Source organism: Ylistrum balloti, unplaced genomic scaffold, assembly GCF_031769215.1.
Source record: "Ylistrum balloti isolate Yb309-2 unplaced genomic scaffold, AGI_CSIRO_Ybal_v1 Utg369954, whole genome shotgun sequence".
NCBI classification, from domain to species: domain Eukaryota; kingdom Metazoa; phylum Mollusca; class Bivalvia; order Pectinida; family Pectinidae; genus Ylistrum; species Ylistrum balloti.
Genome location: NW_026782055.1, coordinates 997,565 through 1,051,375, shown reverse-complemented (window position 1 = coordinate 1,051,375; position 53,811 = coordinate 997,565). Strand labels below are relative to the sequence as shown.

General features: G+C 40.5%; 2 protein-coding genes across 2 annotated transcripts; both read left to right on the top strand.

Annotated features, from left to right (window-relative positions):
- The first annotated feature begins 3,943 nt into the window (after nucleotides 1-3,943).
- Nucleotides 3,944-13,230, top strand: LOC132547422 (sulfotransferase 1B1-like). Its single transcript, XM_060211178.1, has 6 exons — nucleotides 3,944-3,971; nucleotides 5,330-5,542; nucleotides 6,219-6,518; nucleotides 6,887-6,978; nucleotides 10,842-11,022; nucleotides 13,121-13,230. The coding sequence occupies exons 1-6, from the start codon at nucleotides 3,944-3,946 to the stop codon at nucleotides 13,228-13,230; spliced, it is 924 nt and encodes a 307-aa protein (XP_060067161.1).
- A 12,064-nt stretch (nucleotides 13,231-25,294) lies between these two features.
- LOC132547446 (caspase-3-like) lies at nucleotides 25,295-50,221 on the top strand. Its single transcript, XM_060211201.1, has 5 exons — nucleotides 25,295-25,497; nucleotides 44,878-45,125; nucleotides 47,044-47,219; nucleotides 48,084-48,237; nucleotides 49,971-50,221. Exons 1-5 carry the CDS (start codon nucleotides 25,295-25,297, stop codon nucleotides 50,219-50,221), a joined length of 1,032 nt encoding a protein of 343 aa, XP_060067184.1.
- Nucleotides 50,222-53,811: the final 3,590 nt, after the last annotated feature.

The following is a 53,811-nucleotide window of genomic DNA, read 5'->3' as shown; positions in this document are numbered from 1 at the left end:
AATAAATTGTAATAAAACAACAGGTACATATCTAGGTAGTTGGAAAAATAAAGAACCAATTTTTAGGAATATCAGTTGGTCGCGTACATTTGTAAAAAAAACTTTGGGAGTCCATCACGGATATTTAGTAGCCGATGACGTCATATGGAAGAGTAAAATCAACAAAATAACTCCATGTATGGAAAAGTAGAAATCTTACACTTTATGGTAAACGGATATTAATCAAGTCTTTATCAATGTCACTTATAGGTAACGAAATAGAGACTCGTGGTATTCCAGAAAAGTATTTGATTCTTTAATTTGGAAATTTGTGTGGAATGATAAGAAAGATCTGGTTAAACGTGCGTCTATGTCGTTTAATTTGAGTGAAGGAGGGATGGATATTATTGATATAAGATAATATGTATTAAGCCAAAAAATTAAACTTATTTATACGATAATGAAAAGCGAAAACGCTACATGGAACGCAATAGGTAAGCATACAGAGTACCATACTATTTATGCAAACTGTCAGATGTAAGGAATCTAAATCTGTCACATATCTCTGATTTTTATAAGTCTATTATATCTGCATGGTCAGAACTACAAAGATCGAATTGGCCAACGTGTAAAACCGAAGCTCTTCAACAGTTCCTATTTGGAAACCATTCATTTCAGTTTAATAAAAATCCAATATTCTTTTGTTCCTTTACGAAAAGGGCACTTTGTACTGTCAACGATATTTGGGACAACGAAAAAAAACGACTTTAAGGAAGATATGATAATTTACAAATTACTTACAAATAAGCGCAATTGTATAGCTGAACTTTCCAGAATATAGCGATCATTTCTTAAATTATTGAGAAGTAATAAAAATCAAATGGAGCAATGTGCATATCCTAAAATTGATGTTGACTGTGATTTAATTGATAAGAGCCATCGAAAAATCCCGTTTAAAAAAGTTAAATTGAAAACCTTGATGATGAAGTTAAACCAAACTGTCAAGTTAAATGGGAATTTGGATTTGGAATAATATTGGTTTATCGATTACTACCAAAAATGAAAGAATTTCAATGGAAATGCATTCATAATATAATATATACAGATTCTAAAATAAGCAAGTTTGGGAACTCTAATGGGAAATGTCATTTTTGTAAAGTTTGCTATTTACCATCTGTTTTATGGATGTGCACATGTGAAAAACATTATTAATATGTGTTGTCAGCTAGTAGATTTTGCTATTCCAGAATACAGAGACCAAATCTCTGGTGAAGTCATAATGCTTGGTTGTAATGGAAATAAGGATTGGATTAAATTTAATACGATAATTATAACTATAACGTGGATAATCTGGAAGACAGGGAACGAATTGAAATACCAAAATCAGGTTTATACAATAGCAGAAACAGGTAAAAAAATTGTAATTCATTAATAGATAATCTATACTTAGATATTAACTCAAAGCAAAATAAAACATTTCTACTACATAAAGCACAAAATGTCATTAATTAATTAACAGAATAAAGTATGTTTTGAAAAATATAGTGATGAGATGGTGTTTATACGCATTAATAGTGTGTGAAGGTGCAGAAATACAGAATGGATGTTAAAAAAAAAGAAGTTTAGATGGAAAATAATGGATGATGCACATAAACATTGCCGATAACTGGAGACTGTCCTCTTAACGGGGCACAAAAGTGTCATTGAACATTATGGTGTTTTAACCTGTGTACATTGATACTGGATCAATGCGGGGTTACTGTGATGCTTTTAATGACATAGCTGACCAGTATTGTTAAATCATTTTTGAACATGAAAGGCTTAAAAATCGGTTGCTGATATTTCAGTTTGACATTTTAAGAACAACATTTGAAGACTTTACAGATAGTACTCAGATCTACCTTCGTTTTGTGATTGGTAACTGTTGTTTAGTAAAAGTTAACAAAACCATTAACGGATTCAAAGGGAAAATGCAGTTTTCTTTATAATCAGGCTCTGCTACAACTAATTTTAAATTTTTACTGGGAAATTAAATATTTAATATACCTAAAAAAAATTAATAAAGACAACTAGTTCGAAATAAAACTGGTATTTTTGGACATATTTAAGTCTGTGATCCCTATCATACCTTTGTGTAGGTGTATGTAATACGAGTCTTTGCCCTCTAACATTCTACACTTGTTGGTGAAGTCATAAACACGTCATAGATATTTGATCAAGCTCATCCTCTGCTTCATATTATAGTAACAAAATATGGTTATATTATTCCTAGTTATTTACGCCCTGTCACTTGTTTTACGTGACCCAACCAGAGCAGGTTTTATTTTTGGCCGGGTTGCACATATTGCAAATCCCGATTATAGTATGGTGAATGTCAGGCGGGCGGGGGAAAAGGGGTACCAGTTTTGTAGAATCAACTCCTCCCAGAGTTTTTGACGTAGAAGCTTGAAACTTTGTAGGATGTTTATATATATATGTTGAAAATTTGCAACTTTCATTATGGAATCATTCCGGACATTTTTCTGGATTTTCCGGGCTTTGGAAATTAGTCATTTTCTGAAACTTTTCTTGTCATCAGATTTTCTAAGAAACTACTACAAGAATTTTTCCGAAATTCCATATATAAATCACCTTGGGGCCCTAGATGTCCATTGTCTATTTTTTAACATCTCCGGATCAAAAATGGCTGCAACTTCTTTCTTCAAATGCCCTTCTTTTGCACCAATTCATAAAATACAACCAAACTTTCTCTCTTATAACAAATATCCTACATACTCAACAAATGAAACACCCTTAATTGTCTTATAAATACCATATAACATTGCACTCATCCCGCAACTCGGCCAATTGTGACTTTGCCCCATTTTCATGTCTATTCATGTAGAGAGCATTTCATTATGTTGTATGACTGACAACTTCTGACAACAATCTTTGTGAAGTCTTTGTACAAGTTAGTATTTGTTTACATTTCGTTTACTAAATTTTAGGTTAGATTAAATCCGTTAAAATGTTTTAAAAAATATATATATATATAAAAAAAAAACAAAAAACAAAACAAAAAAAACCCCAAAAAATTCCGCTACAACCTGGTGATGAATTCCGCTAGAACCTGGTGATGAATTCCGCTAAAATCTGGAGATGAATTCCGCTAAAACCTGGAGATGAATTCCACTAGAACCTTGTGATGAATTCCGCTAGAACGTGGTGATGAATTCCACTGTCTTTATTGATACGAATAGCTACATGACTAAGTACATTATTACGAATCCAAGTATTTCGTCAATATTTGAGTTCTAAACAATCTAACATTCTTTTGAAAATAAATGTTTTTTTATTTTAATTTTGGTTGAAGACAATTCATCGTACGCAGTTCCTTAACTCATTTACATAACATTACTACCCAACTTATCACGTTTATTTCTTTTGTATGTTCTCATGCTACAGATGTAGATGTTGAGAGCTTACTAGCACTGACTGGTGGGAATTTCCCTTTGGTAGAGTGTCCAGCTTGGGCCGATAAATCGCTAGTTCGTACCCTGGCGGAGGTAGAGTGCTTTTTATCACTCCTTTCCATTACACGTAATTTCATGTGCTTGAGTATACCAAATAAAATCTTGAGATCTTGGTTATAGTTAGGACAGTCGTACTCTGGCCTGTAAGCTGTAGTATTAGACTAAGCTTACCTATAACTGTTATTTTGCTGGTGATACTCTATGGAGATGCTGTGTTCACTGAATTCTGTTTACATTGATTGTGTAATTGTATAAGACGTATTCTGATGATGAAGCAGGTTCGCAAAGACAGTCGGTTTTCTTCTTTCTTTAAGTATGTATTGACACAAAACGCAGTAGCTACCGGGGCAGTTATCTCACAGTGACGATTCTGACACTATACACATAGTGTCCTTATTTACATAGATAAGTCTCTTCTTACATGTACGTCACGGTGAACTAGCAAGGGAAACATGGAAAAGCGAGGCAAATACACTGTTTGTAAGTACTGTATACGCCGTGTATTGTCGGTATTGTAATAAATTTTCTCAAGGAACAGGAGGAAGGCATCGGCTAGGATGTCCTGAAATTCATTGAGGAATTTTCACACAAGATATTTTCGATGAGATATTAGCTGAGGTAAATCTGGGCTTGAGGAAATCTTAAGTTGAGATGTTTTATACAAGTGGGGCCTGGTGTAGCCACTGTGATTGTCACGACGGAAACACAGGGTCAGAAAATCCCTACTATTGTCTGTTCTTGACAGAGGAACTTATTTATATATACATTGTGCAGTGGTTTCTGAAAGGTCCACATACACGATGGAATACTACGAGTGTTGATGTGGTAGACGATCTTAATGTGAAACAAGAATTACGACATCTTTTTGTTGGCAATCTTTCATTTTATTAGACCTCGGAATATGACCCTAAAGTACAAAGTACCTGTAATATCACAACTCATCTAATCTTATCGGTATAAGGTAGATAACTCTAATCAAAATCAATCCGCATGTTTTGGTCACTTTACCCTTTTTTCCGGCGTCGCGCGTCGTAGACTTTGAACATTGACCTAAGGCGCACCAAAATTGTAGATTAAATGGTCCCCAACTCCTAATGGGGACAAAAAACGTCAAATTGATTGAAAATTCAAAAATCTTTTTCTCGAATCCCGAATATGGTAGAATCAAGTACTCTTCATGGATGGAAGGCCTTCAGATGCTACACCAGAAAAAATTGTAAATTTCATGACCCCAGGGTCTCACGGTAAACCTGGGGAGGGGGTAAAATTTACTATACTTTATATAGGAAAATGTCATTTTTTAGCATATTTTGTTTCAGAAACAGTTCAAACTTGGTTGGAATTTATTTTTATAAGTATAAGCTAACTACTTAATGAGATACACATGTCCAAAAGTGGCTAATGTATACACAGTTAGCATTTTTATTATGTGTACAATATACGTAAAGTTTTATCATTTTTTTAACAAAAGACGTATTGTCGTTACAATGATCTACGAGGGATACGCTATGTTTTTTTGTACGATATGAAGTTGTTCGTTAGTGTGCCTAGTGGTTTTCTCGTTTACGTTGTCCTTGTTGTTATCGTTTTTGGACTGACAAAGATTTTCATTACGAGTGTCGTTTATAAAGCCAAAGAGGCTGACCTTTTCCGATACCCATACTTGTATTATGTTTCAGTCAGTATTGTTGGGAAATGGACGTGACGAGAAACACCTAACCTCGTTAGAGATTCTCGGTTGTCTAATCAATGTAAAGTAACCTAGTAATCCACTGTTCACGACTACCTGTTTAACACAATATCTAGGAAATACAATGATAGCTTTCCTTGTTTAACAGTGGAAGTTCCGGAGTGTGATTTAACCCATTACACTGGTCCGGACGGAGGACAATTCAGTCGCTGGAAGGTCAGCGGTCAAGACGACCTCACTCAACCCTATGGAAAACTCTTCAAAGGCGGATTTTTTCCTGATCTACGTTTAAATCTACCGAAGATCAAGGACATGAAATGTCGAAATGACGACATTTTTCTGTGTGCCTATCCAAAGTCAGGTATGGAGGCAGTTTGACGGGACTAAAATGGATTTTTTGTAGATTTGGAAACTTTAAGCTATTTTGTCGTCATTAGTGTAACATTTCCATCATTTATTTTTTGTTTTGAGTCAGGAGCCATCTTAAATGTCACACGTCATTCGTTCAAGGTCACGTGTCAGAGGCTACCACGCAAAGGTCACGCATCAGAAGTTATTTGAACAAGGTCAATGTCAGCGACTACCATGTAAAGGTCAAACGTCAGTATTTATTGGTACTAGGTCACGTGTCAGAGACTACTACATCAAGGTCATATGTCAGAAGTCATCCGTTCTAGGTCACGTGTCAGAGACTACCACATAAAGGTCATATGTCAGAAGTCATCCGTTCTAGGTCACGTGTCAGAGACTACCAAGCTGCTATTACCGTACAGAAAGCAACACTATGATGGTTACAGGTGGATCACGATGATATATAGTGTTGACATCGTGGGTAAGGAAGCATACTGAAGATCTGAGAATGGGTTATCTAGTCAGGTTAATTACACACGTTTAAACGATTATATATGTATTACACATTTGGTCTTTTACTGTTCAAACGAGGATATCTGTAGAATTTATATCTGCTGTCATCACACAAGACACATGCATGGCAATATCAGACCCTACTAGTGGTATTAACCTTGTTTTTATCACAGGTACGCACTGGGTATGGGAGATAGCCAACATGCTGGTGACGGGAGAGCTTAAGTACCTCACCCAAATAAAGGAGGACGCCATGATGGAGCTGCATTACCCAGAGGAATTCGACAACGTGGCATCACCTAGGATACTTAATACTCACCTACCTTTCCGGGTGTTGCCCTCTGACGTCACGAAGAAACATCTTAAGATTATTTTTGTCCAAAGAAATCCGAAAGATGTGATTGTATCAGCTTACAATCATATGAACAAAATGAAACCAGAAAATGAAAGACCAACGTTTAGAGATTTCGTCAGCAATGTATTAGAACATCCCGGTAAACTAATCTACTAGAATTATCATACGAATATTGAAAAAAAACACACAAAAAACAGAAGTTTTTTTTTCCTATCTCCGATTGAATGATGCCTGTTTCAGACTGGTTCCAATATACTCTGACTGAATGTTGTGTGTTTCAGACTGGTTCCAATATACTCTGACTGAATGTTGTGTGTTTCAGACTGGTTCCAATATACTCTGACTGAATGATGTGTGTTTCAGACTGGTTCCAATATACTCTGACTGAATGATCTGTGTTGCAGATTGGTTCCAATATACTCTGACTGAATGATCTGTGTTGCAGATTGGTTCCAATATACTCTGACTGAATGATCTGTGTTGCAGATTGGTTCCAATATACTCTTAAATGGGAGAAAGTCATGGCAGAAAACCCTGAATACCCTATACATATGGTCTACTACGAATCACTCAAAAAGGTAAGACAATCCAGACAGGCGAACACAAATCACTCAAAAAGGTCAGACACCCCAGACAGGCGAACACGAATCACTCAAAAAGGTAAGACAGTCTAGACAGGCGAACACAAATCACTCAAAAAGGTCAGACAACCCAGACAGGCGAACACGAATCATTCAAAAAGGTCAGACAACCCAGACAGGCGAACACGAATCTCTCAAAAAGGTAAGAAAACCCAGACAGGCGAACACGAATCACTCAAAAAGGTCAGAAACCCCAGACAGGCGAACACGAATCACTCAAAAAGGTCAGACAACCCAGACAGGCGAACACGAATCACTCAAAAAGGTCAGACAACCCAGACAGGCGAACACGAATCACTCAAAAAGGTCAGAAACCCCAGACAGGCGAACACAAATCACTCAAAAAGGTCAGACAACCCAGACAGGCGAACACGAATCACTCAAAAAGGTAAGACACCCCAGATAGGAATCACTCAAAAAGGTGTTTCAGACTTTCACGAATCACTCAAAAAGGTCAGACAACCCAGACATGCGAACACGAATCTCTCAAAAAGGTCAGAAAACCCAGACAGGCGAACACGAATCACTCAAAAAGGTCAGAAACCCCAGACAGGCGAACACGAATCACTCAAAAAGGTAAGACAACCCAGACAGGCGAACACGAATCACTCAAAAAGGTAAGACAACCCAGACAGGCGAACACGAATCACTCAAAAAGGTCAGACACCCCAGACAGGCGAACACGAATCACTCAAAAAGGTCAGACAACCCAGACAGGCGAACACGAATCACTCAAAAAGGTAAGACAACCCAGACAGGCGAACACGAATCACTCAAAAAGGTCAGACAACCCAGACAGGCGAACACGAATCACTCAAAAAGGTCAGACAACCCAGACATGCGAACACGAATCTCTCAAAAAGGTCAGAAAACCCAGACAGGCGAACACGAATCACTCAAAAAGGTAAGACAACCCAGACAGGCGAACACGAATCACTCAAAAAGGTAAGACAACCCAGACAGGCGAACACGAATCACTCAAAAAGGTAAGACAACCCAGACAGGCGAACACGAATCACTCAAAAAGGTAAGACAACCCAGACAGGCGAACACGAATCACTCAAAAAGGTCAGACAACCCAGACAGGCGAACACGAATCACTCAAAAAGGTAAGACAACCCAGATAGGCGAACACGAATCACTCAAAAAGGTCAGACAACCCAGACATGCGAACACGAATCTCTCAAAAAGGTCAGACAACCCAGACAGGCGAACACGAATCGCTCAAAAAGGTCAGACAACCCAGACAGGCGAACACGAATCACTCAAAAAGGTAAGACAGTCTAGACAGGCGAACACGAATCACTCAAAAAGGCGAACACGAATCACTCAAAAAGGTCAGACACCACAAATAGGCGAACACGAATCTCTCAAAAATGTAAGACAACCCAGACAGGCGAACACGAATCACTCAAAAAGGTCAGATTACCCAGACAGGCGAACACGAATCACTCAAAAAGGTCAGACAACCCAGACAGGCGAACACGAATCACTCAAAAAGGTCAGACAACCCAGACAGGCGAACACGAATCACTCAAAACGGTCAGACAACCCAGACAGGCGAACACGAATCACTCAAAAAGGTCAGACAACCCAGACAGGCGAACACGAATCACTCAAAACGGTCAGACAACCCAGACAGGCGAACACGAATCACTCAAAAAGGTCAGACAACCCAGACAGGCGAACACGAATCACTCAAAAAGGTCAGACAACCCAGACAGGCGAACACGAATCACTCAAAAAGGTCAGACAACCCAGACAGGCGAACACGAATCACTCAAAAAGGTCAGACAACCCAGACAGGCGAACACGAATCATTCAAAAAGGTCAGACAACCCAGACAGGCGAACACGAATCACTCAAAAAGGTAAGACAACCCAGACAGGCGAACACGAATCACTCAAAAAGGTAAGACAACCCAGACAGGCGAACACGAATCACTCAAAAAGGTAAGACAGTCTAGACAGGCGAACACGAATCACTCAAAAAGGTCAGACAACCCAGACATGCGAACACGAATCACTCAAAAAGGTAAGACAACCCAGACAGGCGAACACGAATCACTCAAAAAGGTAAGACAGTCTAGACAGGCGAACACGAATCACTCAGAAAGGTAAGACAACCCAGACAGGCGAACACGAATCACTCAAAAAGGTCAGACAACCCAGACAGGCGAACACGAATCACTCAAAAAGGTCAGACAACCCAGATAGTTGAACACGAATCTCTCAAAAAGGTCAGACAACCCAGACAGGCGAACACGAATCACTCAAAAAGGTAAGACAACCCAGACAGGCGAACACGAATCACTCAAAAAGGTCAGACACCACAAATAGGCGAACACGAATCTCTCAAAAATGTAAGACAACCCAGACAGGCGAACACGAATCACTCAAAAAGGTCAGATTACCCAGATAGTTGAACACGAATCTCTCAAAAAGGTCAGACAACCCAGACAGGCGAACACAATCACTCAAAACGGTCAGACAACCCAGACAGGCGAACACAAATCACTCAAAAAGGTCAGACAAAGACAGGCGAACACAAATCAGACAACCCAGACAGGCGAACACAAATCACTCAAAAAGGTCAGACAACCCAGACAGGCGAACACAAATCACTCAAAAAGGTCAGACAGTCTAGACAGGCGAACACAAATCACTCAAAAAGGTCAGAAACCCCAGACAGGCGAACACAAATCATTCAAAAAGGTCAGACAACCCAGACAGGCGAACACAAATCACTCAAAAAGGTCAGACAACCCAGACAGGCGAACACAAATCACTCAAACACCCCAGGCGATCAGGCGACAACCCAGACAGAATCACTCAAAAAGGTAAGACAACCCAGACAGGCGAACACGAATCACTCAAAAAGGTCAGAAAACCCAGACAGGCGAACACGAATCACTCTAAAAGGTCAGACAGCCAAGGTAAGTGACCAGTATTTGACCAGAAAGGTAGGTGACTACGAATCGTTCGGAAAGGTTCTTATTAGCAACCACAAATGTCCACAAAAGACTGTCTAAAGAGGAAGTCACCGCGGTTCTTTAGAAAAGATAAACGCAAAGAAAAACCAAGTTCGCCATTACGGTCCTTTTGAAAAAAACAAGGGAACAAACAGTCTCTTAAAAAAGGTCAGGCAATCCAAATAAAGTCTCGGAATTTTACACGCGAACGAGATAAAAAAAAAAAAAAAAAACTCAATGTAAAGAAGAGACACTTTTGGTATCATTTGGTATATAAATGTATCATGTTGATTTCTGAAGTAATTTTGGAAATATCGGAAATTGAACGAAATGATTCCATCTGACGATAGCGGGAGATCAGGTCCTTTTCCCATATACAATTATATTGACGCGCGTCAGAGACCGGCAAGACAGAACGATGCTATAATAACGGAATCCTATTAGTGTACTGAATGGACAGAACCCTGAAAGCCGTAAAACTAATACTATTCAGGATTTTGTATTCCTTTCCGGGGAAAGAATGAAACTGCGTAAAATATACATTATAAAAGGTAATTTTAGGTAGAAATAGTGATGTCTATATGTTGTCACTCATTAGAATAACCATGGTTTATTGACAGAACTTCAAATCTAACAATTGATAACATCATACTTGGCGCAAGTAGGGTTAGTGTTAATGAGCATAACCACGTACACTGATTATTTCGAAATATTTTTAAACGATATTGTGTATATTGATCGTGGTATGAACTTTCAAAACCAGGACCGTTATTTGTATTTTGTTACTTGTTTATCGAAGGATGTCTCCTTGTCTTTTTTCCCTTAATAGAACCCTGAGGAGGAGATTGCCCGTCTGGCTAGGTTTTTAGGGAAGGACAGGGATGAGACATTTATAGCAGAAGTGGCCAAAATGTGCAGATTCTCCAACATGAAAAAGGCCAACGACCAGGTGAAAGACCACTCGGAATACCCCATGTTTGATAAGTTGATGAAGGGAATGTACAGGAAAGGTAAGTATTCTTAAGTACAGCAATGGGATGAAATGTAAATGGGATGAAATGTAAAAATTGTTAATCGACAGTATTCAAATCACCCTTCGTCCATGCTCTGGCATCCTTGATCATCCGTCTGTCCTGAAACAATCTTTATTTTTATATTTCATGTATAGGGTCCCAGTGACCCCTAATTTTGCATTGTCTCATTTTGGAACTGATCGAAAAAACAAAAATGGCCAACAAGCGTCCATTTTTGAGTTTGACAGTAATGCTTTGTTATCGCTAATTGTTAAGAAGTGCTTGATGGATCTTTCTCAAATTTCACATGTAGATTCAGCTTGGTTCCTAGTTTTGAGGACTTTATTTTGAAGATTGTCGATAGGCGGTCATTGTGGTTTTTGAAAGTCGTTATTTCTGGAGAAGTTCTGGACGAATCTTTTCCAAGTTTCATATATTGGTTCAGTGTGGTGCGTTGTTGTACCCTTTCGAATCTGGAACTGATCAGAAAAACTGAATAACTAATAGGTGGATATCTTGGATTTTGACAGTGAAAGTTTGTTATCGTCTTAAGCCTGGTAAATGTCAAGCCGTAATATAGCGCTAGGTTTGAGAGAACTTTAGCTTGATCGGTTTAGAGTCTGACTAGTAAGCCAGAGGTCTCGGGTTTGCATCCTAGCGGAGCCATTGAAAAAGATAATGCCCTCTGTCAAATTGGCGTCCAAGTAGGGACAGGGGGGGAGACTTAGCTTTGTCCCATTAGCATTGCTGTAACCCATGGAAAGCGTAAGGACGAATTCTTCCCTGGAGGGGGGAACAAGTAACCCTGATCCAATACATCTGATGTACGGATTTCCTAAAGGTCTGTATACTTTGGACCTGAAGAATGGCAAACGATCACAGGTGGTCTCTGGCAAAATAACCATGAAAATATCCGAAATCCTGAGTAAGAACCGAGATGGGTGTAGTATGGATATCGGCGCGTAACTTAGGATAAGGCACATTCGAAAACATATGTCAACCTGTCAGTCATTTGATATGAAAATATTGTACTTCTCAGAACTTTTTCCTAATGTTATATACATCGGAATGGAAGGTGTCAGGGTACGGTAAAAGCTCGAAAAAATGCATCAGAATGTTCGTGCCCTTCAAATCATGGTCTACTCAACCAACTCCGCTTTACTCCCACATCCTCCTATAAATCTACTCTCCTTCCCCTCGTTATAAGCTTTACCCCTCGTCCTATAACGTTGTTCTCCCTTCCCCCGTATAAGGCTATACTCCGATAAATCTACTCTCCATCCCCTCGTAATAAGGTTTACCCCTACACCTCGTCCTATAACGCTGTTCTCCCTTCCCCCGTATAAAGATATACTCCGATAAATCTACTCTCCATCCCCTCGTAATAAGGTTTACCCCTACACCTCGTCCTATAACGCTGTTCTTCCTTCCCCCGTATAAAGATATACTCTGATAAATCTACTCTCCATCCCCTCGTAATAAGGTTTACCCCTACACCTCGTCCTATAACGCTGTTCTCCCTTCCCCCGTATAAAGATATACTCCGATAAATCTACTCTCCATCCCCTCGTAACAAGGTTTACCCCTACACCTCGTCCTATAACGCTGTTCTCCCTTCCCCCGTATAAGGCTATACTCCGATAAATCTACTCTCCATCCCCTCGTAACAAGGTTTACCCCTACACCTCGTCCTATAACGCTGTTCTCCCTTCCCCCGTATAAAGACATACTCTGATAAATCTACTCTCCATCCCCTCGTAATAAGGTTTACCCCTACACCTCGTCCTATAACGCTGTTCTCCCTTCCCCCGTATAAAGATATACTCTGATAAATCTACTCTCCATCCCCTCGTAACAAGGTTTACCCCTACACCTCGTCCTATAACGCTGTTCTTCCTTCCCCCGTATAAAGATATACCTCACACTTCCTCCTTTGAAAAGACTGGTTTTCTTTATTCACCCCTAAAGAAAGCTCTATTCATCCTCCGTCGGAAATCCCTTTGATATAAATATTTATCCCGATTTCGTTGTATATCCACTCATTTCCCTCATTTGTCAATCAATATTCACATTGTCCATTTTTTGTCGTTTTTAGGGGAAATTGGTGATTGGAAAAACTGGTTTACTGTAGCCCAAAATTTGCAGTATGATGAAATCTTCAAGGAAAAAATGAAAGATTCAAAACTCAAATTTGTATTTACATAATCAAGGTACGTTCTGACCACACGAAAAAAAAACCTGATGTTTCCTCCTCCACCTCGGTGTCTGACAGTCTCCAGGGACGGCGTTTTGGTAACTTTTACAGTGATTTGCAGCTTATTTCGGCCAAGACATACATGACATGTTTAAGCAGACCCGTCTATTGATTGAGCTGTTGCCAGTGATTGTCGTCCTAGACTAGGTAGCCATTTTGTAGATCTTGATTTACAGCTTAAAACGGATTTTCGATATAGCATCTATCAGACATATTGGATTTTAACGGCCCCAAAAACAATTCGACATACCATTTCCTTGAACTTGAAGCAATATTATTCAGTCAGTTCAGTAAAATTTAATCACGTTTTCTAGATGGTTACCATGACGGCCATACTGAGTTTCAAGTTGCCGCCAAAAGTTACAAGAATTATTCTGGATCATATATTGATCAAATCCACTTAAATTGAACTTAATTCAGAGGAAACACGACGAAGACGAACAAGATGAAACAAACATAAGCCTAATGGTGATTTAAAGATTTCAAAAATTAATTTCTGTAGGGAAAATCAATGACATTTTACCTATGGCCATATTCCCCTTGGAGATCTATACATAAATACAATAAAAGTGTGTGACATTTCATTTATGTAATTATAAAGATCAAGACAGCTTTCTGTTATGTTTTGTTACATTTACATATGCCAACAAGTAAACAACAGCCTCTGGATAAACAACCGTCATACCACAGTGATAATCACCAGTCCTTAGACAGACCTTTGTTCATACGTCATACCACAGTGATAATCACCAGTCCTTCGACAGACCTTTGTTCATACGTCATACCACAGCGATAATCACCAGCCCTTAGACAAACCTTTGTTCATACGTCATACCACAGTGATAATCACCAGTCCTTAGACAAACCTTTGTTCATACGTCATACCACAGCGATAATCACCAGCCCTTAGACAAACCTTTGTTCATACGTCATACCACAGTGATAATCACCAGTCCTTAGACAGACCTTTGTTCATACGTCATACCACAGCGATAATCACCAGCCCTTAGACCGACCCTTGTTCATACGTCATACCACAGTGATAATCACCAGTCCTTAGACAGACCTTTGTTCATACGTCATACCACAGCGATAATCACCAGCCCTTAGACAAACCTTTGTTCATACGTCATACCACAGCGATAATCACCAGCCCTTAGACAAACCTTTGTTCATACGTCATACCACAGCGATAATCACCAGCCCTTAGACAAACCTTTGTTCATACGTCATACCACAGCGATAATCACCAGCCCTTAGACCGACCCTTGTTCATACGTCATACCACAGCCATAATCACCAGCCCTTAGACAAACCTTTGTTCATACGTCATACCACAGCCATAATCACCAGTTCTTAGACCGACCCTTGTTCATACGTCATACCACAGTGATAATCACCAGTCCTTAGACCGACCCTTGTTCATACGTCATACCACAGCGATAATCACCAGTCCTTAGACAAACCTTTGTTCATACGTCATACCACAGCGATAATCACCAGCCCTTAGACAGACCTTTGTCCATACGTCATACCACAGCGATAATCACCAGTTCTTAGACCGACCCTTGTTCATACGTCATACCACAGTGATAATCACCAGTTCTTAGACCGACCCTTGTTCATACGTCATACCACAGCGATAATCACCAGTCCTTAGACCGACCCTTGTTCATACGTCATACCACAGCCATAATCACCAGCCCTTAGACAAACCTTTGTTCATACGTCATACCACAGCGATAATCACCAGCCCTTAGACAAACCTTTGTTCATACGTCATACCACAGCGATAATCACCAGCCCTTAGACAAACCTTCGTTCATACGTCATACCACAGCGATAATCACCAGCCCTTAGACAAACCTTCGTTCATACGTCATACCACAGCGATAATCACCAGCCCTTAGACAAACCTTTGTTCATACGTCATACCACAGCGATAATCACCAGCCCTTAGACAGACCTTTGTCCATACGTCATACCACAGCGATAATCACCAGCCCTTAGACAGACCTTTGTTCATACGTCATACCACAGCGATAATCACCAGCCCTTAGACAAACCTTTGTTCATACGTCATACCACAGCGATAATCACCAGTCCTTAGACAGACCTTTGTTCATACGTCATACCACAGCGATAATCACCAGCCCTTAGACAGACCTTCGTTCATACGTCATACCACAGCGATAATCACCAGCCCTTAGACAAACCTTCGTTCATTCGTCATACCACAGTGATAATCACCAGTCCTTAGACAAACCTTCGTTCATTCGTCATACCACAGTGATAATCACCAGCCCTTAGACAAACCTTCGTTCATTCGTCATACCACAGCGATAATCACCAGCCCTTAGACAAACCTTTGTTCATACGTCATACCACAGTGATAATCACCAGCCCTTAGACAAACCTTCGTTCATTCGTCATACCACAACGATAATCACCAGCCCTTAGACAGACCTTCGTTCATACGTCATACCACAGCGATAATCACCAGCCCTTAGACAGACCTTTGTTCATACGTCATACCACAGCGATAATCACCAGCCCTTAGACAAACCTTTGTTCATACGTCATACCACAGCGATAATCACCAGCCCTTAGACAGACCTTTGTTCATACGTCATACCACAGCGATAATCACCAGCCCTTAGACAAACCTTTGTTCATACGTCATACCACAGCGATAATTACCAGCCCTTAGACAAACCTTTGTTCATACGTCATACCACAGCGATAATCACAAGCCCTTAGACAAACCTTTGTTCATACGTCATACCACAGTGATAATCACCAGTCCTTAGACCGACCCTTGTTCATACGTCATACCACAGCCATAATCACCAGCCCTTAGACAAACCTTTGTTCATACGTCATACCACAGCGATAATCACCAGCCATTAGACAAACCTTTGTTCATACGTCATACCACAGCGATAATCACCAGCCCTTAGACAGACCTTTGTCCATACGTCATACCACAGCGATAATCACCAGCCCTTAGACAAACCTTTGTTCATACGTCATACCACAGCGATAATCACCAGTCCTTAGACATACCTTTGTTCATACGTCATACCACAGCGATAATCACCAGCCCTTAGACAGACCTTCGTTCATACGTCATACCACAGCGATAATCACCAGCCCTTAGACAAACCTTCGTTCATTCGTCATACCACAGTGATAATCACCAGTCCTTAGACAAACCTTCGTTCATTCGTCATACCACAGTGATAATCACCAGCCCTTAGACAAACCTTCGTTCATTCGTCATACCACAGCGATAATCACCAGCCCTTAGACAAACCTTCGTTCATACGTCATACCACAGCGATAATCACCAGCCCTTAGACAAACCTTCGTTCATTCGTCGTACCACAGCGATAATCACCAGCCCTTAGACAGACCTTCGTTCATTCGTCGTACCACGGCGATAATCACCAGCCCTTAGACAGACCTTCGTTCATTCGTCGTACCACAGCGATAATCACCAGCCCTTAGACAGACCTTCGTTCATTCGTCATACCACAGCGATAATCACCAGTCCTTAGACAAACCTTCGTTCATTCGTCGTACCACGGCGATAATCACCAGTCCTTAGACCGACCCTTGTCCATACTTCATACCACAGTGATAATCACCAGTCCTTAGACAAACCTTCGTTCATTCGTCGTACCACAGTGATAATCACCAGCCCTTAGACAAACCTTCGTTCATTCGTCGTACCACGGCGATAATCACCAGTCCTTAGACAAACCTTCGTTCATTCGTCGTACCACGGCGATAATCACCAGTCCTTAGACCGACCCTTGTCCATACTTCATACCACAGTGATAATCACCAGTCCTTAGACAGACCTTTGTTCATACGTCATACCACGGCGATGATCACCAGTCCTTAGACAGACCTTTGTTCATACGTCGTACCACGGCGATGATTATCTGTTCCAAGACAATAATCTTACATTCATCTTAAGTACCAGCGATAATTATCAGTTCCTAGTCAAACATTCGTCCATCTCTCACACATCTCTCACACTCGCCTGTTCCTAGAAAATATTCATACATTCGTCATACCACAGCGATAATCACCAGCCACTTGACAAATTTCCGTTCATTATTTATATTACAGCGATAATCACCAGCCCCTAGAGCCAAGAGACATGTTCGTCATATCAAGGTGTTGGCCAAGGAGAAACAACCAAACCAGGGGCCATTGTAATACGAGGATTTTATAAAATTTTTGTGTGTCGGTCTCAGTGAAGGGTGAATCATTGGGTGTCGGTCCCAGAGATCGGTGAATCTTTGTGCATTGGTCCCATCGATGGGTGAATCTTTGTGTATCGATCCCATTGATTGGTGAAAAATTGTGTGTCGGTCCCAGAGATAGGTGAATCTTTGTGTGTCGGTTCCAGGAGGGGTGATTCTTTGTGTGTCGGTTTCAACGAGGCGTGAATCATTGTGTGTCGGTCCTAGCGATGGGTGAACAATTGTGTGTCGGTTCCAGCAATCAGTGAATCATTATGTGTCGGCCCCCGGGATTGGTGAATCAATGTGTGTCGGTCCCAGCGATTAGTGAATCTATGTGTGTCGGTCAATGAGATTGATCTTTGTGGGCCGGTCCAAGCTATAAAATCGATCTTTGTGGGCCGGTCAAAGCTATAAAATTGATCTTTGTGGGCCGGTCCAAGCTATAAAATTTATCTTTGTGGGCTGGTCCAAGCGATGTGATGAATCTTTGTGATGAGATCATTTATGTATCTGCCTTAATGAGTTTATCTTTTAATCCGTTTCATCAATGAAGTGAACCAAGCGATGAGAGAAGTCTTCATTTTACGAGCCATATCAGAGGGTCGTTAAACTAAGGCCGATTATCGTTCTTTCAGCAATCGTATCTAGTGAAGCCTGACTGTAAGAGGATTGCACCAGCTCAGTCTGAGAGACGCGCGCATGACGACATACCGCGACAAAACCTATATGTAATTAATCACTTGTTAAAATAGAATGTGTTTAATTGTCATGGTTACCATACTGCTAGATTGGTACGAGTAAGTGTATCTAGAGGCTCGCAGCACCATCACGCCTCCAGATAGCACGGCACTCACTTCAAAGTAATTAATTAAATGGCTGTGAACGAGATTTGTGTTGAAGTAAACGATGTTTCGTGTGGTGTTTGATAATGGGGTAGCTGATGGGGAACATCCCGACAAAACGACTGGACAATATTGATCCTCACGTGTATCTCTCGCGCTGATATAATATTCCAATTTTGATTACAGGAAGCTTATGAGTAAGAGCATATGATGTTCGCGACAGCATGGTGGTCGCTTTCACAGATGAACGACGAATATTGGACTGATCGTTGCATAGGCGCCCTCGGATTGTCAGCAGGGTTTTATAGAGCAGGGTTCTATAGACCCTAGTCCAGCAGGGTTCTACAGACCCTAGGTCAGCAGGGTTCTACAGACCCTAGGTCAGCAGGGTTCTACAGACCCTAGGTCAGCAGGGTTCTACAGACTCTAGGTCAGCAGGGTTCTACAGACCCTAGGTCAGCAGGGTTCTACAGACTCTAGGTCAGCAGGGTTCTACAGACCCTAGGTCAGCAATGTTCTATAGACCCTAGGTCAGCAATGTTCTATAGACCCTAGGTCAGCAGGGTTCTATAGACCCTAGGTCAGCAGGATTCTATAGAACCTAGTTAAACAGGGTTCTACAGACCCTAGTTCAGCTGGGTTCTACAGACCCTAGGTCAGCAGGATTCAATTGACATTATGTCAGCAGGATTCTATAGTCCCTAGGTCAGCAGGGTTCTATAGACCCTAGGTTAGCAGGGTTCTATAGTCCCTAGGTCAGCAGGGTTCTATAGACCCTAGGTTAGCAGGGTTCTACAGACCCTAGGTCAGCAGGGTTCTACAGACCCTAGGTCAGCAGGATTCTATAAACCCTAGGTAAGCAAGGTTCTATAGACCCTAGGTCAGCAAGGTTCTATAGACCCTAGGTCAGCACGGTTCAACAGACCCTAGGTCAGCAGGATTCTATAGACCCTAGGTCAGTAGAGTTCTATAGACCCTCGGTAAGCAGGGTTCTATAGACCCTAGGTCAGCAGGGTTCTATAGACCCTAGGTCAGCAGGATTCTATAGACCCTAGGTCAGCAGGGTTCTATAGACCCTAGTTCAGCAGGGTTCTACAGACCCTAGTTCAGCAGGGTTCTACAGACCCTAGGTCAGCAGGATTCTATAGACCCTAGTTAAACAGGGTTCTACAGACCCTAGTTCAGCTGGGTTCTACAGACCCTAGGTCAGCAGGATTCAATTGACCCTATGTCAGCAGGGTTCTACACACCCTAGGTCAGCAGGGTTCTATAGACCCTAGGTCAGCAGGGTTCTATAGACCCTAGGTCAGCAGGGTTCTATAGACCCTAGGTCAGCAGGGTTCTATAGACCCTAGGTCAGCAGGATTCTATAGACCCTAGTTAAACAGGGTTTTACAGACCCTAGTTCAGCTGGGTTCTACAGACCCTAGGTCAGCAGGGTTCAAAAGACCCTAGGTCAGCAGGGTTCTATAGACCCTAGGTCAGCAGGATTCTAAAAACCCTAGGTAAGCAAGGTTCTATAGACCCTAGGTCAGCAGGATTCTATAGACCCTAGGTCAGTAGAGTTCTATAGACCCTCGGTCAGCAGGGTTCTATAGACTCTAGATCAGCAGGGTTCAACAGACAATAGGTCAGCAGGATTCTATAAACTCTAGGTCAGCAGGGTTCTATAGACCCTAGGTCAGCAGGGTTCTATAGACCCTAGGTCAGCAGGATTCTATAGACCCTAGGTCAGCAGGGTTCTCTAGACCCTATGTCTGCAGGGTTCTACAGACCCTAGGTCAGCAGGGTTCTATAGACCCTAGGTCAGCAGGGTTCTATAGACCCTAGGTCAGCAGGGTTCTATAGACCCTAGGTCAGCAGGGTTCTACAGACCCTAGGTCAGCAGGGTTCTATAGACCCTTGGTCAGCAGGATTCAATAGACCCTAGGTCAGCAGGGTTCTATAGACCCTAGGTCAGCAGGGTTCTATAGACCCTAGGTCAGCAGGATTCTATAGACCCTAGGTCAGCAGGGTTCTATAGACCCTAGGTCAGCAGGGTTCTATAGACCCTAGGTCAGCAGGGTTCTATAGACCCTAGGTCAGCAGGATTCAATAGACCCTAGGTCAGCAGGGTTCTATAGACCCTAGGTAAGCAGAGTTCTCTAGACCCTATGTCAGCAGGGTTCTACAGACCCTAGGTCAGCAGGGTTATATAGACCCTAGGTCAGCAGGGTTCTATAGACCCTAGGTCAGCAGGATTCTATAGACCCTAGGTCTGCAGGGTTCTATAGACCCTAGGTAAGCTGAGTTCTCTAGACCCTATGTCAGCAGGGTTCTACAGACCCTAGGTCAGCAGGGTTATATAGACCCTAGGTCAGCAGGGTTCTATAGACCCTAGGTCAGCAGGATTCTATAGACCCTAGGTCAGCAGGGTTCTATAGACCCTAGGTAAGCAGAGTTCTCTAGACCCTATGTCAGCAGGGTTCTACAGACCCTAGGCCCTAGGTCAGCAGGATTCAATAGACCCTAGGTCAGCAGGGTTCTATAAACCCTAGGTCAGCAGGGTTCTATAGATCCTAGGTCTGCAGGATGCAATAGATCCTAGGTCAGCAGGCGCGTCTATCGCGATTGTTTATGATAAAGCTTTAACAGTATTTCATAAGCTGTGTTGATGATGCTTTTATTTTATGGAATAAACATGGTGTGATTTTAAAAAGGCGAAAAAAAAAAAAAAAAAAACAGAAACAAAAAAAACACAATCACTCATAAAAATTAATACAGGTACAAATATGACCATAATCCATACGAGTTTAGATAATATATTGTTTTATACGGGTACATTTCTAAAAAGCCCAGTCGCTATATTGTTGTATGGATGCTTTTTAACTGCCAAATTTATCTATGGTGAGTACACTGGAAGATATTCTGTTGGTCGGCTTGAAATATTATATGCTTCAAACGACACATGTAGTGAAGGTCATATGACGGCACTGTCTACAAACATTGAAGGTCATATGACGGCGATGACAACGAACAGTGAATTAGGTCAAGCGACGACGGTATCTGCAAATTGTAAAGGTAAGATGAAGGCGGTATCTAGTGAAGGGGATATTTAGTGAAGGCGGTATCTAGTGAAGGCGGTATCTAGTGAAGGCGATATCTAGTGAAGGCGGTATCTAGTGAAGGCGATATCTAGGAAGGATCTAGTCGGTAGTGAAGGCGGTGTCTAGTGAAGGGGATATCTAGTGAAGGGGATATCTAGTGAATGCGGTATCTAGTGAAGGGGATATCTAGTGAAGGCGGTGTCTAGTGAAGGCGGTATCTAGTGAAGGGGATATCTAGTGAATGCGGTATCTAGTGAAGGGGATATCTAGTGAAGGCGGTGTCTAGTGAAGGGGATATCTAGTGAAGGGGATATCTAGTGAAGGCGGTATCTAGTGAATGCGGTATCTAGTGAAGGCGGTATCTAGTGAAGGCGATATCTAGTGAAGGGGATATCTAGTGAAGGCTAGTGAAGGCGATATCTAGTAAAGGCGGTATCTAGTGAAGGCGGTATCTAGTGAAGGCGATATCTAGTGAAGGCGATATCTAGTGAAGGCGGTATCTAGTGAAGGGGATATCTAGTGAAGGCGGTATCTAGTGAAGGCGGTATCTAGTGAAGGCGATATCTAGTGAAGGCGATATCTAGTGAAGGCTAGTGAAGGCGATATCTAGTGAAGGCGGTATCTAGTGAAGGCGGTATCTAGTGAAGGCGGTATCTAGTGAATGCGGTATCTAGTGAAGGCGGTATCTAGTGAAGGAGCTATCTAGTGAAGGCGGTATCTAGTGAAGGCGGTATCTAGTGAAGGCGATATCTAGTGAAGGCGGTATCTAGTGAAGGCGGTATCTAGTGAAGGCGGTATCTAGTGAAGGCGAGTGAAGGCGATATCTGAGGCGGTATCTAGTGAAGGCGATATCTAGTGAAGGCGGTATCTAGTGAAGGCGGTATCAAGGCGGTATCTAGTGAAGGAGCTATCTAGTGAAGGCGGTATCTAGTGAAGGCGGTATCTAGTGAAGGCGATATCTAGTGAAGGCGGTATCTAGTGAAGGCGGTATCTAGTGAAGGAGCTATCTAGTGAAGGCGGTATCTAGTGAAGGAGCTATCTAGTGAAGGCGATATCTAGTGAAGGCGGTATATAGTGAAGGCGATATCTAGTGAAGGCTAGTGAAGGCGATATCTAGTGAAGGGGATATCTAGTGAAGGCGATATCTAGTGAAGGCGGTATCTAGTGAAGGGGATATCTAGTGAAGGCGGTATCTAGTGAAGGCGGTATCTAGTGAAGGCGATATCTAGTGAAGGCGGTATCTAGTGAAGGCGATATCTAGTGAAGGCGGTATCTAGTGAAGGGGATATCTAGTGAAGGCGGTATCTAGTGAAGGCGATATCTAGTGAAGGCGATATCTAGTGAAGGCGATATCTAGTGAAGGCGATATCTAGTGAAGGCGGTATCTAGTGAAGGCTAGTGAAGGCGATATCTAGTGAAGGCGGTATCTAGTGAAGGCGATATCTAGTGAAGGCGGTATCTAGTGAAGGCGGTATCTAGTGAAGGCTAGTGAAGGCGATATCTAGTGAAGGCGGTATCTAGTGAAGGCTAGTGAAGGCGATATCTAGTGAAGGCTAGTGAAGGCGATATCTAGTGAAGGCGATATCTAGTGAAGGCGGTATCTAGTGAAGGCGGTATCTAGTGAAGGCGATATCTAGTGAAGGCAATATCTAGTGAAGGCGGTATCTAGTGAAGGCGGTATCTAGTGAAGGCGATATCTAGTGAAGGCGGTATCTAGTGAAGGCGATATCTAGTGAAGGCGGTATCTAGTGAAGGCGATGTCTAGTGAAGGCGATATCTAGTGAAGGCTAGTGAAGGCGATATCTAGTGAAGGCGATATCTAGTGAAGGCGGTATCTAGTGAAGGCGATGTCTAGTGAAGGCAGTATCTGGTGAAGGCTTGTGAAGGCGATATCTAGTGAAGGCTAGTGAAGGCGATATCTAGTGAAGGCTAGTGAAGGCGATATCTAGTGAAGGCTAGTGAAGGCGATATCTAGTGAAGGCGATATCTAGTGAAGGCGGTATCTAGTGAAGGCGATATCTAGTGAAGGCGGTATCTAGTGAAGGCGGTATCTAGTGAAGGCGATATCTAGTGAAGGCGGTATCTAGTGAAGGCGGTATCTAGTGAAGGCGATATCTAGTGAAGGCAATATCTAGTGAAGGCGGTATCTAGTGAAGGCGGTATCTAGTGAAGGCGATATCTAGTGAAGGCGATATCTAGTGAAGGCGATATCTAGTGAAGGCGATATCTAGTGAAGGCGGTATCTAGTGAAGGCGGTATCTAGTGAAGGCGATATCTAGTATCTAGTGAAGGCGGTATCAAGGCGGTATCTAGTGAAGGCGATATCTAGTGAAGGCGGTATCTAGTGAAGGCGATATCTAGTGAAGGCGGTATCTAGTGAAGGCGGTATCTAAATATAGCAAAGTTCATATGACGACGGTGTCTCATGATGTGTCGTCATGTGACGATATTGTCTATAAATAGTTAATTCAATCCAATGACGACAGCAGTCACAAATACCAAAGGTCATATGACATAAGTGTCTAAAAATTAGGAAGGTCATATGATGGCGGTGTCTACAAAGGTAAGTTCATATGACGATGGTGTCTACGAAGGTAAGGTCATATGATGGCTGTGTCTACAAAGGTAAGGTAATATGATAGCTGTGTCTATAAACAACGGATATTGTCGAAAGGCGACGGTCTCTACAAACAGAAAAGGTCACATGATAATGGTGTCTATCTGTAGCGACGGTCACATGACAACAGTGACTACACGTAGTGAAGGTCAAGTGACGACAATATCCACATTGGTTACATGTTAACAGCTGATAATAATAACCAATAATCTAGAATAGTTTAGAGGGTGCAGTATCATTATACAAGAGTTATGTTCGGAGATTTTATAAAATCTTTTAGGTGTATCTTTGTAGGCGCCTCGGAGGCAGGCGATGCGACATTGAAATCTGGTTAAATGGAGAACGATGTATACATTTTAAGCTATCGTAAACTGTACGAATGTTTCCGTGGGTAATTGCCGCCTCCTCGAAATGTCATCCCTGTGTGACATTTCACTTGCAGTCTCAAACACACTGAAAACAATTCTTTCTCGATCAATACCTACTGGAAGCAAAAAAACATACTTGGAGAGAAATCAGAGACAAATTAACATCGTGGATTTTTCCTGGATGACGAACCCTATCGTTATGTCATCAGGCGGCTTGCTTGGCGCCTGTTTGATACAAAACTGCATATGTTGGAAGCAAGGCAATTGACTAACTGGAGATTCCATTTGTTTAAATTCAAAGACAATGACCAGATTACGTGTGTCCAATTGTACAGCCGTTAGGCAATAACGACGTGGTAATGGAACTTAGTCACCGCCTTCTCGCATCAACAAATGGTAGGAGTCGGCGGTAGGGCAAAGAACGGCGTGGCCATCCCCCGGGGCCAGGGGCCGTGGGTAAGTGTTGACGAATGCCCCTCATTATATCGGCTATTGATTCTAGGGCCTAACACGGCAGCAGATCTATCTGGCCGGCAGCACGCCGGGGCGACGCTTCATCAATAGTTCCCGGATCCTCCTCAAGACGGCAGTGCGATCGATAGAAAGACAACCACACGACTTTATCCAACTATAAACATATGCCATTTTATCGTAACTGTATGACAACGCCGTGTTTTCGAGGTCAATAATTCTAACAATGAGCCAGAAGGGACCATGTCCGAGATTTCTGATCTTTAGCGAGTGACATTTGGATATGATTCAGTGGATAGTGTTCATTTACCCTCAAGAGATTGTATGACGTGGGATATGTCAACCTCTGACGTCTGACGACCTAACTCCGACATGTCTAAACTGACTGATATGGATACAATTAGCCCTTTTGACCACATGTCCCCTAAGAGAAAATCACATGGTTCCACAATAGATATCCATGTGGAATATGACCGGAAGGATTCCGCCACATCAGGCACAACATCCGCTTCGTCTCCAAGAATGAGCCCTTGTTCCGTGGAATCGGGGTCGCCGTACCTTCTGAGAAAAGTCAGGTATGTGAAATGTTAGGTGTGATGTTTTATTTGTTAAATACATCTCTATATTCATGTACATATGCAGGTGACCGTCAGAGAACATTTATGTCTCGGTGACCAGTATTGAACAATTACATCACCGTAACCAGTACTGAACAGTTACATCTCATTAACCAGTATTGAACAGTTACATCTCGGTGACCAGTATTGAACAGTTACATCTCCGTAACCAGTATTGAACAGTTACATCACCGTCACCAGTACTGAACAGTTACATCACCGTAACCAGTATTGAACAGTTACATCTCCGTCACCAGTATTGAACAGTTACATCACCGTAACCAGTATTGAACAGTTACATCTCCGTAACCAGTACTGAACAGTTACATCTCCGTAACCAGTATTGAACAGTTACATCTCCGTAACCAGTTTGAACATTTACATCTCCGTCACCAGTACTGAACAGTTACATCTCCGTAACCAGTTTGAACATTTACATCTCCGTCACCAGTACTGAACATTTACGTATCAGTAACCTGTTTTGTATTGGACACATACGGTTATTAGTATTGTATCAAAAATTTTCGTCACGGTTATCTGTATTGAGCACATACGTTACTGTTACCTGTATTGAACACATACGTCACGGTTACCTGTATTGAGCACATACGTTACTGTTACCTGTATTGAACACATACGTCACGGTTACCTGTATTGAACACATACGTAACTGTTACCTGTATTGAACACATACGTCACGGTTACCTGTATTGAACACATACGTTACTGTTACCTGTATTGAACACATACTTAACGGTTACCTGTATTGAGCACATACGTCACGGTTACCTGTATTGAGCACATACGTCACGGTTATCTGTATTGAACACATACGTCACGGTTATCTGTATTGAACACATACGTCACGGTTACCTGTGTTGAACACATAAGTCACGGTTACCTGTATTGAGCACATACGTTACTGTTACCTGTATTGAGCACATACGTTACTGTTACCTGTATTGAACACATACGTTACTGTTACCTGTATTGAACACATACGTCACGGTTACCTGTATTGAGCACATACGTCACGGTTACCTGTATTGAGCACATACGTCACGGTTATCGGTACTGAGCACATACGTCACGGTTACCTGTATTGAGCACACACGTCACGGTTATCGGTACTGAGCACATACGTCACGGTTACCTGTATTGAACACATACGTCACGGTTACCTGTGTTAACACATACGTCACGGTTACCTGTATTGAGCACACACGTCAAGGTTATCAGTATTGAAAACATACGTCACGGTTATCTGTATTGAAAACATTCGTCACGGTTATCTGTATTGAGTATATACGTCACGGTTACCTGTGTTGAACACATACGTCACGGTTATCTGTATTGAACACATACTTCACGGTTACCTGTATTAAACACATACGTCACGTCACGGTAATCTGTATTGAACACATACGTCTCGGTTATCTGTATTGAACACATACGTCACGGTTACCTGTATTGAGCACATACGTTACTGTTACCTGTATTGAACACATAAGTCACGGTTACCTGTATTGAACAAATACGTCACGGTTACCTGTATTGAACACATACGTCACGGTAATCTGTATTGAACACATACGTCACGGTTACCTGTGTTGAACACATACGTCACGGTTACCTGTATTGAACATATACGTCACGGTTATCTGTATTGAGCACATACGTTACTGTTACCTGTATTGAGCACATACGTCACGGTTATCGGTACTGTGCACATACGTCAAGGTTACCTGTATTGAACACATACGTCAAGGTAATCTGTATTGAGCACATACGTCACGGTAATCTGTATTGAACACATACGTCACGGTAATCTGTATTGAACACATACGTCACGGTTACCTGTGTTGAGCACATACGTCACGGTTACCTGTATTGAGCACACACGTCAAGGTTATCAGTATTGAAAACATACGTCACGGTTATCTGAATTGAAAACATACGTCACGGTTACCTGTGTTGAACACATACGTCACGGTTATCTGTATTGAACACATACTTCACGGTTGCCTGTATTAAACACATACGTCACGTCACGGTAATCTGTATTGAACACATACGTCTCGGTTATCTGTATTGAACACATACGTCACGGTAATCTGTATTGAGCACATACGTTACTGTTACCTGTAGTGAGCGCATGCGTTACTGTTACCTGTATTGAACACATACGTCACGGTTACCTGTATTGAACACATACGTCACGGTTACCTGTATTGAACAAATACGTCACGGTTACCTGTATTGAACACATACGTCACGGTAATCTGTATTGAACATATACGTCACGGTTATCTGTATTGAGCACATACGTTACTGTTACCTGTATTGAGCACATACGTCACGGTTATCGGTACTGAGCACATACGTCAAGGTTACCTGTATTGAACACATACGTCAAGGTAATCTGTATTGAGCACATACGTCACGGTAATCTGTATTGAGCACATACGTCACGGTAATCTGTATTGAACACATACGTCACGGTAATCTGTATTGAACACATACGTCACGGTAATCTGTATTGAACACATACGTCACGGTTATCTGTATTGAACACATACGTCACGGTAATCTGTATTGAACACATACGTCACGGTTATCTGTATTGAACACATACGTCACGGTAATCTGTATTGAGCACATACGTCACGGTAATCTGTATTGAACACATACGTCACGATTATCTGTATTGAACACATACGTCACGGTAATCTGTATTGAGCACATACGTCACGGTAATCTGTATTGAACACATACGTCACGGTAATCTGTATTGAACACATACGTCTCAGTAATAAATACCATATATGTATAATTAAAGATACATAATACTTGTAAATATATTATCATACATACCAGTTACAGCACTTCCGATACCAGTTACAGCACTACAGATACCAGTTACAGCACTACAGATACCAGTTACAGCACTAGATCCAGTTACAGCACTTCCGATACCAGTTACAGCACTACAGGTACCAGTTACAGCACTACAGATACCAGTTACAGCACTACAGATACCAGTTACAGCACTTCCGATACCAGTTACAGCACTACAGATACCAGTTACAGCACTACAGATACCAGTTACAGCACTTCCGATACCAGTTACAGCACTACAGATACCAGTTACAGCACTACAGATACCAGTTACAGCACTAGATACCAGTTACAGCACTTCCGATACCAGTTACAGCACTACAGGTACCAGTTACAGCACTACAGATACCAGTTACAGCACTACAGATACCAGTTACAGCACTTCCGATACCAGTTACAGCACTACAGATACCAGTTACAGCACTACAGATACCAGTTACAGCACTTCCGATACCAGTTACAGCACTACAGATACCAGTTACAGCACTACAGATACCAGTTACAGCACTAGATACCAGTTACAGCACTTCCGATACCAGTTACAGCACTACAGGTACCAGTTACAGCACTACAGATACCAGTTACAGCACTAGATACCAGTTACAGCACTAGATACCAGTTACAGCACTACAGATAACAGTTACAGCACTTCAGATACCAGATATACCACAACATATCACCAGATATATCACAACATATCACCAGAGATATCACAACAATCTCACAACATATCACCAGAGATACCAGAGATATCACAACATATCACCAGATATATCACAACAATCACCAGATATATCACAACAATCACCAGAGATATCACAATATATCATCAGAGATATCACAACATATCACCAGAGATATCACAACATATCACCAGAGATACCAGAGATATCACAACATATCACCAGATATATCACAATATATCACCAGAGATATCACAATATATCATCAGATATATCACAACAATCACCAGAGATATCACAATATATCATCAGAGATATCACAACATATCACCAGAGATATCACAATATATCATCAGAGATATCACAACATATCACCAGATATATCACAATATATCACCAGAGATATCACAATATATCATCAGATATATCACAACAATCACCAGAGATATCACAATATATCATCAGAGATATCACAACATATCACCAGATATATCACAACATATCACCAGAGATACCAGATATATCACAACATATCACCAGATATATCACAACATATCACCAGATATATCACAACAATCACCAGAGATATCACAATATATCATCAGAGATATCACAACATATCACCAGAGATATCACAACATATCACCAGAGATACCAGAGATATCACAACATATCACCAGATATATCACAATATATCACCAGAGATATCACAACATATCACCAGAGATATCACAACATATCACCAGATATATCACAACAATCACCAGAGATATCACAACATATCACCAGAGATATCACAACATATCACCAGATATATCACAACAATCACCAGAGATATCACAATATATCATCAGAGATATCACAACATATCACCAGAGATACCAGATATATCACAACATATCACCAGATATATCACAACAATCACCAGAGATATCACAATATATCATCAGAGATATCACAACATATCACCAGAGATACCAGAGATATCACAACATATCACCAGATATATCACAACATATCACCAGAGATATTACAATATATCATCAGATATATCACAACATATAACCAGATATATCACAACATATCACCAGTATATATCACAACATATCACCAGAGATATCACAATATATCATCAGATATATCACAACATATCACCAGAGATACCAGAGATATCACAACATATCACAAGAGATATCACAACATATCACCAGAAATATCACAATGGAGAGTTGATATTTGAACACTAACCTCATTAACCTGTATAACAGATAGATACAAGATAAATCGCGATAGATACTACATATATAACCATAGATACCAAGTAGATCACGATAGATACCAGGTACTATCACCAGATATATCACCAGATATATCACCATAGATACAAGATATATCGCGATAGATACTAGATGTATAACCATAGATACCAAGTAGATCACGATAGATACCGGGTACTTCACCATGGATACCTGATATATCACCATAGATACAAGATAAATCGCGATAGATACTATATATATAACCATAGATACCAAGTAGATCACGATAGATACCGGGTACTTCACCATGGATACCTGATATATCACCATAGATACAAGATATATCACCATAGGTACCAGATATATCACCATAGGTACCAGATATTTATCATATATCACCATAGGTACCAGATATTTATCAAATGAAGTTTGCACATCTGCGGGTATTGAACTAGGACTTCATGAGACGAAACCATTATGGTTACTCAACCAGTGTTAAGTTAAATGGAAAAAATACATAAACGAGTACTGAACGAGTACTGCCTTAAAGGAAGATTAACAGGACTAAATCAGACGAAGATATTGCGAGTATTGAACCAGTACTACATCAGACGAAGATATTGCGAGTATTGAACCAGTACTACATCAGACGAAGATATTGCGAGATATTGATATCCAGTACTACATCATATCGAAGATATATCACAAGTATTGAATATCCAACAGTACTATCATCAGACGAAGATATATGCGAGTATTGAACCAGTACTACATCAGACGAAGATATACGAGATATATCACAACCAGTATCATATATCACATAGACCAGAGATATACAAGTATGAACCAGTATATCACAACATATCGAGATATCACGAGTATATCACCAGTATATCTAACATCAGACCAGATATATCAGATATCACGAGATATATCCACAACATATCATCAGAGATATCACATATCACCAGAGATATCACTATCACCAGATATATACAACAATCAGACGAAGATATACGAGATACTGATCACCAGTACTACATACAGACGAAGATATACTACATCAGATATCGAGTAAGTATTGAACCAGTACTACATCAGACGAAGATATTGCGAGTATTGAACCAGTACTACATCAGACGAAGATATACGAGTACTGAACCAGTACTACATCAGACGAAGATATACGAGTACTGAACCAGTACTACATCAGACGAAGATATTGCGAGTATTGAACCAGTACTACATCAGACGAAGATATTGCGAGTATTGAACCAGTACTACATCAGACGAAGATATACGAGTACGTTACTAGTACGCCATATGTCAGACTGTGACTCATAAAGGCAAGACTGCGGATTTCTGCATCAGAAAATTGTCATGATTATCTAATTTCTTAGTAAACCAGCAAGTATTACCAGATTGATGCGAATGTTTGTCAGACTGGTCTGTAAAAAAAAGCTATACACATTGACATGATATCTGTACGACCTCTGCCTTCCTCCTATTGGTCAAAGACCTGGCAGTAGATAGCGGAGTCTGGTAGTGGTTGGTACCAATGTGCCACGTTTAATTGTAGTTATACGACAGACACTTACTTTGATTCGGACAGGTTCATTGCACACGTTGTTATCTGTATTAGAATCGAGGTGAAGGATAATTGCCGTAAACAAGGTATAATAACTTAGTTAGGAAGGCGTATTAGTTTGATCTCCCAGACGTCACGTCAGTGACAGCTAGGATTGCCTGCTAAGGCCCTACATATTGATGCTACATCGATCGACTGGGGGTCGGACGAAGTGAAACACGTGTCATTGCTATACTACTCCTCAAAAAATATCCAAAGGTCGACTTCGATATATCAAAGTCCGTGATCGATGTTGAAATATGTACCAAATGCTCATACGAGATGATGGCTACCGTGGGTAGTCCGTCATACCGGAAGTGACTATTAAGGACTAACTAGATAAAGGCCTCTATATGTTCTACCAACGGAAAACAAAAATCAAAATATCATAAAACTTCGCAAAGGATCTGGTTCTTACACCATATTGTAGAACTTTTCAAGACGACCCTATATCTACCTGGATATGTCATGGTCGGGTGGCGCAGTAGTAACGCACTCGCCTTTCACCAGGCCGACTGGGGTTCGATTCCCGGAACGGACGTGAAAAGGTCACCTGCCCGATCACGTGGGTTTTCCCTGGGTACTCCGGTTTGAAACAGTCCCAGATATACAATAAGACCCCTCGCGCGCTTACATCCGGGCCAACAAGAGTGATTAGTATAAGTTGACATAACTTGTTTCGCAATTGTTGTAAAATAAATAAAGTTTATATAAAAAAAAAAAAAAAAAAATTAAAGGGGAATGCTCAACAATGCAAAATATCACTGCTCGAGCCTCCTCACAAAATATGTCCTGTCACGCCAACAGACATAAAAATGATGGCAAAGAAAAATCCTCCACTACAACAGATATGGTACAACAATCCCGAGTAAACATATGTACATACATGTTATGGCCAAGTCTAAAAAATATTCATTCTCTGGCCTGAAATTTCATTTTGCACTACATTCGTGTACAGCGACCAAGTGTGAAACAGTGGTTTAAAGCCAGATATAGTTTAAATTACATGAGAGGAGTGTTATTCAACATCAGCTCGGTAATGATAATCACGTAATCAACATTGCCGGCAGCGTGATCCGTATTGGTACCTTGATATTTACAATCCTTTTCTTTACACATCTTCCTAGTTGTTAATAGATTGACATCGTTGGGTATATGAGACGAATTGATAGGTTAACACATATCGTAAACAATGAATATATATCACGAGTATTTATCAATGAGTATTTATGTTAGTGAGGGCAACCAGTGCTTTATGGTCTATTGTAGCAGGGTCATTGTCTCTTGTTAACGGTATTTTATAGCAGGGTCATTGTCTCTTGTTAATGGTATTTTGTAGCAGGGTCATTGTCTCTAGTTAATTGTATTTTGTAGCAGGGTCATTGTCTCTAGTTAATGGTATTTTGTAGCAGGGTCATTCCCTCTAGTTAACGGTATTTTGTAGTAGGGTCATTGTTTCTAGTAAATGGTATTTGGTAGCAGGGTCATTGTCTCTTGTTAATGGTATTTTGTAGCAGGGTCATTGTCTCTTGTTAACGGTATTTTATAGCAGGGTCATTGTCTCTTGTTAATAGTATATGACACAGGGTCATTGCCTCTAGTTAATGGTATTTTGTAACAGGGTCATTGTCTCTAGTTAATGGTGTTTTGTAGCAGGGTCATTGCCTCTAGTTAACGGTATTTTGTAGCAGGGTCATTGCCTCTATTTTACGGTATTTTGTAGCAGGGTCATTGTCTCTTGTTAATGGTATTTTGACACAGGGTCATTGCCTCTAGTTAATGGTATTTTGTAACAGGGTCATTGTCTCTCGTTAATGGTATTTTGTAGCAGGGTCATTGCCTCCAGTTAACGGTATTTTGTAGCAGGGTCATTGTTTCTAGTTAATGGTATTTTGACACAGGGTCATTGCCTCTAGTTAATTGTATTTTGTAGCAGGGTCATTGTCTCAAGTTAATGGTATTTTGTAGCAGGGTCATTGTTTCTAGTTAATGGTATTTTGTAGCAGGGTCATTGTTTCTAGTTATAGCTATTTTGTAGCAGGGTCATTGTGTCTAGTTAATGGTATTTTGTAGCAGGGTCATTGTTTCTAGTTAATGGTATTTTGTAGCAGGGTCATTGTTTCTAGTAAATGGTATTTGGTAGCAGGGTCATTGTCTCTAGTTAATGGTATTTTGTAGCAGGGACATTGTCTCTAGTTAATGGTATTTTGTAGCAAGGTCATTGCCTCTAGTTAATTGTATTTTGTAACAGGGTCATTGTCTCTAGTTAATGGTGTTTTGTAGCAGGGTTATTGCCTCTAGTTAACGGTATTTTGTAGCAGGGTCATTGTCTCTCGTTAATGGTATTTTGTAGCAGGGTCATTGTCTCTAGTTAATGGTATTTTGTAGCAGGGTCATTGCCTCTATTTTACGGTATTTTGTAGCAGGGTCATTGTCTCTTGTTAATGGTATTTTGACACAGGGTCATTGCCTCTAGTTAATGGTATTTTGTAACAGGGTCATTGTCTCTCGTTAATGGTATTTTGTAGCAGGGTCATTGCCTCTAGTTAACGGTATTTTGTAGCAGGGTCATTGTTTCTAGTTAATGGTATTTTGTAGCAGGGTCATTGTCTTTTGTTAATGGTATTTTGTTACAGGGTCATTGTCTCTAGTTAATTGTATTTTGTTACAGGGTCATTGTCTCAAGTTAATGGTATTTTGTAACAGGGACATTGTTTCTAGTTAATGGTATTTTGTAGCAAGGTCATTGCCTCTAGTTAATGGTATTTTGTAGCAGCGTCATTGCCTCTATTTTACGGTATTTTGTAGCAGGGTCATTGTCTCTTGTTAATGGTATTTTGACACAGGGTCATTGCCTCTAGTTAATGGTATTTTGTAACAGGGTCATTGTCTCTCGTTAATGGTATTTTGTAGCAGGGTCATTGTTTCTAGTTAATGGTATTTTGTAGCAAGGTCATTGCCTCTAGTTAATGGTATTTTGTAGCAGGGTCATTGTCTCTAGTTAATGGTATTTTGTAGCAGGGTCATTGTTTCTAGTAAATGGTATTTGGTAGCAGGGTCATTGTTTCTAGTAAATGGAATTTGATAGCAGGGTCATTGTCTTTTGTTAATGGTATTTTGTAGCAGGGACATTGTCTCTAGTTAATGGTATTTTGTAGCAAGGTCATTGCCTCTAGTTAATGGTATTTTGTAGCAGGGTCATTGCCTCTATTTTACGGTATTTTGTAGCAGGGTCATTGTTTCTAGTTAATGGTATTTTGTAGCAGGGTCATTGTCTCTCGTTAATGGTATTTTGTAGCAGGGTCATTGTCTTTTGTTAATGGTATTTTGTAGCAGGGTCATTGTTTCTAGTTAATGGTATTTTGTAGCAAGGTCATTGTCTCTAGTTAATGGTATTTTGTCGCAGGGTCATTGTCTCTAGTTATAGGTATTTTGTAGCAGTGTCATTGTTTCTAGTTAATGGTATTTTGTAGCAGGGTCATTGTCTCTCGTTAATGGTATTTTATAGCAGGGTCATTGTCTCTAGTTAATGGTATTTTGTAGCAGGGTCATTGTCTCTAGTTAATGGTATTTTGTAGCAGGGTCATTGTTTTTAGTTAATGGTATTTTGTAGCAGGGTCATTGTTTCTAGTTAATGGTATTTTGTAGCAAGGTCATTGCCTCTAGTGAATGGTATTTTGTAGCAGGGTCATTGTCTCTAGTTAATGGTATTTTGTAGCAGGGTCATTGTCTCTAGTTAACGGTATTTTGTAGCGGGGACATTGCCTCTAGTTATAGGTATTTTGTAGCAGGGTCATTGTCTCTCGTTAATGGTATTTGTAGCAGGGTCATTGTCTCTAGTTATAGATATTTTTAGCAAGGTCATTGTCTCTAGTTAATGGTATTTTGTAACAGGGTCATTGTCTCTCGTTAATGGTATTTTGTCGCAGGGTCATTGTCTCTAGTTATAGGTATTTTGTAGCAGGGTCATTGTCTCTAGTTAATGGTATTTTGTAGCTGGGTCATTGTCTCTAGTTAACGGTATTTTGTAACAGGGTCATTGCCTCTAGTTAATGGTATTTTGTAGCGGGGACATTGTCTCTAGTTAATGGTATTTTGTAGCGGGGACATTGTCTCTAGTTAACGGTATTTTGTAGCAGGGTGATGTTCTAGTTAACGGTACTTTGTAGCAGGGTTATTGTCTCTTGTTCATGTGAAACCCTATGGAGGTTATCGGCCCCTGAAAGGGAGATAATATCTATAATGGATATTGGTTCTAATTAGTGTTATATTAAGTATATAATTGTTTATTATTTATAGATATAAAATGTTTAAACTGTAGTTGACTGTGTGTATTAGATGTTACAGACTAGCCGTATTGTTATGTAACAGGTTTATGTTAGGTTGGTACAGTGTAGTGAGAGGTTAAAAGGTTAGTGAACAACGAAGTACCGGCGATGCGGCTTTCGTTGTTTAATGTACCATGTCAAGTAAATTGTACGTTAGCCAAAGCAGATAGTGCTGACAAATGATCATGTAACAATGTCTTTCAAAACTGGAAATAATTTGACAGCCTTGGTCAATTCGGTATATCGTACAAATTTGTCAGTCACTTAGACCTAAGGGATACATAGGGGCTAGTGAGACCGTCCTTCACTTCGGTCGACTCTGTACAGACACGATAGATCGTTGTCGCTAGGCCTAGAAAACTTTGGACACTTAGGAACCCACTAACTGCTAAACGATCACAGGAGTATATCTAGGTTGGGAAGGCCAAATGGATTGTGAGAGATGTCTCTGGTTGTCAATACATTAGAACGTTAAAATTTGCCAGTGCTTTCTTCTTTTGTTCTTCCCACCACACAGCAACACTGTCTCTTGTTCATGGTAGCTTGTAGGGGGACATCATCTCTGCTTGTTGGTTTATCTTTTTGTGATAAACATGATACTATTTGAAATGCCTAGAGCTATAAGTTTAATGTAAAATATCAAATGTTTTGCTGTTGTGTTATTAATGACAAAAGAATACCTCTTTTTTCTTCATAAATTCGTGAAGACAATAATTTAGCGACAGATTTTCTTAGTTAGTGTCTTTATCAAATCAAATGCTGATATTTCATCTGCAAAATGATTGCTGTCCCGGACACCAACCTGTGATAAAGGTAGCAGTCAACCATCCCCGACAGTCCAGAAAGAACGAGGAATGCCGGAAATCAGGGCTATTTGGTGCTGTAGTCTTGTTTTCTCCTGAAACCCTTTCACCTTTCTCTTATTCAAGGAAATCAATTTAAATTGATGTAGCCATTATTTAGGAGGAAATCACGGGCATTAAAGTATCCATCGATCGGGCCTAATGACGTTAACACCGGAGGGCAGATTTTGTATAGTAATTACAATCAGCTAATGTTTGACGGGCCCGGTTTACCCATCTATATGCACGTGTGGTTCAAGGGGCCATGATCAGATTGAGTCCTCTCCTGATAGAGGACGAACACCAACTAATGAGTCAGTGGCAGACGTCCATGTCGTGAAGGAGACACAGGGTCATGTTGCATGCTGCTTGGTGCAATTTACTGGGCTTCAGTTTCTAATCACAAACCTGCCTTCGCAAGAAAAATATACTTAAGAAACACGCTTCTTATGTCACTTATCACGTATGTGGTTATACGTCATCAGAGACCGGATATTACACCACAGCGAAATTACTACATTTTTTTTCTAATCCAGGACTGGTGGGAACGATTGTAAAGTGGAAAGTTAGACAATGGAATAGGAATGCTTAATTCCTGGATTACACGCGTCAACTTCACCGTGGCATGTACATTATTTTGTCTTGAGCATGCCTATGCAAGTGTTTTGTGGTTTGAATTGCAATAGTTAAACACTTCACATATACACTAGTTTTTCTGAAGAGTAAAGAATATATTCACGAATGTGACTTAATATGGAGACGTCGACAGATTCACTGACACCAACTCTCCTGAGTCCTCACAACTCCGTTGACTGTCCCGGTTCTCCCTACATTTTACGTAGGCCTAGGTAAGTACATTTGTAGGACCTAAATCTTACGTAGGCATAGGTAGGTAAAACTGTAGGGCCTACATCTTACGTAGGTATAGGTAGGTACTTTTTCAGGGCCTACATCTTACGTAGGTATAGGTAGGTACATTTGCAGGGCCTACATCTTAAGTAGGTATAGGTAGGTACTTTTGCAGGGCCTACATCTTACATAGACATAGATAGGAACATTTGTAGGGCCTACATCTTACGTAGACATAGGTAGGTACATTTGTAGGGCCTACATCTTACGTAGACATAGGTAGATACATTTGTAGGGCCTACATCTTACGTAGACATAGGTAGGTACATTTGTAGGGCCTACAACTTACGTAGGTATAGGTAGGTATAGGTGGGATCTCTACTTGAACTTTTACCGAATTATATCATGGAACATCATTTACTTCCTCAGATTTGACAAAACTTATGTTTATGACATGCCTCGAAGTATAGGAATGACTGAAGGAGCGAGGTATTTAGTGACTATAAAAAATATCATTGAACTGAGCCATTCTTATCATATACATTTTGTAATTGTTTACTATATACCGCGTCAGGTATGATAAATTACAATGCTACGAATGGTTATACTCATTAGAATGATGTGTAACACACGGTGACTAAGACACGACCGATATACCCTTGTGATGTCGCCAACCCAGGTACGGTAAATTAATCCAACACAACCGATATACCCTGGTGCTGTCACCATCCCAGATACGGTAAAATGATCCAACACAGCCGAAATACCTTGGTGCTGTCACCAACCCAGATACGGTTAAAAGATCCAACACAGCCGATATACCGTGGTGCTGTCGCCAACCCAGATACGACAAAATGATCCAACACAACCGATATACCCTGGTGCTGTCACCAACCCAGATACGGTAAAATAATCCAACACAGCCGATATACCCTGGTGCTGTCACCAACCCAGATACGACAAAATGATCCAACACAACTGATATACCTTGGTGCTGTTACCAACCCAGATACGGTTAAATAATTCAACACAGCCGATATACCCTGGTGCTGTCACCAACCCAGATACGGTTAAATAATCCAACACAGCCGATATACCCTGGTGCTGTCGCCAACCCAGATACGGTTAAATGATCCAACACAGCTGATATATACCCTGGTGCTGTCGTCAACCAGATACGACAAAATGATCCAACACAGCCGATATACCCTGGTGCTGTCACCAACACAACCGATATACCCTGGTGCTGTCACCAGCCCAGATACGGTAAAATAATCCAACACAGCCGTTATACCCTGTTGCTGTCACCAACCCAGATACGGTAAAATAATCCAACACAGCCGATATACCCTGTTGCTGTCACCAACCCAGATACGGTAAAATGATCCAACACAACCGATATACCCTGTTGCTGTCGCTTACTCACACACGACAGACAATTGATCTGTTACCTCCGTGATCCTTTTTATTGTGAAACTGAAAACGAATTGAATCAATATTTGGATGTTTGTGATGAAGGGAAAGGCGAACGAATTATATTGGACTAGGAATATTTATATGGAGTCAAAATCGATTCTTTACAAACACTGTTGATATATCACAGAACAATTGATTCACTTCCTCGGCATGTTCACGTTCTAATTGGTAAAAGTACATCCTTTAATCACTTCAACAATTTAATAATAAAATATCAACTCATGTTCTGTTATGAGAAGCCATCATTTAAGTAGATTTCTAATTTATTTCGATGATAATGTAGAAACTTCGTTTTAAAGAATGAAGGTAGATCCTGAGAAATTTAATGTATATTTTCCAGTTAAATATATAAAACTATATGCAAGAACCAACAGTAACACATTAAAACTATTCTTGTGACATCTGGGAATCAAACAATAAAAGTGAGGATGGTGAACATCTAGTTCAATCTCTACTGAGTAAGCCCGGTAGTATTTAGTCTACTGTAAAAATAGTATTGTCAATAGGAAATTTATAGGTTTGTCATCCAAATCCTTTTTGAAAGCGTGAAATGTAACAGTGCTCGTAGGTAAAAGTGACACAAATACTCCGTACTGGTCACACAGCTCAATCAGTTCAGTTAGAGGTGTAGGGATAAGGAGAAAAGTATAAAGGCATATCTAGCTTTCATGCTGGAGCGTGATTGGGTGGTCAAGAATAATGGACACCAAGTTTTTAAATCACTTTGATATAAAATTCAGTTCCGGTTAGCCTCCTGTCATATCATCCGTTGTGTTGCGTAGTCTAGCACGACGAAGTTCGTCAAAGTTATGTTTTAAATATATCAATAACATGACTCATCATTTGATTTAAAATTACCCAGTCAATACCCCGTGAACTTTGTACAAAGGACACACATAGATGATCTTACATGAGTGTCAATGTATTATGGAATTTATTAAACGAGTTCAATAATTTGATATGTCACGAGCCGATAGCTTATATTTTATCATGTGATATGAATGTTTTTTTTTTTTTTTTTTGGAGAGGATCGCCATTTCCTTTCATATTAATTATAGGAAAATATTTCAGCCAGTTCCTTCCTTTCGATATAGAATGAGGATTTCGCTAATTTCTCTGTGTTCTCCGTCTCCTCTCGTCCGTGAGTTATCGCTTATACATGCGGTTCCCCGCTGTAAGCCAATAGATAAACTAATAACCACACTATTCCGCCATTTCTCTCATTATTTACAAACGAGACCACCCAATTATTGCTTCCATAGCAACGTTTTTTGTAATCCCTAATAGGACAAATTATAATGACAGCATCTAGCCAAGTTTGAATACAATTGATAAGGGTTGGTAAATCTATTACTTTATACAACGAAGTGTGTGTACAAGGTTACCAGTGACTGACAAATTCCTTTATACAACAAAGTGTGTGTACAAGGTTACCAGTGACTGACAAATTCCTTTATACAACAAAGTGTGTGTCCAAGGTTACCGGTGGCTGCCAAATTCCTTTATACAACAAAGTGTGTGTACAAGGTTACCGGTGGCTGCCAAATTCCTTTATACAACAAAGTGTGTGTCCAAGGTTACCGGTGGCTACCAAATTCCTTTATACTATAAAGTGTGTGTCCAAGGTTACCGGTGGCTGCCAAATTCCTTTATACTATAAAGTGTGTGTACAAGGTTACCGGTGGCTGCCAAATTCCTTTATACAACAAAGAGTGTTTCCAAGGTTACCGGTGGCTGCCAAGCCTTCTACGGAAACAAAGTATCCACATAGTCCTGAATGTTTATTTTAAGGTTCATTGAAATTGGAGTCTAGGATTAGTCCTGAAATTATTCGACCAGTTATAGGTGGCCTTTGGTGACCTTTATCTTCAAGCTCCGGCCTCTGGCGTCGTAATAGGACGAAACATTTGCGTGACATGTTTTCATTCATTATTCGGCACAAAGGTGCTTACATTTTTCTATTACTATTGTGGATGTTTTGTACTAAAGAAATTCGAACTTTCAATGGAAGATCACGTGATGTGTTAACTATGCTAGCTGAAGTAATGGACCATATGACAAAGATTGTCCCTTCATATGATATGTTGTAAGACAAAGTTTGGTTAAACACAACTTGCAAAAATACTATGTGACAGAATAGCAATATACCGACATGGGTACAGAATATGAATTCAAACTCAAATTCGATAAGCGTCATCTGTTTCATCAATGACACCTGTCGTGTAAATTTTGGTCAATCCAAGTTAATAATGTCACGCTTCCCTAATGCGAACAAGGGAAACAACGACATAACCAGACATACTAACGAGCATCAAACACGTCCAACTTCATATCATACAAAGAAATAAAATGTTGAAAATGAGGTCATTATAACGACCATAAATTTTCAACATAATAGTCATCAACCTGTATCTCTCGAAATCGTGTGCTGTGAGTTTAACTGTCATCTGTGACATCTTGCACGAATATCATAAATTGGGCGCAAACCCTTTAATATCGAATCAACCACGACACCTAGACACCATAAGTTGGGGATGTTGCTGTCTAGTAATGGAAAATTGAAAATGGGAAAATAGAAATCATGCTTAACATTGTTTTGTGGAAAAGTGTCTCTATTGGAGCGGCTTGTGTCGAAAAGGTGTTACGTTCTTTATTTCTAATTATGGTGGGTATGAGTGGTGGACGATCATATGATAAACTTACTTGATAAATAAAGTTCTTCTTATTTTAAGACAAGACTTCGACAATACACCAACAAGTGAATGTAAAGGAATTCGCAAGGTCTTTGTGGTCTGCATTGATAAGCTCTCCGATAAATTCAGCCAGGCATGAAAACAAAAACACGTCAGCAAAGAGTGGGCACTGGTTGTCCCTGGTATGCTAATAGTCTGTAGGAAGATCTTACAACCAAATTCGATGAAAGTATTGTCAACCAGAAACGATTTCAGACTGTACATCTTTTCTTTGTCTTGGAGTATTTTTTTAAAAAGAGATGTGCTCCAGTATAGGGTCCACAAGTTCCGTGTATAGAGTGGATGTATGGGATTGCTTGTTTAGTCTCTATGTCTAAGGTCGTGTGATTTATCACTAGAAACAGAACAATAGAAACAGAACAATAGTAACGCAAAAAGATTCAGTTCCCATTGGTCTATGATCATCTTTGGTTCTCAAGTTATATGTAAAGACTGGATGTACGAGATTGCTTGTTTAGTCTGTTTGTCTAAAGTCGTGAGATCAGTTCCCAAGAATCAAAGGACAGGGTCACGTGTCACCATGTCCGTGATCATACACACTTTGCTATTGTGGAGGGGACAAATTGAGTTCTAGCTGGCATCAAGTTTGCTTCGTATTCTGGCTGAACACCTTAAGCCATAAGTTGTTTTGGACTTGGTCTCGTGTTAATTGGGAGTTTTCGCTCAGCACCAGAGGCGATTAGATCTGGCCCCGTGTTAACTGTGGGTTCTCGCCGAGACCATTAGAACCGCCCACCCCTACAATTATTTATTGGAAAACTAACGTCTATTATCTGTATCATTATTATAATGATAAGAAATAAAGGAGTATGGATTTAGTACATATCCAAACAAAAAACAGACTGTAGTAAATCACAAACGGAATTTCATTGACAGACTACTTAATATAGAGCCGGATTACTTTGAAAAACTACTTTTTACAATCTTCAGGGGTAAATTACATAGCAAAATTAATGTAGAAATATGAATGGTTTAAACGTGTTTTGTTGTAGATAAGATATGTACAGTAACTATTTTATGGACATACTATCTGGCATTACATGTTTTTACATGTAGATGAATATGACGAGTTTACTCCATTTGGATAGGTATCGGATTAACTGGGCCGTGATCACCAGATACCCTAAACGCCGTCTCAGTTGAACTGTACATTCACACTATCGATATTAGCTGGATATGTCGTATAGGTTTCCAATTTTGTTAGTTTATGGACTGTCATACAATGTCAACAGTGACGTTTACAAGGCGGAGAAAGGGATGCTGCAGATAAATTGTTTACTCGTGACATCGTTCAGACTGAAATATTGTATTCAAGTAATGGCACTGCAGTAATGGCGACAGACTAGTTAAAATAAAACGTTTTGCAGTATAACTGTTCCACACGCATCGTTAACGGATGGCAACACAACATAAAGCTGTTTTGATGTGCTTGTAATGTAGAAACAGCTCGCTTCCGGCCTGCTTGGCACCCTAGTATATTTAGAGAATTCGATGTTGTTCCCTCGGGCTAAAGGTAGTCGTCTGATGGAGACGTGTATATGGTATTGATGTAGCTTCGATACAAACATTTGATTGATGCAGTATCCAGGGCCATTATATTAGTCATCCTTCAGACACGTGTGCATGTGTTCCTTTTTATGTATGACATCACCCTGCCATCCTATCGTTATATAGTACCGCTGTAGTGTTTACGATCGATGACTGGTGACCGTATAATCTTTCCCATTACTTGTTATTACGGAGTAATCATTTACGAGAGAAGAGAGCACGTTTGTTTCATCGGTAAACAGACTCGTGCTCTTTCTTTTTTAAAAAATCAATACAAGCCAATATATTTCCAGAGAATCTACCTTTCTGGTGACACACATTCCTTATCTGTGTGTAGTAGATATCCATCATAACATTGTTTCGTTCATGTTCATCGTGACTAACATTGTTCTGAATATAAAGTCGTTTGTCTTACCATCAAATTAATATCTGAAACATTGCATATTTAAAATCCAAGGTAGCAAGCAGTATACACTATAAATGACTATAAAGTGGTGAATATAATTGCTTTATTTGCCCCAATAAGTAGAGAGCATGTAAAAAAAATTTCAATTCAAAATCAATTAAATTGAGACAAAATATAGATACACGATATATGTACATTGAGATGTTTCAAAGGGAATGAAGAAATTAGAATCAGAAGTTCCGGAATTGTAAACGTCTCTCAATTCATTTTTGTCAACAGCCATGCTAACTAGGTCAAATCAGAGTAAACGTATTCGCAAAATAAGAGTAGACCCTGATGTCCCGAACGAGACCAATGAGACCAAGTTCCGATCAAAGCTCGACAGCATCTATTACACGAAAATAATGAAACTGGGAACAAGCCCTTGAATACCAAAGACCGATGACGCAGTACTGTTACTATTAATTAATTAATGGAAATTTCACTATTGGAAAATTAGAAATTGTCACCGTTAACAAAAAGCCAAGATGCATTGGCGGAGTTCAATAGTATCAAGTGTTCTATAAAGTGTTCACCAAAGGTCTTTAAGGGTATCATCTAGTATCTAAAAATACGATGCTCCATTGCTTCAGAATACAAATTAAAATAACATCTGTGTTTACTCAACAGTGGAGACAGACGGTCAGTCCGCCCCGGTGCCCCTTCAGAGCCGAACGAGTATAATTTCAATTACCACAAACGGGGCCTTTTTCTGATCATCAACAACAAGAACTTCCATCCCTCTACTGGACAAATGACCCGGGAAGGAACAAACGTTGATGCCGAACGTCTAGAAGAAAGATTCCAGGATTTGGGGTTTGAAGTGAGGCGGTACAATGATGTAGCAAGCGCCAAGATTACTCAGATCATGTACGATGGTAAGTAGAAATACGTTTGTTACATCTAAAACCGAAAGACTAGTTACACCATAACAAATATCAACACAAGCTAGGGAAAGTATTGCTGAGAAAAGGGTTGGAGTAAAGAAGCCGAGGGTGGTAAAGAAGTCGAGGGTGGTAAGAAGCCGAGTGTGGTAAAGGAGCCGAGTGTGGTAAAGAAGCCGAGGGTGGTAATGAAGCCGAGGATGATCAAGAAGCCGAGGATGGTAAGGAAGCCGAAAGAGAAAGAAGCCGAGTGTGGTAAAGAAGACGAGGGTAGTAAAGACGACGAGGGTGGTAAAGACGAGGGTGGTAAAGAAGACGTGGGTGGTAAAGTAACCTAGGGTGGTAAGAAACCGAGAAGGATAAAGAAGCCGAGTGTGGTAAGACGATGGTGGTAACGAACCCGAGGATAGTGTTAAAGACGACGAGGGTGGTAAAGAAGCCGAGTGTGGTAAAGACGACGATTGTGATAAAGACGACGAGTGTGGTAAAGACAACAGTGTAGTAAAGAAGCCAAGGTTGGTAAAGAAGCCAAGGTTGGTAAGAAGCTGATGGTGGTGGTAAAGAAGTTGAGGGTGGTAAGGAAGCCGAGTGTGGTAAAGACGACAAGTGTCGTAAAGACGACGAGTGTGGTAAAGAGGCCGAGGTTGTTAAGAAAGCCGAGGGTGGTATAGAAGCCGATAGGGGTGGTAAAGAAGTTGAGGGTTGTAAAGAAGCCGAGGATAGTTGAGAAGCCGAGGGAGGTAAGGAAGCCAAGGTTGGTAAAGTAGCCGAGGATGGTAAAGAAGCCCGAGGGTGGTAAAGAAGCCGAGTGTGGTAAAGACGCCGAGGGTTTTATAGAAGCCGAGGTTGGTAAGGAAGCCGAGGATGGTAATGAGTTGGGACAGAACGGGAATGTGGTAGGGGAATATTGATAAATAAGAATTAGTCAAAGCGGTGAAAGGTAGATAGGGTTTGGTTTGGGAACCCTGTAGGCAAACAGACGACAAGCTGAGAACACACGTCATCTTGCTTCCCCTACTTATATTACACTACCTAATGTGACGTATATTTGTAAGTGGAAAAGAAAACTCTAAGGGCATTCTAACCAGCTAACCTACATGGTATACAACTAAATACTTGCTAGCTGGAACATGTGAACCCTTCCACAGGAGCTTGGTAACATAACATTTTGTGTAAGCACACAGGAACAGTAATGACTGCGGATTGTTTGGGTTGAAAACGAGGACAGAATGGAAGGTGGTAACGTCAGGAACAATTACAAAACGTAGCCGCCAAAAGACCCGTTTTTTGTGAAGTTTGACGGAAAGAGTTAGAATATGCCCTCACACTGAACAGCAATAGGGTCATCCGCAATGAGGATGTAGGGCTGGAAAAATCGGGTAATTCAATGATAAACCAACATAAAGCATTGTTGTTGTGAAGCAGCTAGGGTCGTAGAATTAAGTGGATCGTTAGCAGGGTGAGGTTTAGTGTGTGTCGGTCAACAGCCTGAGTGGGTCGTTAATTACAGGTTCTATTAACTCTTGGACTAGAAAGACTCGCAACATTTCTTAAACCGATTTCAACTACAACCATCAATACTTTCTAGAACTTTTCATTAAACATCCAGACTGTATTTGTTGATGAATTTGTATACAGCGCGAGTGCAAACGTGCCAGGAAGTATTATATAAACATAGAGGGTGAAAACACATACTGTTAGATATAGGTATCTAAGGATAACTTGTGAAGTGAGTAAAAAGTAACCCTTGGATATCTATATTTACGGGTAACTGGTGGGTATTATAACCTGGGTAACATGTTAAGGTGATGGTTCTAGTTTTTCTGCTCGACGTCCTATTAATATAAATGGTCATTGAAGGACGGTAAATAGTAGGTAATGTATTTGTGGTTTACTGTTGTGTTTTGACCAGCCTCGGAATACGACCACTCCGACTGTGACTGTTTCGGCTGTGCCATCCTTAGCCATGGTATCGAGGGACGTATCTACGCCACGGATGGCATACTGCCACTGGAGATGCTTATTGTCCCCTTTAAGGGTGAGCGCTGTCCCTCACTTGTCGGCAAGCCCAAACTCTTCTTCCTACAGGTTAGTATACAAAGCAATGGTAAGATGACATACTTACAACATCGATATCAAACGGCTAGGGAGACAAAGTGACGTCAATCACAATGACATTCACCTCTTTTTTGGTTTAATAGAGGAAGGAGGGTCTGTTGTGCCATTAACAAAATACACTACCTTTACAAACAAAACGAACTACATGTGCACACTATTAAGCTTTTTTCTTTATAATTTCAAAATATATGGCATTTGAAAAAAGGTCAAGGTCAATTATTTGGTAAACAAAAGCCAGATGGCTTTTCTTATCCAAGTGCTACAGATGAATTTATCACAGAAGTAAATGATGCAGAGGTATTCTTTACAACCTTAGACTGCGATAAGCATTTTGTTTTCGATCATTCATGCCTCAGGCTATTTATAACTTCTGGACGTTATTCGGGTGTTGTCTGAAACATTGAAAATGGAAACATCTGGCGTATTTTATCTAATCTGATGTTAGCCTTTGATCCATGAATGCAAAACGTCAAATATCGTGGTCATATGCCTGCCTTTTGCTTAATCAAAAGAATATCGCTTGAATATTTTAACACATTTGACCCCCGTAATGTTTAAATTTCTCCAGGTGAAGCAAATCAATAGTATTATTCTGAGCATGCTGCATGTGAGATAAAGTCATTTTAACTAAAAAAATATTTCAATGCATTATCACGTCTTTAACCTTGACCTTGGAAATTTATCCTTGCATGCTAATAAATAACGGTATCATCATCCCAGGCCTCTGATAATCAGCCGGTTGCCATTAGGGAGACGGATTACAAACAACAGACCACAGCGTAAACAATATTGTAGAACCCGAAATAATTAAAACTGATATTGACTTGTTACCAGGCATGCCGTGGAATAACCAATGAAGCGTCCCTCGACCTCACCGACAGCGTGTCTGACAGAAGTGGCTACTCCGAAGATTTCGAATCCTGCATCCACCCGCTGAGAAAAATACCTGTGGAGGCAGACTTCTTGTTTTCTTACTCTACTGTCCCAGGTAAACATACGACACTTATATTTTAAAGCTTGGCAGATAATCATAGAATGTTTCCAAAGTTTTCCCTCCTACATTAAAGACAATATTATCCATATACACATACCAAGACTAAGACATCGGACAAGTGCCAAATCGGAAGTACGGGCCGATAATGACCCTTTGTACTGTAAAATCTGTCTGCTTTGAAAACATCAAAAGTAATTTGTCCTTTCATGAAGCAGTGAGATATTTTACATCCTTTAACTATATACTGTTAAATCTGAACAAAATAAGTGTAGAGTCACAATTTGTCAGATTAGAATACATGGTATTTATACACAGCGAAATTGTTAACAAAGCAAGTTTCACCTAGATAAATCTTGCCGCCCACCTAGATATACCCCGCCTCTGTTCTTATTTGCAATGTAGGTGACCTTTTACCTTTAACCTTGACTACGAACATCTAGTTATGTGTAACTATGGTGTGAATCTGAACTTAAACTCTTCAAGGTGCATGTGATATCTTGTAGACAAGTCTTTTATTTCCAAAGTGGTCAAGGGTGACCTTTGACCTTAATTTTAAGCAATGGTCATCAGAATCTAATTAATTGGTGGTATGATGTTATGGTGTGAATATGAACTAATCTGTCCGTGGGCTCATGGGATACACAAGGTTATCTCGGACGCGAGTACCCACTACGTGTCCCGTTACCTAAGTGGAAGGTATAATCATCTAATCCAATCAGGTGATGATTTTAGAAGGTTAAACCCCCAATAAATTATACCACCATTCCCTCATTGTTCCCTCACTTACATTGTAGTTAAGTTGATCACTTTGTGTGTCCACCCGTCCGCCCGTCCTCTGTGTACAGGATATAGCATGAACCACTGAAAATATAAAGTTTGGTCAAGAGAAAAGGTCAAAGGTCTCGCTTGACCACTGTCAAAAAGGAAGGTCTGTGTGCAAGGTAGCTCATGAGCCCCTCTTCAGACTCTTCATGTTCATATCATAACATGACACTATTAACTTTTACACACAATTAGCGTTGTTGCCAATTTGTCAAGGTCAAAGGTCACCCTTGGCTACTTTGGAAATAAATGGTACAAGATATCTTATGAAGCCATCTTCACATTTAATTTATATTCACAACATAACTTTACAGTAACGTCTACACCAAATTAGTAATTGGAAGACATCGGTCAATATTAAACGTCACTTTTGACTACTTTTTAAATAAAATTTTGTGTTCAGAATATCTCTTGGACCCCGCAACTGATTTAGTATTTTTTAAAAAATACAAAGAGCTGGATGTATATCTGTATGACCACCTGTTCAATTCGGTTTTACTCTTCAAGCTGTTTGCTCTCAATCGCCGCAGTCAGGAGCTCTCAAATGAAAGAAATGTGTCTTAAAACCAGTAACTGAACAGAGGTACCTCCCATCCGATGCATGTGATTAACATTATCGGTTAGGCTTGGTGAACTGTAAACGGTAAGTACAGTTCTAGTTAGGGTACCGAGATACGTAGTCGTTATAACAGGTTACGGTATATACAGATACATCTTCAAAAACTGAAAACATGACTTATATTATTCAATCACGTTTTGTAGTTTTACATGATGATGAATGCTAATAAGATTGTAGTCAGTGACCCGGAAAGGGAGTTATCACTTAAGGTCACGTGTAATATACTCTGTATTTATATTGTATGACTGAAGTTGGTTTAATAATCTAGTTTTTGGATACTTGACAGGTTGTTACTCGTGGAGGAATAATCAGGATGGTTCATGGTTCATACAGGCCTTGTGTATTGTCCTGGAAAATTATGGACCTAAAATGGAGCTTCTACACATGCTTACCCAAGTGAACCGAATAGTGACTTACGAATTTGAATCTTGTACTGACGAAGAATTCACGGAGAACATTAAACAGATGCCTTGTATTGTGTCTATGTTGACTAGATATGTCTACTTCCGGCCCAAGAAGCCGGACATCCGGGATTAAGGAATTCTGGTACAAAATTCTGTGTTAGTGTTGAAGGCAGCCTTCATCATCATTATACCTATGTGTAAACATGCTTTTGTGAGCCTTATCCGAGTATTGGGGGTGTAAATGTTTCATCTATATTGTATACAAGTATTTGTAACAGTAGCACATTGGTACAATTAACTCACCTGTCAAAGGTAAGCATTAAATTCAAATTTGAATCAAACTTATTTGGAAGAGCGAGATAGCATTTGCAGCATTTGTGAAAGTGCTAGTCTGAGTAAAATGATTAAGAAAACTTGCGAAAATCCTTTACTAGAAAATGTTTGATATAAACAAGGCAGACAACACGTAACCAGGGGTATATTTGACCGTATACGAGTATTGAAGATTTACTAAAGTGTTTGATATATCCACTGATACATGAACGTCATCCAAACCTACATATCAAAGCCGGCGACAAGGCTTTAGAGCACTACAGCAGGGTTGGGAATGTAATAAAGTGTTGTTTACTGTCGATATACGTTTATATATATATATATATATGCATTCAAATACTGTTGCTCATAAGTTCTATTTTTTTTTTTAATTTGTACTGTTAAAACATGAACGCTAAAGCACTCCACACCGTTATATATATATATATATCTTTCATGTCTCTTTGATAAACTGATGATTCGATTATTTTCCGAAGGAGGAATTTTCCTCCACTAGCTGACGTTTTTTCCGTGGTGAATGACTCGCACGGACGTCCCATAGACATTTGCCTATGGCCTATACCGATATAGACTCTGCCTGTCAAGTTCCCCAGAGACAGAAATAGTCAGTCTACCCATTAACTATATATTCCTAATGGCCTATACAGATATAGACACTCCACCAGTCCCCACGGCCGAGAGAGAAATAACCAGTCTACCCATTAACTACATATTCCCAATGGCCTATACAGATATAGACGCCCTACCCGTTAAGTATGTATTCCCAAAGCCTAGACTGATACAGACGTTCTAGCCTCTAAATACGTGCTGCCAATGGCACAGACAGACATTCTAACCGTCAAGTATATATTCCTCGCGGTATTAACAGACGTAAATGCTCTACCCTTAAAGTATGTCTCCCTTGGTCGAAATAGATATAGACATTCTGTAAATGAAAATTGTGAAATATTTGTAATTTGCATAGTTTCGAACACATGCACGTAAAATTGCTGTCTTGTTGGAATGAAGTGAAATATTCCATTCCACAAACAAATTTGTATACATTATCATAGGAAGCGCTTACCACAAAGTGCAATTGTAATCTTAAAAGAAAAACAATATTTCCTCTGCCTTATATAAGCGTGTTACAGTGAATGTCAGTACCCGATCCTCTGTGAACTAGTGAAGGAACGTTAGCACTTGTTTGTGTCTACCGACATTCGATAGACCATTAATATAGACACAACGGGAGAAATTCGTACAAGTGAGGTTAAAGTTATATTATAGAGGAGTTAGTATGTACCGGCGAGAGTAAGTTTGTACTATACAGGGAGTTAGTATGTACCGGCGGGAGTAAGTTTGTATTATAGAGGGAGTTGGTATGTACCGGCGGGAGTAAGTTTGTATTATAGGGGGAGTTAGTATGTACCGGCGGGAGTAAGTTTGTACTATAGAGGTAGTTAGTATGTACCGGCGGGAGTAAGTTTGTACTATAGAGGGAGTTAGTATGTACCGGCGGGAGTAAGTTTGTACTATAGAGGTAGTTAGTATGTACCGGCGGGAGTAAGTTTGTACTATAGAGGTAGTTAGTATGTACCGGCGGGAGTAAGTTTGTATTATAGAGGGAGTTGGTATGTACCGGCGAGAGTAAGTTTGTATTATAGGGGGAGTTAGTATGTACCGGCGGGAGTAAGTTTGTATTATAGAGGTAGTTAGTATGTACCGGCGGGAGTAAGTTTGTACTATAGAGGTAGTTAGTATGTACCGGCGGGAGTAAGTTTGTACTATAGAGGGAGTTAGTATGTACCGGCGGGAGTAAGTTTGTACTATAGAGGGAGTTAGTATGTACCGGCGAGAGTAAGTTTGTACTATAGAGGTAGTTAGTATGTACCGGCGGGAGTAAGTTTGTATTATAGGGGGAGTTAGTATGTACCGGCGGGACTTAGTTTGTATTATAGGGGAGTTAGTATGTATCGACGGGAGTAAGTTTGTGTTATAGGGGGAATTAGTATGTACCGGCGAGAGTAAGTTTGTATTATAGAGGGAGTTGGTATGTACCGGCGGGAGTAAGTTTGTATTATAGGGGGAGTTAGTATGTACCGGCGGGACTTAGTTTGTATTATAGGGGGAGTTAGTATGTACCGACGGGAGTAAGTTTGTGTTATAGGGGGAATTAGTATGTACCGGCGAGAGTAAGTTTGTACTATGCAGGGAGTTAGTATGTACCGGCGAGAGTAAGTTTGTATTATAGAGGGAGTTGGTATGTACCGGCGGGAGTAAGTTTGTATTATAGGGGGAGTTAGTATGTACCGGCGGGAGTAAGTTTGTATTATAGAGGGAGTTGATATGTACCGGCGGGAGTAAGTTTGTATTATAGAGGGAGTTGGTATGTACTGGCGGGAGTAAGTACCGGCGGGAGTAAGATTGTATTATAGAGGGAGTTAGTATGTACCGGCGGGAGTAAGTTTGTATTATAGGGGGAGTTAGTATGTACCGGCGGGAGTAAGTTTGTATTATAGAGGGAGTTGGTATGTACTGGCGGGAGTAAGTACCGGCGGGAGTAAGATTGTATTATAGAGGGAGTTAGTATGTACCGGCGGGAGTAAGTTTGTATTATAGGGGGAGTTAGTATGTACCGGCGGGAGTAAGTTTGTATTATAGAGGGAGTTGGTATGTACTGGCGGGAGTAAGTACCGGCGGGAGTAAGATTGTATTATAGAGGGAGTTAGTATGTACCGGCGGGAGTAAGTTTGTATTATAGAGGGAGTTAGTATGTACCGGCGGGAGTAAGTTTGTATTATAGGGGGAGTTAGTATGTACCGGCGGGAGTAAGTTTGTATTATAGGGGGAGTTAGTATGTACCGGCGGGAGTAAGTTTGTATTATAGAGGGAGTTGATATGTACCGGCGGGAGTAAGTTTGTATTATAGAGGGAGTTGGTATGTACTGGCGGGAGTAAGTACCGGCGGGAGTAAGATTGTATTATAGAGGGAGTTAGTATGTACCGGCGGGAGTAAGTTTGTATTATAGGGGGAGTTAGTATGTACCGGCGGGAGTAAGTTTGTATTATAGAGGGAGTTGGTATGTACTGGCGGGAGTAAGTACCGGCGGGAGTAAGATTGTATTATAGAGGGAGTTAGTATGTACCGGCGGGAGTAAGTTTGTATTATAGGGGGAGTTAGTATGTACCGGCGGGAGTAAGTTTGTATTATAGAGGGAGTTGGTATGTACTGGCGGGAGTAAGTACCGGCGGGAGTAAGATTGTATTATAGAGGGAGTTAGTATGTACCGGCGGGAGTAAGTTTGTATTATAGGGGGAGTTAGTATGTACCGGCGGGAGTAAGTTTGTGTTATAGAGGGAGTTAGTATGTACCGGCGGGAGTAAGTTTGTATTATAGAGGGAGTTGGTATG

Coding starts and splice junctions, on each gene's coding strand:
- LOC132547446 (XM_060211201.1), top strand. CDS start 25,295: ATGTCTAAACTGACTGATATGGATACAATTAGCCCTTTTGACCACATG. Junction 45,126..47,043: donor TACTCAGATCATGTACGATG/GTAAGTAGAAAT, acceptor TGTTTTGACCAG/CCTCGGAATACGACCACTCC. Junction 48,238..49,970: donor TTCTTACTCTACTGTCCCAG/GTAAACATACGA, acceptor GATACTTGACAG/GTTGTTACTCGTGGAGGAAT.
- LOC132547422 (XM_060211178.1), top strand. CDS start 3,944: ATGGAAAAGCGAGGCAAATACACTGTTT. Junction 5,543..6,218: donor GTGTGCCTATCCAAAGTCAG/GTATGGAGGCAG, acceptor TTTTTATCACAG/GTACGCACTGGGTATGGGAG. Junction 6,519..6,886: donor AACGTTTAGAGATTTCGTCA/GCAATGTATTAG, acceptor TCTGTGTTGCAG/ATTGGTTCCAATATACTCTT.